Source organism: Myotis daubentonii, chromosome 4 (assembly GCF_963259705.1).
Source record: "Myotis daubentonii chromosome 4, mMyoDau2.1, whole genome shotgun sequence".
Classification (NCBI taxonomy): Eukaryota; Metazoa; Chordata; class Mammalia; order Chiroptera; family Vespertilionidae; genus Myotis; species Myotis daubentonii.
The window spans coordinates 41,546,825-41,618,913 of record NC_081843.1 but is presented as its reverse complement, the minus strand read 5'-3'; the positions used below and the strand labels follow the sequence as shown (position 1 = coordinate 41,618,913).

The window sequence follows — 72,089 nt, the reverse complement described above, 5'->3', positions numbered from 1 at the left end:
TTATAGGGAAAATCAATGAAAGAAAGTTTTACTTGAAATACTTTTAACTAGGGAGTGGCTCCAAAGTCTAATGATTTTAGGGGGTGAGTAAAAAGTGAGACTACAAAATTCTTTATCTGCTGGGAAAATTATCATATATGTATGTCATTTATATCTATATCTCAATGGTAAAAATGTATATATTTACCATCCTCCATCTCAACAACATTAAGAACTAAGGGATGGAGAAGGTATCTGTATGGCTGATGCAAAGTAAGTCTTGTAAGAAAATGATCCGATGAGAGTTGAGTGTGTCGATTTGCCACAAGAAGCCAGGAAAGAAGTCAAGCTGTGTGAGTTATGTTTTGGACAGAATTTTTTAACATGTGTTATGTGATCTCTGTCTTTCAGTGAAGTTTTACAGTGTACAAGCATAAATTTGTGTCCTAAAACCTATAGATGACTGTATACACACATTATGCACACGCATGACACTGTTTACAGTGGAATGGTGGTTTAAGTTGGGATCAAGTTCTAAAGTAAACAAGTCGAAGCAGAAATCATGAATTTTAAACTTACCCCTGGAAAGTGTTGAACTCACTCATACAAGCAGCATGTACAGTTTTGTTTTTATAGTGACCCGTGTGCATGCGGAAGTTTCATGTGCGTAGAAGGAAGAACGGAGAAATATAAAACCTTCATGCTGATGTTTGGGTGTTCAAGCCATTCCACTTATCAGAGACAGAAGGCATAGAAACAGCTTCCAAGTCCATTGTGGGGCGATGGTGGATGATTCGAAGAGACGTATGCTTTCTGGCAGAGTTTACTTCATTTTGTTTCAATAGTAGGCTTCTGTAATCCTAACAATTTTTCCTTCCTTCCTTCCTTCCTTCCTTCCTTCCTTCCTTCCTTCCTTCCTTCCTTCCTTCCTTCCTTCCTTCCTTCCTTCCTTCCTTCCTTCCTTCCTCTCTCTCTCTCTCTCTCTCTCTCTCTCTCTTTCTCTCTTTCTTTCTTTCTTTCTGTAATGATGGGGATAGAAAGAGATAATGGTATCTCAACTCATGGGGGTTGGGCTCTAAAACCTGAAAACATAAATGAATATATCATGCAATTCCACTTTATTTTGAGAATGGAAAATTCCAGTTGAGTTGGTTTCACTTCAGAAGTCATTGTCTTTACATTGTGTCTAGCTGCACAAACTCTTCTTTCCTTTGGTAAGCGGAAAGAAGATGGGTTTCATCTCCTTAAGTCAATGACAATTAATTGGTTGTTTTACCATATTGACCATAAAACAGATTTTTATAGATAACGAGAGCCATTTCAGTCTCTCTTCTTACACCTCATTTTGCATCTATGAATGTGTCATGTGTGCATGTGGTGAGTGAGTGTGTCACGACATCTTGTACAAACCTCTCTGAAAGCGTGAGTGTGAGGGAGATGTGGACATGTCTGGAATTTCCTGCACACTGTGGGAGCGGGCCCAGCGGAAGCCCCTGATAGGGAGAGGAGAGAGCTATGTGTGAGCAGTCAGCCTGAGAGAGAAGGAGCCTGCCCAGGGAACTTGGAAGTAAGAAGGCCTCGCGTGGTGGCAGTGCAGACGCCTCAGAGGACAGCATGGATTCTTCTCCCAGGCCTGCCTCTTCGCCCAGCCCAGTCCTGCGTGGGTTCTGTGCCCATTCCTCTAGAGCAGGCTGCGCTGTTTTTCTAGAAACTGCGAGGGACTGTGGCCCAAATGGCACTGTCTTGACAACCCTCCAATAGGGGACAACTGTGGCCATTTGGTGCCATGATGCCTGACATGACAGCTCAGGTATCAGCAGGATCGGAATTATTCATGGGCACACAGGCCCTGTTTGGGGACACCCAGAATCCATAAGTACAAAGCAGAGAAATTTGAATTATTACTGTTAATGTGCCCACATCTGTACCCACAGGCTGGTGAGGCTGAAAGAAATTGTTTTCACCTCTGTTATTACACATCACACGAGTGGTAATTATTTATTTACACATCTGCTTCCCTACTAGGCTCTAAGGCAGTGATGGCGAACCTTTTGAGCTCAGCGTGTCAGCATTTTGAAAAACCCTAACTTAGTTCTGGTGCCGTGTCACATATAGAAATTTTTTGATATTTGCAACCATAGTAAAACGAAGACTTATATTTTTGATATTTATTTTATATATTTAAATGCCATTTAACAAAGAAAAATCAACCAAAAAAATGAGTTGGCATGTCACCTCTGACACGCGTGTCATAGGTTCGCCATCACTGCTCTAAGGCCTTTTAAGCCAGGGGCTATATTTTGTTCATTTTTGTGTTTCCAGAATCCAGCCTTTTCCCCTAGTACAGCGGTTCTCAACCTGTGGGTCGCGACCCCTTTGGTGGTTGAACGACCCTTTCACAGGGGTCTCCTAAGACCATCCTGCATATCAGATATTTACATTACGATTCATAACAGTAGCAACATGACAGTTATGAAGTAGCAACGAAAATAATTTTATGGTCGGGTCACAACATGAGGAACTGTATTTAAAGGACCAGAAGGTTGAGAACCACTGCCCTAGTACATAGTAGGTGCTCAGTAAATATTGTGTCTTTTTAAGATGAAAGAGTAATTTCTGTGCTTGCATTTGTTCACTGATGATGATAGAAATAACCACCTGAATTACAAAACGATTGAGTGGGGCTGAGGAGAACCTGGGACTTGACTTTCTTTCCACATTTGTAGCATCTTCCATCACAGGCTATTGCCATGAACAGGAATAAAATCACGAACAGAGTGTCCTGCCTGAGAGGAGGAGGCCAAATTAGAATTTGGGGAGGAAACCTCAAAAAATCCCATTAGAGGAGAGCAGCCATGTTTTCGTATGGAGGTTGGAGACGGGAGAAAAGGGTGTTTCAGCGAGAGGCTTTGAAAGGCTGACAATGAGTGTAGCACAATGCAAGCCTCAGTTGATTGTGTCTGAATGAATGCATTGGCATTTCTCCGCTGTAACCTATACATCTGCCTTTCGGGGGGTGGGTGGGTGGGGGACGTCCAGGGAGCCAGAGAGGAGGGCTTAGGGTTGTAAAAATAGAACCCGTGTGAGCGACTGAAGAAAGGGATGTTAGCAGTGACCCGGCTCAGCCACTTATGCCGCTCTGCCACATTCCTCAGAACAAACAGCTATTAAAATCTGAGCACACAAAGCCGTAGCAGGCCTCGCAATGACAAGCACTGTCAGCACACTGTAATTAACACGGGGTGGTATAATTTATAAGGAATGCACTATACAGTTTAACGCCAACACAGAGGGGGGAATATCTGTTGTGAGTCCGCAGAATCAAAAGTAGCCTTATCCCTTGATGCCAGCATCTTTCTTTCCAAATGCGCTTTAATTTATTTTTTAGCTCACAAAGGCCTTTGTCACGCCGAGTTAGCTCTGTGCAAGGCACGAGGGAGCCTCCTAGGTGACCCTTCACCTCCCCTCCCCCTCCCATATTAATCAAGCGGGAAGTCGCCGCAGACCGTCCTTACTGTACATAATTAAGCAGTTCTGAACGCTCAGCGAGACTCCAATGGGATGGCACGGAGCCTGGGAATGTGACAGTTAATGGGATGAGACTAGCACTTATTCTGCCTCCATAATAAGCCAAGGCTTTTTGCTTTCCGACTGAGGACAGGAAGGGAAGGAAGCAGTCACAAAAGATAACAACAATGACAACACCTTTCTCTACCTTTTATGATTGTCTCCGAAGAGGAAAGTGCCCCCTAACTGGAAGAGATTGCCTCTTAATTATCCTGGCTCTGTCTGTAATCAGCAAAGGCTTTTACTTCTGCATAGCCGGGACTGGGGTGAGACGCGTTCCCAGAAAAATAGCTCTAATGGGGAGGTTCGTACCTCTTTACTCTTCTTTCCGCCTCCTGCAAGCCTTCAAGCGAGCTGCAATATGGCCCGAGCCCTGCTTCCTGGGCGCTGAGGATGTTTAAGAGAATGACGGGTTATTTTGCTTTCAGGGGAAGGTCAACATAAGTATGTGTCAGAAAGGACCATTTGCCAGGTCTGCGGCTTTCCTTTGCTGACCGGCACACACAGAAATAGCATTTCTTTCCTCCCCTTAAAGAAAGAAACCGGGTAAAATTACCTTTGAAGCAAGGGAAATCTGGTGACAGAAATCCAGGGTTATTTTTAGCCACATCATCTTGGCATCGCAAATTAAAAATGCTTGTTGGCTTTGTCCCTTGAACAACTTGGTTAAAAGACAATGTCTGTGCTGTGTGAGCTGTGGGAATAGCTGGCATAATGCATGCAGTCATTACATGATCCTGCCAAAGAGAAAACACATCAGACATTCATCTGAGCGGGGGCAGCGCAGCACCAGGCGCCTGTGCTCATGTGTTGGGAGACATCCCTGGGATGCAGGAATCCAAAGGAACAGAAACCAGCACTGTAATTCGGAACAAGTCCGAGTGACGGGTCTGAATCACTTAGACTGTAACTGTCTGTAGAGAGAGACTAAAACGGTATCTCTTACTATGATGGTTTCCAGGGAGGAAGGCGGGGGGTGGGAAGGGGCTGGCCTGATGCGCTAGGATTTGCAGAAAGCTGACACTTGGCCTTTGGGTTTGTATTTTGGGCTCTGCGGTCGACTCTGTGCTTCCTTTAGAAAGTGCCTTGATTTCCTGAAGAATAAAGGAGAGAAACCTCAGTCAGTGATTTGAGGCTTTCAAATGCAAGGGAGTCAGCAGCAGCTGGCCGGATCAGCATCCAGATTCGCTTTCTTTGGGGACTGTGTCCTGAGATTAGAGGCAGCACTTGGCTTCTCAGAAGGTTCAGTGACGGTTGCAGGTGTTTAGCTTGAGACACTGGGGCGGGAAACAGGGAGCAGCACTGTGTTTGAAAGGTAGCCATTCGGAGGACTGAGAACCTTCACTTCCCTGCCATAAGGATGAACAGAAGTCCTTTCATCCCCATCCTTCATGTTTTCCTCCAGACTCAGAAACCTTTTAATTTCAGCAGAAATCTCAGCATATGTTATCTGGCTTCAAAACAGCAAACGGTGGCTCCAAATATATGCATGCATTTCAAACGCTTGCTCTCAAAACAGTGTATATATTTCTATTCACAGGGCACGCATTTTAGCAAGCGTGTGGGGCTTTTTTTCTTCTTCTCCCCGTTGCTCTAAATCGTGCAAGCACGAAGCAAATGTAAAGAGAATTCAAGAGCATTTTGTAATTCTTGAAAGGTTAATTGCACTATTTATAGACCAAACTGTAAAGCAAAAACCCTCGGCGTGACCCTGCAGGGTCACCGCGGTAATAGCAACCTCCACGGAGCCCTGACCAGCCATGAATTACTGTCTGTGATACGGGGAATGCTGACAGTTCAATCACAGCACTGTTTCAATAGAGAACTCCATATATTTAAAGCGCTGATACTGTTTTCCCTCTAAATGACAGCCTTGACAGATGGGCCAAAAGCACCGCAGACGTTTGAACAAGGAAATGGAGAGGGAGCCTGCTGGAAGCTGGGCTTCATGCAGCCAGCCGAGAATGATGAATAGAGTGTGATTGTGTCTGACAGGTAGTAATATAACTATTCATTCACCACAGAACACCTGGAGCACACTATATTAAATGGTACAAGATGGAGAGATTCTGTGACAAGAATAGGAAGCGTGACTCCCAGGCTGAGCGGGGGCGCAGCCATCGGAAAGGTCAGGGGTCAAGCAATAGCAGCGGCCTCGGAGAAGGCTGTAATTAAATTATTTGCTTACTAAAGTGTTTCTAATGTTTTGCTAACATGTTGCCAGGATCATTACTTCAGCATGTCTGAGCACTTCAAATAAAAGCAGCTTCCCCCTGCTCTGCCTCTGACTCTCTCTCCTTCCCTGACAACTCCCCTATTTCTCTTCTCAGCTGAACTCTCCTCTCTCTGCCAGTGTTGCTACTGCTCCAGATAATAGGCAGAGAAAAGTCGACCCAAAGGTTGGCGGGCCAGACTTTGGGTCAACCTCTTGGTAGAAGTGCCCCTCCCACCCCAGCGGTCTGCGTGGGTCCGGGCATGGGGGCAAGTCACTGTCAGGCCACCCCTGGAGGCCATTCCCCAGGTGTGAAGCCGGAGCTGCGGGCTGACAGGGGAAAAGGCCGTGTCTGTGATGTTTGGCTTTTGCCTCGAAGGTCAGCAAAACCCCTGACACGCTGCTGACCAGAACTGTTTTCAAAGCAAAGAGTGAGGGTGGGGCAGAGGGTTTCAAGAGAGTGGGACTGTTTTCAGCGCCTGTGACCTCTTCTACCTTCCACATGGCCCAACATTTCCACCCCCGCTTTAGAGTAGGATTTCTGATCACCACGTCTGACCATCGCATTGGAAAGCTTTGTTCCCAGGAAGTATGGTCTTGCAAAGCAAGACTGAGTGGACTCTCAGACTTGGCATTTCAACTTGTGAGTGTATTACACAGCCCTACATCCAGAAGGAATACGACATGTCAGAGTGCAGACAGTGCTCGAATTTATAATGGTGCGCACACCTGTGTGTGTGTGTGTGTGAGTGAGAGAGAGCATATACCCATCTATTCTGTGCCAGAGTCCCCCTAAGGAACAGGGAGCCTGTGTTGGACCCGAGCTTATTTCTAAGGTCCTTGGGAAAGGAAACACTTGCTGGTGGCTTTTACAAGAGCAAATGTTCGTCAGCTGCTGCCTCAGATTCGTTTTGCTTGTCACTTTCTTTATTCCCAGGAGCCTGTGATGGCCGGGAAGGTTCGTGTGGCCATCGCTGTGCTATTGGGAGGGTCCCTGTGGGAGCCCGGGCACTTTTGTCTCTTCACATTCTTGTCTTTCCTTTTTGTCTTTGTGGCTGGCTTGGCTGGTGTGAAGAGGACTCCCTGAGAGCAGGGTCACCATCTCTGTAGGGTGTTCTGTGTACCCGACTACACCATTTCACATTCTCCTTTCTTGTGAAAAACACATTTTAATAGGTGCAATCCTCTTTCCCAGCCCACGGCCACGTGAAACTAGGGGTTTAATGCTTAGAGAAGGATTTTGCATGTGACCTCTCTGATTAGCTATGGAAAACAAAATCCAGTTAAAAATCACCCCTGTACCCTCAACTCTACTAAGCCCTTCTCCTTCCCCCTTCACACCCTCCTTTTTCGACAATGATTGCTCAGCTATTCGAAGTAGTGTGGGTTATTGATTTATAGGCATCTATTTCTACAGCTTCAACTGTATCTAAAAATCTCTACATGGTATCTGACTCATCTCATGAAAGTGTATTTAACAGTTGTTAGCTCTCTTCTAGCCTCAAGAGAATGGGTTTTTGAGAATTAGGCAAACGTACAAGATCCTATTTGGCAAATCTCTTAAGAGATCCCAAATGAAACCTTATTCCAAACCCTCTCTCGCTCTCATTTTTTACCTCTCAATAAGATTCCCCCTCCCCCCATTAGACTTCATGGTGGGCATCTAGTGGATATAGGTTTTATAATCATAAAACCAAATGTTCCTTCAAATGCTGTTGCCTCCCCACCTTCTATTTAAGTGAGCTCTGCTTTATTGACTGAATTGAGCTCATTGTGTGGCCTTGTAGCTAACGTATTTCCTTTTTCACTCTAGTGGAGATCCACACAATGCTTACTACTGCCAATAAGGGGAAAGGGACTGTTTTGCAAAATAAGCAAATTGGATTATCCAGTGTGTAAATAGGCACTCAGTCTTTTCCCCCATGTAAATCAGGAAAAGCAATTTGCTTGTGCAGGAAAAAACGCAGCACCACTGCTCACACCTCCCCGTCATGGCTGGCATTGGGAGTTCATTACAGGCGAGGAAAGGATGTGTTAACACCCATAGGGCTGGAGACCGTAATTAACTAATTTGCTTCCACTTTGCTGCAGTTGGAACATAGGTACCACGAAAAGATGTTATTTTAAACAATCCCAAATCTTGTGTTGTATGCATATCAGGACAACAAAATGAATTGGGTTTCTAGATTCTTCAAGGTCCATTAAAAAAAATACCAACTTGTATTTTGGCCAATAATTTATAATTTGTGGTGAGTGAGAGTCAGACTGGTGCATCACAAAGATGAACAAAAGCTGTTTCTTTGAAGAAACAGTGGGTCAAGGTTGCCATGGTGCAAACTAGGCACTATTCAAAATGAGAAGCCACGTCATTTCATTTATGTGTTGAAGGAAATTGCTAATTTTTAAGAACTGTTTTCATCTTATTACAATAAACCAGGAATGTAGTCAAAATTGATATTAACAATTTAATCATAGACACCATGCTGATTCGGGCTCCTTTAATCATTGCTAAAGTTGGAATTACAGCATAGTAGCCCTAAAAGAAACTTCACAGTCATTTTGTCCTGTTTTTATTCTAAACATGAAGTGGCAGAGTCTGGAGGGTATGAAGTGGCACCAGGCTGCCCCAGGCGAGCACCCAGGTGGCTACCTCTCCATTGAGGGCCACTCCCTGCAGCAAAAAGACAGGAGGCAAACATCCCCACTGGTTCAGAGAAATGGTATGCAGAACTGGCATAGATTAGTTTGGGTTAAAGGTTTGTCATGTGTAGTTAGGAGTTTGTTTAAAACATATAATGAGCACACATAGATTATGATTCACCCTTACTCTCACCATTTTCTCTTTTAACCATATCACAGGTAGCAATTAATTCCTTTATTCTCTCTGTCCTTCTGTTCCATAAATTTAATAGTCAGTCCCAGTAGCTAAGCACAGAAAAAGAAAAACGTGAAAAATTATTCTAGGAGGAAAGCTGGAGTCTCTAAATAGGTGGTCTTCAAAAAAAAAAAAAGAAGAAGAAGAAAAGAAAGTGAGTCTGGGGAACAGATGAATAAAACAATCATCTTGTAATCATGTTGGATTCTCGTTTGCGGTACTTGGCTAACTTAGTGAGGTTTTCTAATCCTCTTTGCAGAAATTAACATAGGTTCTGCCCATGGCGGTGATATCTAGCTTTCCAACATGCGAATTCAATTATGAACACTTTTTGGCCACCTCTGTCATTGTGGTGATCCTCACATTTGATGTCTCAGGCAGTATTTGTAACCAAAGGGCACGAATGGTGCACACATTCCTGAGGAAGTGATGTTGGTAACTCTCCCTGTGTCCGGGCAGCAGACTGAAGCAAACCACAGTGTCCCCAGGCAGAATGAAGTCAGGACTCCAAACACGGAGCACAGTCACACCTTCCCATAGTTTGAATTTATAGGGGCAAATTAGAGCGATAAACTTACACACACACACACACACACACACACACACACACACACATACACACGCGCGCGCGCGCGCGCGCGCGCGCGCCAAAAAACAACAGATTTAATGAGGCACTTTGCTTGATATTATGTTTTAAAGTGCAAATGGCAGGCTTGTAATGGGGGAGAGAAGGGGTGGGGGAAACTAGTAAAAGAACAGTGTGCGTAAAGCCTGCCGGTAAATATAAGGCTTGAGGATGAAAAGTGGCATTTGGGGAAAGTGTTATTGATTGGAATTTTCTCTGCCAGTACCATTCTAGGACACATCTATAGGATTTATTCCATACAATGGAGGCTTGCAGTCACCGTGTCAGGATGTGCCTTGCTTGGGCATCAGACTTCAATTAGGTAATGACCATGGCAAGGAGTGAATAGCCAGAGAGCCATTCATCTTCCTCCGTACATGACACAGCGTAACGGGTGTTTTTGGCGATTGGTGAACATTGAATTAGGTCATTGCTGAGTTTGTCGGCCTTTGAGGGAGTCTGCATTTACATGTGATGATTTCACCACCCTCTTTCCTTCTCCATCCCCGCCGCCTAAACAGCATCTATTGTTCCAGAGCCCACAGTGTAGTGGGATCAGAATTTATGTCCACGGATTATAAGCAAGGGACACCACCATAGTCCATAATCAGCTCATTAGCATTCTGCTCATGGGAGCCAGTGCGAGTACAATTTTCAATGGCCTAATGTGACAGGTAATCATAAATTAGTATTTGCTTTAAAACAACGGCAGAGTACACAGCCTGCATGCTTAAGGAGAAGGACTCAGTAAGTAGTACAGCCCCGTAATGAAGTGGGAGCTCATTAAACAGATGCTATCTACTTCACCGAGCTGCACGAGCAGCAAACAAACCAAATGGAAATGTTTTCACAGAACACTGCAGTCAACCAGGACAAGTTCAGGTTCATTAGCTGGGGCACCGTCTACAGGAATTAGTCTCAGTAATAATTAAATAGTTGTTTGCTAATTTATCATTTTACGTTTGTTACTACATTTGCATAATGTGTTGTACCCCCCAAACCCCCCACATCTCTGGTTATATTAAAATGCCCTCATCAGTGTGTAAAAACTGAAAACTGCATCATTTAAAAAAAAAGATATCAGAAGTGGCCTCTATTGGGCAGTTGGTTGGTAATAACCTTGCTGTTCACTTCAAAAATTGAAGCAGTGTCTCTCTTAGCATATTGGCATGGTGTCATTTTAATAGGCCTCCCCCGCATGTGGGAGGCCGTTCTGGGGGTGCACACCCAGACTTGTCTGTAAGCAACTGGTGAGTTGGGTGAAATAGGGACTTGTTAGGTTGGAGAGAGCCCAGGATCGGACACATGCAGATGTGTGATGAGATAATGGACTCTCCCTGGCATTTCTAACAGATCAGCGTGCCAGACACAGATACTGGCTTCTTCTCCCTGAATCAACACGAACCCCCTGGGAACAGGCTGTGCGACCTGCTCCCTCCCTCCCCTGCCTTTTCTCCAGTCTCATATCCAGGTCCCTGGCTTCCACTGCTCCATCCCTTCCTCTTTTCCCTTGGATAACAGCGTATTCTAACATCCCTCCTACTTTCACTGCAATACCTACCTCTCTCAGGCTCACCAGATGCCTCCCACAATCCCCGAAGAAGATTCGGCGACACCATCCAGGACCAGATGACCCATCATTCCTCACAGGCTCTTACCTGGCAAGGGACCTTCCAATTTTGCTCAGGTTTTTAATATTTTCAGGTGAAACGGACGTGGAATGATGAGAAAGTCATCAATTCTACTGTCTGGGATGGGAAATCCTCTAGTGTCACTCTCTATTTACGAACCCTGGATCTACTCCTATGCCCACACTCATCAACATGACTTTCCATCTACTCTCTAACATCAATCCCTCCTCTACATCCTGCTGGATTTGCCTGTCACTGGCTCAAACCCTCATCATAGCCACTCAAGCCCAACCTATTGGATCATCTAACTAAACTCTCTCTCTAGAAATTCGCAGCTCCTGGCTGAACCTCCTGCTCATGGCCCTGACCAGAAATCCAGGCTACACCAAGGAGCCCCACCTTCTTGAGCCCTTTTGACTCTTCTTGCTCAACCACCATCTCCTTACTGATCTTCCTCCCCTGGGTACTTATCTTCCATATCTTACCCAGGCAATTGCTCTGAGAACAGGTTTCTGCCCAAGCCAGAGCCAACCAACCAGGACTCCCGAGGACCAGCCCTTCACCCTGGTGACTCGGTCCTCCTTAAAAACCTACATCCACAAGCCTTAGAGCCTAGGTGGACGGGACCTCACACTGTAATCCTCACAGCCTCCACTGCGGCCAAGCTGCTTGGCGATCCCAACTTGATGACCTGTCCTGGCACCACTTCTCCAGACTCAAGAGGACCCCGGAGCAGCATGACTTCTATAAATGTGAGGTGTTGGGCCCCACTAAGGTCTGCCTTAACCGCCCTCCCCTCCTCCTTCTCCTCCCAGCTCTGAGCAACCTACACCCACCCCCACCCGCTTATGTGTGGAGGTTCAAGGTCCGTGAAACCTACTACCAGAACGGCAAACAAGTCGCCCGGCAGGTAGGATCTCAGGACTGCCCTATGTTCGGATGCCAGACAAAGATCCAGATGGCTGTCGACATCCAGTCAGTGTCCAATACTGGCTGACCCTATGTCTGTTTTGCTTACGACCAGCGGAACCCAGACAGGTGTAATCAAGATGTCAACACCTATGGGGGTTGCCACTGGAGAGACTGTGTCATACCACACCGCAGCCAGCCTCACCAAGGCCAGCCCGGGTACCTTCTTTTGGTGCAACGGCACCTTAAGCAACTGCATGAACTCCTCTGACCCCGGGCCTTGCTTCGTGGTCACAGTTGTTCCCCGACTAACTTTGTATGGAGAGTCGGAGCTTGCCTGGCTGCTCCCTCCATCCCACCTCTGTACCCGCAGGGCCGCCTTCCTCCCTATCATGTTAGGGGTGAGCATCGATGCCTCAGTAGACCTCACCGGGGGGCCCTCGGAAACAGCCTGGTCACTGCTCAGTATTTTAATGACAAGCTCCAGTTAGCCCTGGAGTCTTCTACCGCCTCTTTTTAGCCTCCCTACAGTGGCAAGTGACATCAATAGCCCAGGTAGCCCTACAGAACCAGTGTACCTCAGACCTTCTGACTGCAGAAAAAGGAGGAACCTGCATATTCCTTCAGGAAGAATGCTGCTACTACATCAATGATTCTGGAGTAGTGGAGCAAAACATAAACATACAGACCCTGACTAAGCTGAGTGAAGAACTACGTGCAAGACACTCCTGGGAAAACTCTCCTTTCGGCTGGTTCCAAAGCCCCTTAGCTACCTGGGTCCTACCCATGATAGGGCCCCTGATTCTCATCTGTGTCTTTTTCTCCTAGCCCCCTGTCTCTTCAAGTTCATCCGCTCCCAGATCATGGAGATGTCACAGGTGACTGTGAATCAGCTCCTACTCCATCCCTGCACTCAGCTGGCCCTCCGATCTGCCTCTGCCTAACCCTGGCCTTTAAAACACCCCCTCGACGTCCCTGGCCAGCTGGAAGTAGTCAGAATGAGTCGGCGTCCTCTATCACCAAAAGGCCAGGATATTAAGTTGGAGAGAGCCCAGGATCAGACACATGCAGACGTGTGATGAGATAATGGACTCTCCCTGGCATTTCTAACAGATCAGCATGCCAGACACAGATACTGGCTTCTTCTCCCTGAATCAACATGACCCCCACACAGATACTGACTCCTTCCTGAATACCTTGCTGACCCCCTGCAGCTGAAGCTTCCTCAACTGAATACCTCAGCTCATGTCCCCGCCCCTCACCCAACCGCAGTATTAAAAAAGCGCCCCCCCCCCACCCCGTTGGCATGAATCCAAGTGCCCTGTCTTTGGGGTACTGGTCTCCCAGGGACGGGACGCAATAAACCTTTTCCTTTTCTTTCTTTTTCTGATTCACTGGACTCACTTTATTTCCTACGCTGCTTCCTGAGCCACCTAACCTAACAGGACTCAGCCGCCAAGATTGCTAAATTAACTTGCCATTAGAAAGGGGTTGGCGTGCAACTCCTGTAACTTTAGTGTCCAAAAATGACAGCCCCACCAGAGTGAGTCTTATGCCATCCAGAGGTAAGGAAGGGCTTCTAGGTGGATCCCTGTGGTTGTGTTGGGACAACCTATCCTTCTTTTTAATATATATTTTTTATTTATTTCAGAGAGGAAGGGAGAGGGAGAGAGAGAGAAACAGTAACGATGAAAGAGAATCATTCATTGATCGGCTGCCTCCTGCATGCCCCCTACTGGGGATCAAGCCTGCAACCAGGGATCAAACCGTGACCTCCTGGTTCATAAGTCCATGCTTAACCACTGAGCCATGTGGGCTAGGCAAGACCTGTCCTTAAGAAACAAAGTCATATGGTCACTTAAAGACCATGGAAAGTGCTAAGTTTTGCTTGTTAGGGAAGGATTTAGATTTTTTTTAGAGAGAAATACTAAAAATCATGGTGATTAGCACTAAAATGCCCATTCAGGGCAGGAAGTGGGGAGATGGTTGGGGGGTGGGATGGGGCAGGCAGAGCAGAATTACCACAGGAGGGAGAGACTGTTCCTTAGGAAGCCTGGCCAGGTTTGGGTGGGTGGATGATGTGGCGATACATTATTCAGTGGAACAACAGGGAACCTGGACAATTTTTCAAGGTTTTTACTAATTATCCTTTATTGTTAGTGCTATGAGGTCCCTTTATAATGTAAAATAAATGACAGAATGCTATCTTTATCTTCTTATTCTCTTCTTTCTCAAGAAACTTTGGTTTCAGTAGCAACCTAGAAAATGTGTTTTGGGAAGCAAGGGTGAGCTTGAAAAGCTAGTGCTCCCCGGGCTCCGAATGATAGAAACCAAGAGTCAGGCAAACAGCAAAGGCAAGTTGTACTTACTGGCTTATGTGTGGTCACAGTGGGAGGGCAGGCAGTGGATATATTTATTTCTCCCCTCTTCATCTTTGTTGTAACCAGTTGGCAACCTAAGGTTTTTAGTAGTGAAAACCAATTAGGTATTCTGGGATTTAAAAATCTCTCCGTGAGAGTATGTGGGTGAAAACGACTTCCTGGTGTGCTGCGAGAGAAGGTGAAGACATTTGGAAAACATTAGTGGCCGATTACAAATGAAGATGTGGAAACTGGGGAGAGATGAGAAGCACATTATGTTTACGACAGAATCAACAGGCAAAGCAAACTGCCATTCAGTGTGTTGGCAAGAGCTTTCTGAGGAAATCAAAACATACGCCTCCTCGTAGAGTCTCAGAATATGCACACTGCCTCTGTTCTGTCCGTAGTGTAGAGTAGTAGAACATTTATTTTAAAGAATGCTTAACAATTCACTAAAGTGGTCATTCAAATATTTTATCTGTTCAGTCGCACCTTTTATTTTCAGGAATTGTTGCTCCTTTGTCCAGGGAGGCTAACAAGCAACGACCCCTGTATCAATCCCCGGGAGTTGGCCTGCTACTGGGGTCAGGTGCCAGGGTACTCCAATCTCCTGGTCACAGTGATTGGCATAGGTCTGGCCATATGAACCAACAGGCCAATTATAACCTTCCCTGGGATTTTTGCTGGACTTTTAGAAAATACACTCCATTTCTTTGGAGAGTGCTAGCTGTAAAGTTTTAAGCTGCCCTGGGCTATCCTTGACCCCATGTAGAAAGAGCTTGTCTAAGAATAAAACCAAATGTGGAGAAAAACCAAAAAGAGACACACAGAAATAAGAGTGAGCCAATGTTTTCCCTTCTTTCTTAAGCCATTTTGTGACTATTTCCTAGGACCTGTAACTGGAAGAGTCCTAATAACACACTTATTCACACTTTCATTTTATGATGGAAACTGAGGCACAGTCGGTAGAAATGCTAGTCTATTAATGTGTAGTCCAGTCCCTTATCCTCTTGTACCCAAACTAACATACCATTTTAGATCAGTTATGTGATTTGAATGAGTCCTTGTAAGCAATTAGTAATTACCTATAATAGTAAATAATATTAGTATATGGTAATCAGTAAAATATCTATAATATTACTTAATAAACAAGACATAGTATTTGAAGAATTGCATTCTTAGATTAATTTTCAGAAAACCATGTCTTTCTAGTTCTTAGCTCAAACTCATCTTCAGTGCCTCCAAACTGGCTTCTGCCACCGTCGTGCTGTATTTGTTTCTTTAATCTCAGTCTGATGAGCTGAGCTCAAAGTGGTCTTCCTCTGGAAGACTTCCTAAGTCCACAGCCTCGGAGGAGCTCACCCACCTACTGTCTGGTTCCTCACTTCCTTCCGACCTCTTATCCCACATGTTGCTTTCCATTCCTCACCCTGTGCTTATGTGACTGAGGCTAGTGTCCTCTAAGGTTAAACTCTTTGAGGGCAGTAATTGTATTTGCTTTTCCCTACCACTGTTCTCTACAATGGTACCTAAAAGCTCAGGAGATACAGAAAGTGAAATTATTAAGTGATTAACTGTGGCATAATAAGAACTATATTTGGTCTTTATCCCTGGTTCCTGGTATATAAATCCTAAACACATAGAATCTTCTGAGTTATGGAAGTGTCTTTTGTTATTTATAAGGCGCCTCTTTTGATCATACCCGAGCTGATGTTAATAAGGTGATTTAGGGTAGGGTCCCTAAATAGTTTCAGGATTGAACTGGTTACCAGAATGTCCAAGTGAATGGAGGGTTGGCATTTTCTGTTCCATCCACCCACCCCCAGAAGGAAAGGGGGCACCTGGAGATTAAAGTCTATACAAATTCTTGAACAATAAGGTCGTAAGAGGTTCTGAAGTGACAAACGTATCCGTGTGCTGAGGGATGGTACACATCAACTTCACAGCGACAGAAGCTGTTGTGCTTGGGCCCTTGCCCGGCCTCACTCTATGCACCTCTTCATCTGGCTGTTCATGTGTATCCTTTATAGTAAACCAGTAAACATCACTAAAATGTCTTCTTCAGTTCTCAGAGTTGTTTGGGTAAATTATTGAACCTGAGGAGGAGGTGCTGGGAACTCCCAATTTATGGCCAGTTAGTCAGAAGGTGGCCTGAGACTTATGATGGCATCTGAAATGGGAGCAGACTTGGGGGTGGGGGTTGTGGGGAGCTGAGTTCCTAAACTGTGGGGTCTACCTAATTACCAGGTGGTGTCAGAAATGAATTGAATTGTTGGGTACCCCGTTGGTGTCAGAGAATTTGAGAATTGGCTGGTATCAAAGAATACAACCCCAATAGCCTGGTCACATAAATTTTTTCTAGATAAAATTCAAGAAGCTGCAATTGATGGTTATTATTATTATTTTTTTTTTAAAAAAACAAGTTTCACATTTCTCAACGTATTCAGATTTGGTAAATAACTGCATTGCGATAATGGTTTTATGAATGCCAAAGTTTGACTACTGTGCAACTAAAGAGATACTAATGGGTAATGTCAGTGGTAGTTCAGCAATAATAGCTGTGGTGAGATGATCAAGCATCAGCTCAGAAGCAATGCATCTTGTAGAAGGCTACTAACTCGCCCTGGGGCTGGGTGAATATTCGAGGACGTAGAATTGGCATTAATCTGAGTGTTATAACTGTGAATTCTTTAAAAAGCCTGTTCAAATAACTCATCTCTCTTCTCTAAGGAAATATATTAAAAAAAGTTACTTGAATTAGAGCTAAAGAATAAGTTACTTTGAAAGTTCAGTGGAAAGAACGGGTAATGAGTTTGGAAGGTCTGACATGTTTTCTGCTTCTGCTTAATTCGAGCAATGCTCTCATTTTCAGTTTCCCATTTATATCGTTTGGATCAATATTTGCCTTCCTACAACGTCATGGATATTAGGAAAATAAATAAGTTGGCCTTTAGCAAAAGTTTTAACTTCAAACTAAAGATAATCAGTGACTGCACAGTGTTTTATTTTTGTGTCTCTGTCTCTACCCTGAAAGGAGAACTGTGCCCTAGAGAACAGAAGTAATAGTTCTTTCTAGATTCTAAAACTAACTGGGGACTTAAAATTCCCCCTCTACCTTACTCGGAAATGTTGCTTCTGAGGACACTCCAGTGAGTGTCATTCCGAATCAAGATCTTGGTTGGGTCCCATATCTTTCCCTAGGGAGCTCGGGACTCCTTCATCATATGATGGAATAGGACCACATCAAGGGTCCTTTCAATGCTCTTGTGTCTTGATGGGAGAAGTGAGCTGGCATTTGAAAAATAAAGAATTAAATTTAATAATTGACTCTGAAGCACCGTGGCAGTGGTACTGAATGGAATCAAGTACTATTTTATCTTAAAGGCCAGGGTCTCCCTGTCCCTGCCAAGTTCCCTTAGTACTAATTTAGGGCCCACTCGAAAGCCTAAGAGAGAGCTCAAGAGTGATGGTCACGATGAATATCTTGAACAGTTGTATATGACTGTAAGGATGGCAATGCCTTCATTATTCTTGGTCTGGTTGTATGTTTTCATTTTTAATCATCTCCAAATGCTTTCTTTTTCATTGAAACTGCATTTATTGGTCTTATAAAAAGTATATGATATAGTGATAGCCACTACTTTTGAAAAATCTAAACTTCCTAAATGGCTGTCATTTAATCTATAGCTGTGAACTCAGTCATCATTGCCAAATATATCAGCGAACTGAAGGTAGGCAGAGCATCTTTAACTAGTCAGTTAGTAGCACTGAACCAGGGCCACCATTTAATCTTCATGCTGGGAAATAATATTCTCATGGAAGAATTTGTATGAGTACTTTACAAACTTTTCTAGACCAGGAATTCTGAAAGAAGACAGATCCGACATCATTAAATACTAGTATATTCAGTAACTAGTCAAGTATTTTACAGGTCTGAAGCTACTTCCTGCTTTTGGAAACGTGGGTCTACTTTGAGGAAAGAAATACATGAAAGAAAGAGTTTGCACATGCAGTATGATGGTTCATGTCCAGCAATGCATTTCAAAACATGAACAAACACATGTACAAGATAAGACATTATTGACTACAATTTCTTGCCTGCAATCTATAATTTTCCTGATGCTCAAACACAGCAATCACCTTTACCTACAACTTCCCTAATACCTACTATACTTTTTGTAAGTACAAAATGTGCTTAGCAATCCTGTTATATACTTCTCTACTTTTCCATGTATTGAACTTGCTTAACATTTTGAAAACTTTGCAGCAATGACTAGCTGGATGTGATCAATTTTATTTTACTCAGATGTGATGCCTATGCAAGCAGTTTGAGTTTTAGAATCTCTTATGTGCATTCATTAGAGATTACAGATTTTCCATATTTGATCATTTTCCTCTGAGACTATGTTGAAAAATAACTAGGACAACCAGTTCTCTTTGACATTTGCCCAACAATGAATTATTAGAATAGAATGACAACCAATAACACCTGAAAGTCTCTAAGATGGCTTTGTTTATTGAAGTCATGTGTTTGTCCTTAACCATAAAAAAACAACAACCCACCATTTCATTTGTTCAGGGTTGACATTTCACTCCAGTTGAAATATACACATATATGCATGTTACTCATACTGGTAAGGAAATTTTTGAGCTAGCCAACAATACAGAACTTGTTTGCTGTTTTACCATATTGCTGCTCTCTCTGTTTACTTTTGGAGAGTGACTTATATATGAATATTTTCCAGGAGAAAATCAGTGTCTCCATTCCATTGGCCATGTTTTGTAATGTCAATTCTTGTTCCTAAAAAAAGCCTCGAATTACCTGATGTCCTAAGAAAGCAGATGGAGCTTTGGTCTTAAGATGTCATCTAAAAGACCCTAACCAATCAATTTTGTGTTACCCAATTTATCTGCCTTCAAAGGGTGAAGGACTGAGTTGAAGCTTTTGAGATTGGAATCTCTGGTTGCAGGGAAACTTGAGTATTTTGACCCTGAGGTCTCTACTACTAAGCCAATCCTCTAGCATCTGACAGTTCATATTTGTTGAATTCATAACCTTGATCCTGGTCCTGTTCCCCTGTGAAATGTGTCATCATTTTTGTTTGCTCCTGAAATGCACAGCACATGAGGCAAAATATATCTGCTTCTCAGAAGCAGTCAAGCTCCAGGAAGTCTGAAAACTGTGGGACTGAAATGGCATCTTTCAGAAGCGGAATGTGTCTGCACTAATAGCTTTCACACAGGCAAGTCTGGCTAACCTAACGGTGTCAGCCACTAGAGCAGCAGCAGCGCTTGGAGATTTCTATGAGCACAGGCCTGCAGATGGCCTTTCCAAATAGCCTGGTCTCTCAGTTCCTTAACCTCCTTTATTCCAATTATCCTGACCACTACCCTAATTCACTCCACTGGGGATCCCTAAGAACTTGGCATTACCAGTATCTACTACTTTTCCATATTAACGATTTGAAGACTCTTATTCACCAAATACAACCTACTGTCTTTCAACTTCACTCCTAGAATCTTGAACCATAATATTTCCACATCTATTACCCACTGTTCCTGCCATCTTTTCATTCTCCCTCACTTCTTGCTTTATGTTCCAATTTGCATCTTTATTCAGCTTAGGTTCTATGGTCCACCCTTATAATAATCACTCTTTTGCATATATGCTCAACAAACTTCCCCTTCTCACTTTGCATAATCACCTAACAAAGTCACAGTGCTGTTAAATCCAGTTCTGACTAATCTAAGCCTGCACCTGTTCAGCTAAACACAGCTAGAAAAATATATATAACTGTGTCTCCTCTTGCCTCTTGTAAATTCATGCCATCTACTCAAGTTGGCTCTCAGTGCTACTTGGCAATCCTACTACATTTCACTCTCCCACTTCCTGGATAGCTGTTTTATACCTTCTCTCCCCTTCCTCAAAATTCTAGCACCCTTTTCCCATTATCACTTGCAGCTGTCACCTATGATTTCAACTTAACTAAGAAAATAGGAGCAGAAAATTCTCTGAGTCCCCACTACTACATCATCCCACCAACCAGAATCTATGCCTATATACTCTTCCTTACCTGATGTTGTTATGGATGGATTAATTATTCATACTCCCATAGTCCTTCCATTTGTGGATTAGATTCCATTCCTTGTCATTCATCATTTCAGGATTCTCCTACTCTTTCTCTTGCATTATTACTATTATTTCCCCTTTCTAGTGGATCATTTACATCATCACATACTATTTTGTATAATTTCCCATTTTAAAAAATTCAACCCTATATCCTCTTGAGGTTTTGTCCATTAAGCTCCCTTTTGCTATAAAGCTGTCTGTACTCATGTTCAGTCCCCTTCCTCCCATTCATCTCAGAAGCACTGGATCCAGGCTTCGCTCCCTAACACTCCCCAAAACTCCACTGATCAAGGTCACTGATGACCTCCACCTGCTAAATGCACTAGAAAGTTGCAATCTCTGTATTTGGCTGATCTGACATGGCTGATCACTCCCTCCTCCCTGAAACAGTTTCTTTACTTGGCTTCCAGGACACCACATTACCATTCCTTTTTAATTCACAGCCTGGCCTGCAGTCTCTTTTGGTAAATTGCGTCTCATCTCTCTAAATGTCAGTGTTGTATCCTAGGAAATCATTTAAACCTCTTTTCTGCTTTTTTCTTATTTTTTTTTATAATAGCTAGACCTAATTTTTCAGTACAATTCTAGATTTACAAAGTAATTGAGTAAATACTACATAACATTTCATACACTCAACCCTCCCCTTTCATCTGCTCACAAAGTTTTTCCCATTATTAATATCTTGCATTAGTGTGGTATATTTGTTACAATTAATAACAACATTTTGTAGTTAACAATGGTCCATAGGTTACATTAGGTTTGCTCTTTGCGTTGTATAGTTCTGTGTTCTGACAAGTATATAATGACCATTATAATTTTGTACAGGATAGTTTCACCACGTTAAAAAAAACCCTGTTCATCCCTCTCTTCCCACAAACCTCTGAATTGTAACTGATGTTTTTATGGCCTTCATAGTTGTGCCTTTTCCAGAATACCACATAATTGGATCGCAAAGTTTTTTCAGATTGGCTCCTTTCATTTCATAATATGCATTTAAGCCAGGTCTTTTCAGTGCTTGATAGTTCATTTCCTTTTAATACTGAATTATAATTCCTGTGTGTAGATATACCACAGTTCATTTATCCATTTACTTATTGAAAGACATCATATTGCTTCTGGGTTTTGGTGGTTAGGAGTAAAGCTTCTATACATATTTTTGTGCTGGTTTTTGTGTCGACATTAGTTTACAACTCAGGCTGAAGAGTTTGATTGCTGGATCATGCTGTAAGACAATATTTAGATTTGTAATATACTGCCAAACTGTTTTCCACAGTGTACCATTTTCCATTCCCACCAGCAGTAAGGGACTATTTCTGTTGCTTCTCAATCTTGCCAGCAATTTGTATTATTCGTTTTATGAATTACAGCCATTCTAATAAGTGTGTAATGGTATTTCCTGTTTAAATTTTCAATTATCTAATGACATACAATGTTGTGCATCTTTTTATATGCTTACTTGCCATCTGTATGTCTTCTTTGGTGAGGTGTCTGTTCAGATCTTTTACCCATTTTATAATTGGGTGGCTTGTTTTCTTTTCATTGAGTGTTAAGGGCTCTTTGTATATTATAGACCATTCCTTTATCAGATTAGTGATTTACATATATTTTATCCTAGTCTGCACCTTGCTTCTTCATTCTCTTTACAGTTGTCTTACATAGAGCAAAAATTTTTAATGGTTGTTCCGCTGTTCGGCTGTCCAGTCTAATTAGCATATTACACTTTTATTATTATAGATCAGCCGTGGGCAAACTACGGCCCGCGGGCTGGATCCGGCCCATTTGAAATGAATAAAACCATTGAAAAAAAAGACCGTACCCTTTTATGTAATGATGTTTACCTTGAATTTATATTAGTTCACACAAACACTCCATCCATGCTTTTGTTCCGGCCCTCCGGTCCAGTTTAAGAACCCATTGTGGCCCTCGAGTCAAAAAGTTTGCCCACCCCTGTTATAGATGATTTTCTTCATTAGCCCATTGATATGATGAGTTACATTAATTGATTTTGGAATATTGAACCAGCCTTGTATATTGTCCAATGTTTTTAAAAGCCTTCTATGTGTTGGTGACTCCCAATATCTCTAGCCTAGTCTTGTCCCCTCTATGTCAGTCATCTAACATTTCCTAAATTAACTCTAGATCTTTGTTAATAAAAATGTTTCCTGTACTCTTTCTTATCTCAATAACTATAAACCCTATTCTTCTATTGCCTCTTCTACTGTAGAAATAACTACAGTTCTTGGCTCTTCCACAGTGGCACCCAGGACTGTAGTTACCAATATATCTGTGCTTTTGCAACATAGTTCCAGGATGGAATCGAGAGATCAGAGGCATAGAAAAAAAGGGGGCAGATGTCATGCCTGGACTCCAAACATATTCTGCCATTGCAGGAACAATCAACGAAAGGAAAACTGTGTGGAGGCAGAAGGATGATGGTATTAGAGTCCCTGAGGTAGCAGAAAGGTCAAAAATAGACGTCCTAACCAGAGAATTCAGTTTTACCATGTGAATTCATTAAGCAAATTGCAACCGGAATTTTCTGGATGAGATCACAACTGAAGGTAGCCCTTGGCAAGGAAATTATAATTAAGAAGACCATATGTCTTTTAGGACAGTTTCAATTTATACCTGTTGTAGGTCAGTTATTTATTTTCAGTGCCTTATTTTAACAGTGCTCCAATGTGGGTAATGTATTAGTTGGTTACTTGTTTATAACCTAGGGGGCGTTAGAAAGTTGGATAGCTCTTACAGATAGAAACTCCATATGGAAGATTTGTAGGGAGGATCTAAACCATCTTTCTGCTCATATCAGATCCTTGGTTGATAGCTTCAAGAAATCAATGGGATCAGGTTGTATTGTAAACTTCCAGGCACTGGAAAGTCCGGGGTATTTTAGGGAATATAGAGATGCTGGCAGGGAAAGAAAACAATGAGCTGTAGAGTCAATTAGGGACATGTACTTAATGGGAATGTTTCTGAATTTGTGAAATTCAACCATATTATGGAGAACCCTAAGCACTAGAAGATTTGATCTTCAGGCCAAGAATTGGTTTGATGAGAAATGAAAGGGAAGGACAATGAACAAGAATGCTGATGTTGGTGGATCAACCAGTCAATGCATTTCTACTGGGTTTTGGGGCCTCTGGCAAGCCCCTCAAACCACACATACAAAATTAAGCTTAGAAGGCAAGAGAATTCCAGGAATTTGCAAGAATCCTGTGGCCTTTGTTAAGTCAAATTCTGAGACAGGTCCTGATTCAACCAAACCATCAATTAAAAGACTTATTTTTTCCCTCACACACACAAAAAAATTCTGAGAGTGGGATCTATAACCCATTTTTCAAACTTGAGTTTTTAGTGCTGGTGTGGTTTCAGGGGGGTGTATATATAACATATACACAATACATATACATGCATATCATATACAAAGAATGCATACAATACAAAATTTGCATATACAGTATGTGCAAATACAATACAGAATACAAATACAGTATACATACAACATACATCCTTACAAATGTATTTATATTGTATGTATATTTATATATTGTCCTCTTAAATGTGTTTGATAAAACTTCCTGTAAAATTCTTTACACATTAATAGAAGCCACATAACACAGAACCAATGAGTGGCTATTAGGAAAACAAAATATTAGAAGTAATTGATTGAGGTAAAAAAAAAAATGAACTATAGTAAAAAGAACTTGTAGAATAAAAAAATGGTGGTGGCTCAGGGAAGACAGGACCCTTGCCCCTCCCCCAACTACCACCCATGAAGGAAGGCACAGGGCGGGTGATAATAATTGAGAGAAGGAAGGGTTGATAACACCTGGGGAATGGGACTCAATAGTTTCCCAACTTCTTTCTTTCTTTCTTTCTTTCTTTTTTTTTAATAACTTCCCTTTTATTCCCTCCCCTTTATGTTTCTTTTTTTATTTGGAAATACAGACGTTTTTAATGTAAGCAAAATGGGGCAACGGAGTCACAGCCAACAGGGATTGAGATCAGGCGAGGCAGGGCGGGTGCTGTACCCGGGTCATGGAAGCCACAGCAGCCTGGCGGCAGGGGGGTCGGGGTGGCCTGGCCTTGGGGGCCTGCGAGGAGCCCAGGCTGCCAGCTTCATCCCTGGGGAGGAGCAGAGGCTCTGGCCCACTGGTTCTGCGAAAACCTCAAGTGTGGGCACCTGGCGGCTCCCAGAGACTCCTCAGCTTAATTACTGAATCACACCCCGAGAGTAGTCAATCAACCCACAAGTATTTAATTGATACCACACTAGTGAGCCTGCGAGCTGAGTGAGAGCCCGCGAGCTGAGTGAGCCTGTGAGCGAGGACTTTGGTCTTCGCACGACACTTCTGGACTAAGCACAAACATCCAGTAGGCCTCTCAGAACCTCTCCACAGGGCTACTCGCACGTGGCAGCTATTGGTTCCCCCGGCTGAGATGTCCCCATGACAAGGCGGGGGACTGACTGGGCACCCCCGATAGAAGCCACCAGTTTTGGTAACCCAACCTCTCAAGGCACAGGTCACCTCACACTTGGAGAAGGGACTGAACAGGGGCGAGGGATCCTTGGGGGCCACCTGGAAGGCTGCCTCAGTTTTCTCATCTATTAAATGGAGGTAATAACAGCTTCTGCCTTACGGGGTCGCTGAGAGGGTGCAGAGATGATGTGCTAAAGCGCTAAGGGCTATCCTGCTTGTTGTCCTGGACTACAGAGGGCAAAATAGGCTCAGGGAGATGGTGCACTTGGCTGCCTGAGTCCCAGAGCTGAGGCTCTGGCCAGAGCTCCTCCACCGAATGCCGTGTTGTTGGCGTTGAAAGACTCACATGCCTGGATGGAGGCTCCTGGGGTGTGAGCTCCAGGCCTGACCCCTCTGTCTGCAGAGATCGTTGACACAGGAAGAACCAGCAGAAAGAGGAAGGAAGGGATCGGGCCATCAGGACTTCCCTGACCTGTTCCAAGTAGCGTGAGCCTGAACGGCTCAGCTCTGGTTGTACGGGGGCTGCGAGGCCCGAGCAAGATGCTGAGCCCCTTGGAGCCTCGCCTGCTCACAGTGGGGGAGTAGGGAGTCCTCCCTCCAGGGCTCATGGGGCAAGACCTGAGGAGAGAGCGACCAGGAGTTCATCAGGCAACATGGGAGAGAAGATGCTGCAGGATAACAGCTCCTGCAAAGGCCCAGTTTATTCGAAGCACTGCCCTTGATGGCTAGTTGACCCAGGCCAGTGGCCCTTTGCTGGGACGCACAGTCAGGGCGGGACCCCCGCCTGCCATTCTGATGGCACCTCCCTCCGGGGACACCGGACTGTGGCCGCTGGGGTCCGTGTGAGGGCTGGCAGTGGCAGAGGCCTCTCCAGAGCTGTTGTCACCGGGACCCGCCTGGTGGCCGTGACCACGCCTGCTGTGCGCTCCCTGAGCCCCGCCCGGGCAATGCCCTTTCTTGCCCACGGACACGGACCAGGGACGGCAAACTGCCCTGATTCACTAAAGCACCTGGAGCCACGTGACCTGCCCTGGTAGTGCCAGGTTCCTAGCGCTGCCTGGGCTGCTGGGACGCTGCCAGAGAGCAGACAGTTCAGGCCCGGGTCTGTCCCAGCTGATCCCCAGCCTCGGTGGCCTGAATGCAGCCACAGCAACAGTGGAGAAATGGGCGTGGCTGTGAGCCAGTAACACTGTATTTGCGGTCACTGAAATTTGAATTTCATGAAATTTTCACTTGTCATGAAATGCCATCCTTTTGGGTTTCCCCCCAAACACTCTTTCCACCATTTCAAAACATGAAGACCCTCCTGGGTCTCTGAGCTGCGCAAACACGGCGGCCCCAGGCTGCAGTGCAGCCCCTGATGCCAAGGAAAGTGTCAGATGGACCCGGTGAGCTGCTGCACTGCTCGGAGCCTCGGTTTCCCCAGTGCGAGTCCCACCTCTGTGCCCGCAGCACAGCCAGGCAGCCCTGCGTCCCGGGCCGGGCGCCAGGTCTCAGAGGACCTCATGGGGCTGTGCTGAGCCTCCCAGGCCCTGGGCCCCAGAGCACGTTGTTGGGAAACAGAACCCAAGCTCGGACGGCCATGGAGGGCAAAGAACCTGCGCAAGGGGCCCAGCGGCCTGGCCGACGAGGTCAACTTGGAGGACTTCCTAACCATCATGGCCTACGGCCAGCCCATCGACGTCACCATGGACGAGGAGCAGGTGCAGCTGTGCCGGAAAGAGAAGCTGCGATTTCTGTCCACATGGATGACTCGGACAGCGACGGCAGCATCACCCTGGAGGAATATCGAAATGTGGTGGCGGAGCTGCTCTCGGGGAACCCGCACATCGAGGACTCGGCCCGCTCCATCGCCGACGGGGCCATGATGGAGGCGGCCAGCGTCTGCATGGGGCAGACGGAGCCTGACCAGGTGTACCAGGGCATCACCTTCCACGGCTTCCTGAAGATCTGGCAGGGGATGGACATCGAGACCAAGATGTACGTCCGCTTCCTTAACCTGGAGACCATGGCCCTCTGCCACTGAGCGCTCCCCGCGGAGACCGCATTTTGCACTGCGCAGCCCCCCCCCCCCCAGGCCCAGCAGCCCCCCCCACTCCCCAGGCCTGAGCAGCCGGGCCGGGGCCTGCGGCCACAGCTCACCCCGCCCCCCCCCCCCCCCCAGGACAGGGCATGGTGTGTGGGACTTTACTGTTTTTATCTCTAATAAAAAAGGAACAGGGTTTGTTAATGAAAAAAAAAAAAAATCCACTGGGCCCTCCCTGCATAATTTTTAAAAAATCTATTTTTTTTAAAGTAGAAATTTTTTATTTTGATTGATTTCTCAATGAATGGTTCAATATAATGCCAGTTTTTAATGGCAAAAATTTGGTTCCAAGCTTCATGATGCTATAGAGAGCTATTACTTTTCCCAGGAAGTAGGTAAACAGCTGGAAACAGAAAGCACGACTTCCTAGCAGCATGGCAACTTCTTACCTGCAGACCCAATAGCCTGCACCTTCTACACTCTAAACGGCACAAAGATGAGCTGGTGACAAAAGTGAGAAGTGGGGAACAAGATATGAACACAGAAAGGAGCAATACATGTACATAAAGGCAACAAAAATGCAAATACTCTAAGGATTTTAAAGGATAATTATAGAAAAGAGAACCAAATATTTTACTCAAATGTTTTTTAGATACTTTCTGGAGAGATACAAATATATATCTTTTTTTAAATCCAAAAATATGTTTTCTACAGATAAATGCTTCTCAATTAAAGATGGGACCAAAGCTATAGTTGTAACATAAAACACTATTTCCTTTTAAGACTATCCACCTGAATTTTCATTTTTTTAAAAAATATATTTTTTATTGATTAAGATATTACATATGTGTCCTTATCCCCACGTTGCCCCCTACCCCACCCCAGCTCATGCCCTCACCCCCCCCCGTTGTCCATGTCCATTGGTTAGGCCTATATGCTTGCATATAAGTCCTTTGGTTGATCTTTCCCCCTTACCCCCACCTTCCCCTACCTTCCCTCCAAGGCCGGACAGTCCAATCAATGCCTCTCCGTCTCTGGATCAGTCCTTGCTCATCAGTTTATGTTGTTCATTATATTCCACAAATGAGTGAGATCATGTGGTATTTATCCTTCTCTGACTGGCTTATTTCACTTAGCATAATGCTCTCCAGTTCCATCCATGCTGTGGCAAATGGTAAGAGTTCCTTTTTCTTCTTCCTCTTCTTAAAGAATACCTTTCAGCATTTCATATAATGCTGGTTTGGTGGTGATGAACTCCTTTAGCTTTTTCTTATCTGTGAAGCTCTTTATCTGACCTTCTATTCTGAATGATAGCTTTGCTGGATAAAGTAATCTTGGTTTTAGGTTCTTGCTGTTCATCACTTTGAATATTTCTTGCCACTCTCTTCTGGCCTGCATGGTTTCTGTTGAGAAATCAACTGACAGTTGTATGGGTACTCCCTTGCAGGTAACTGACTGTCTTTCTCTTTCTGCTTTTAAGATTCTCTCTTTGTCTTTTGCTCTTGGCATTTTAATGATGATGTATCTTGGTGTGGTCCTCTTTGGATTCCTTTAGTTTGGGGTTCTCTGCACTTCCTGGACTTGTAAGTCTATTTCTTTCACCAGGTAGGGGAAGTTTTCTGTCATTATTTCTTCAAATAGTTTTTCAATATCTTGCCCTCTCTCTTCTTCTGGTACCCCTATAATTCTGATGTTGGTATGCTTGAAGTTGTCCCAGAGGCTCCTTATACTATCTTCATATTTTTGGATTCTTTTTTCTTTTTCGGTTGGGTATTTTTTGTTTCTTCGTATTTCAAATCTTTGACTTGATTCTTGGGATCCTCTTGTCTGCTGTTGGATCTCTGTATATTATTCTTTATTTCAGTCAGTGTATGCTTAATTTCTAGTTGGTCTTTTTTCATATCCTCCAGGGTCTCACTAAATTTATCGGCGGTTTCCATAAAATTCTTGAAAAACCTTATAAACGTGGTCTTGAACTCTATATCCAGTTGTTTGCTTTCCTCCATTTCTGTCATTTGTGACCTGTTTCTTTGTCTCCACATTTTTTTATGCTTCCCTGTGTTGGTAGAGTGGTTTTGTGTGCTAGGTGTCCTATAGGGCCCAGTGGCTCAGCCTCCCCAGTTACCTGAGGTGGACACTCTTGGTGCACCCCTTTGTGGGCTTTGTGCACAGTCTTGTTGTAGTTATGTCTTGATTGTTGTAGGATCACTGGGAGGAATTGACCTCCAGGCCAATTGGCAGTGAGAATCGGCTGTGTCTGCAGTGGGAGAACTTCTGTGCTGAAGACACCCTTCTGGGGCAAGACTTGCTTCAGTGGGGCTTTGGTGCTCACTGAGTCTGCCCCCCTGAGTGTGTCCCTTAGGGATCTGAGGAGTTGTAATCTGGATGGTCCCACTCTGACCACTGGGTACACTGGCTCTTGTATCTAAGGAGGTGCTAATTTAGCCTCTGCCTGAGGTTACCCAGCAGGAGATATGAAGAGAACTGCAGATTCCCCTTCCTTTTTTGGAGCTTGGAGGTGCCCAGATGAGGTCCAGCTGTGAAGCAATGCAAGCTGCTGTGGGGCCTTGGGCCTTCTCTTGGAAGTTCTGGGTCTGTCTGGCCCAGCTGCAATTTGTTAGGTAATTTTCAGGTTGCAAAGGGCCAGGACATTCATATGCAAAAGCCTCTGCCACAGCCTGGGTGGGGCAAGGTCTCAGGGAATCAAAAGGCGGAGCAAGCAGCTATGGCAGCCCTGCCTTAAGGTGCCACGCATCTCAGTGTCCTGGTAATTGCTGCAAGCCCCTCTGAGGGAAAGCCGCCCTCAAGTTCCGAGTTCTGCCTGCTGCCAGACAGTCCAGTTTCTCCCCGTATGAGCCCTGGGTCCCCAGAGACTTCCCGGAACCGGAGTTCAGAGCAGTCGGGAACTTGTGACTCCTTCCCAATTCAAAAAGACAGCCACGTCCTCAGGTGCCAGCCCCTTTCCGCGTGCGCTCGAGCCTCCGTACCTCTGCACTTTACTTCCACACCTCCTCTGGGTCTCAGTGTGCGTTTCTCTTTCCTTCTAGTTGTAGAATTTCCACTCAGCCAGCCTTCCTGTAGTTCTGGATGATGTCCGTTTTGTCTTTTCGTTGTATTTTTGAAGTTGCTGTGGGAGGCAACAATTTCCGATGTTTACCTATGCTGCCATCTTGGTTTCAATTTTCAATTTTTTTAAGGTTAGTGTATTAAATGTTTTCCAAATAAAATTACCTGACATTCTTTTTATAGATATAAATCAAATAGGCATTATTTTTAGAAAGGGTCTGCAGGTTAAACCTGTTGTTTTAAGATGCTGTGCATATTGAACTTATGACAAGCCCCATTAAGAATCATTATTAATAAACATATCAAAAAGGGCTACGTCAGATTTTCTTCTTTGTAGTACATATTTAATTTTCTGATTTCCCATTTATAAGTGTTGAAAATGCACAAGAAAGATTTTACTTCACAAGTACTTTTATGTTAATAGAAGATATTTTGATTCAACAAATATGGCAAAAATCCCCACACTGTAACCAATAGTATGTTTTTTCCTTAAAAAAAGAGAAAGGGATGTAACACTAACAACCACTACCTAAAAAATAAAGCACACTATTATTTTGGTGAATTTACAAATCTTTTTTTCCCTGGTGTAAAGGCTACAAAAATTCCTAAAAATTAGAGAACACTGAAAACACATTAAAGTTTGACATCCAACTTTATATTATTTCCATTTTACTCTGAAAGATAACTTAAAAAATATGACCTGGCTGGAAGAGGCCATCTTGCTAATATAAAAAATCAATGAGACCAAGAAACTGTGTCATTGATATGTAGAATTTTTGCAAATAGTTATCTCTCCAAATCATTAGAAAATGTTCAAAGATAAAAAATAAAGTAAAATATGGTGGTGGTCCCTAAACTATTTTAAAGGCAAGCAGCTTAGTCTAAGCTAAGATATTTTTCTCACTCATAGTAATTATCCTCCCCTCAATTGCCCTTTAAAAATACATGAAACAGTACAATAGCGAGAATCAAAGAGCACAAACTGCATTTTTAAGAATAGGAAAAAAAAATCTCTAATGCTGAAAGATATAGTACAAAGGAGATTTCTTTGGGGACATTAATCAATTGGATTATAATTCATTATGAAGATTTCTCTTTTCTATTATGAGGAGAGTCTGCTCCATTTGAAGTTCCTGTTCCTTTTCTAGATCTGCCCTTTGTCACTGTTGGCTTCTTCTTCACAGTTTTTTATTTATTTTTTTAAATTTTTTTTCCTGATGTGTTTTTATTAGAATTGTGTACAGTTGTAATCATTCCTTCCATCATACATATTATATACAGTAACATTCAGGTATCTGAAACTAAAATAACTTACTGACAAATTCTAATATTACTCAGAATAATTCTATCTCTATTAACAAGAAAAGCAAAACCTCTGAGTTTTTCTTGGAAAATTTGAATTCAGGGCATTATTTTACAATTTGGAAATCTGAGTAATCCAACTTTAAGATGACTTTCTCATTGTTGAAGTTTGCTCTGTCGATGTGTGATTTGGGACTTCCTTTTGTCTCAAGCCATTCCTGCATATGACGCACTTTGGAGATGGGACCTTGCAATTGTCCTTGCACTGTGCCCTGGTCTGTGTTCTGGACCCAGCCTTTTACTCAGCCTGCGTGTACTTGCGGAAAAACACCCCTTGCACCTTCCCAAACACCTCATAATCCACCGATATCAGGGTGTCTCCTTCTGCCATGTTCATGCTCGAACCTCGCTTCCACACGCCCCGGATTCCTCGCCCACGAACATCTACGGCCAATGGAACTGAGGGCCCCCCCGGGCCGGGCTCACCCTCCCGGCCTTCCCGACCGCCAATGCCAATGGAACTGAGGGCCCCCCCGGGCCGGGCTCACCCTCCCGGCCTTCCCGACCGCCGACCGCCACGCCAATGGCTCCTCCGTCACAGGCTCCCTTCTGATGGGATTCTGTGCCTCGACCCACCTCTCAGAGTGAAAAGAAAGAACCATCCTCCCCAAAACCCTTTCTCAAGGGGCCTCAGAATTAGTTTCTATGGAATCCAGAAAATGTGTCCAGAATAAAGAAGTGTGTATCACAAAGGTAGGGGAGAGCCTCCCCAGGCAAGAGATGATATCAAAATTACATGGGACCAGCAGAAGCACCTTGGTAGAGGGTAAGAATGAGATTGATTAACGGAGGCAAGAAGAAGCATGTGGAGATAGCACATACTCTGGATGTGACGAAAGCTAAAAAGAGGGGTTCTTCTAAGTAGAATGGGTGAGCAAAAGTTTTCTCTTCTCCTATGAATAACCCTGCCAGCTGAGTGGGGGATTCCAGCAGTGGTGATGAGCTGGCTCGGTGAGAGCTGGTTGTGTACCTCTCTTCCCAACTCCACATTCTGTGATACCTGACAGGTGGCCTGAGATGAGCCTTGGTAGAATTATGTAGTGTTTATATCATAGAAATATGCAAATGATGCAAATCAGAGCCTGCTTTTTAAAAAATACTTCCAGAGAACTGGATTTTAAGTATTTGTGAACATGCCATTGGCTCCTAGACTCTTTGGTAATAGAAACCAGAAATTCACATGTTGAACTGCATTTTGTTTTCTTTTGAGCTCTTGCACATCTGTCAGTGTGCTTTCTGACAGCGAGACTGGCATAACCTCCCCCAGAGTGATGGAAGGCGTCTGTCTCATTAGACTACCAGGGCCCAGTATTTGATTGAGTCTGAATCAGGCATTTCTGCCGTGGGGACGTGCTCCAATTCCAGAATAACCCTGGCATGAACTTAGGGCCCTGGGCATTTTGTTGCTTCTAAACTGCCAGATTATTTATCTGGGGGTGAGGAGGTTATAGAAAAACAACAGTGTTGCCCTTCCTGAATTTTACTACAAGTTGAGAAAGTCTGTGGCTGCTAATCAGCCTTACACTGGTCTCTCGGGATTATTTCTGAATTTCAGCAGTATTTAAAGAAACTCAAAGCCCTAAAATTTTTGTATGAGTTTGATGAAATGTAATGTGACACTAATCAGATTTTTCCAGGACCACAAACCCAAGTATGTACTGGCTCAGCACACAGCTATTAAGCATGTTATCATAATGTCATTTAAATATTGAAAAAAAAATCACTGCTACTTGTAAATGAAAGACTCACATGGACAAAAAAAATAAATGTTTGTCTTTCTTAGAGAAAGTCTGCAGGACCCAAAATAACTCTAGTATTTTCATACAGCGAGAAACCACATGTATTTGATGTAAAGAAGAAAATCGCACCCTTTGTTGATAGAGGGGAAATCGCTGCTGAACAATATGTGTATCTGCACTGGAGGCAAGTAGCCTGTGGTGTGTGACAGCCTCTAGCTGACCAGAGGCTTATGAAGTGGATGTCATATTTTGGAAGAAGGAACAAGAGAGTCGCTGGTTTACTTATGGACCCCAAATGCTTTAATAGATAGAGGATTGCTAAGGAGTAATGTAATGTAACTAAAACACACAATGATTGTTACTAGAGGTTCCTGGAGCATTGGCAATGGGAGTACTCACATTTGTATTTCATTTCACCGTCATATGTGTCTTTGAGTGGCCTGTGAGTAATCAAGGTTCCCTGAGATTTCGTACTCTAGGAAGTCTCCAGTGCTGGAGAGGGGGTGGTGTCAAAATGGGCACTTGTTGGTTATCCCTGCCTGCCATTGAGCCACATACAATTCTCCCAAACTCAGAAGGTGATGGGGCAGCATGTGATGGAAGCAGATGGAAACCAAGCATCCGAATATATTTATATACCCAGTTATTTACCTTCACTGGCTTACTTAAAAAAGTTGTAAGGAAGTTAAAAAATACAAGATGCAATACATTGAAGGTAGTAAAAATTAATTGAGGCAATGAGAACAGTCAGGGTGAGGAATATTAGCGAGACACAGTTCATGTCCATGTTCACCGGAAATGGAGCACACACGAAACTCTAAGCTCTCGAGTAACCATCACTGAAGGCAAAGCATGACTGGCTCCATGTCTTAGAATGGCCATAACAGCAAACAGAGCAATTGCTCAGCAAAAGCGGAGCTCTTCCTGCCACTAAGTAAGATTTCTCCTCTGGGCCCCCTTACCGAGGACCCTTATAGAATACCAAGTAGAATTTTCAAAAGCATCCTTAGAGCAAAGTTGCTGGGAGGTCTTTGCAGGGCCCTCTCTCGGAGTGGTTCTTGGTGTGAGCTGATGCCATTGCGCCAAATGTAATTCAGGAAGCAAACATCCCTGGGCGAGGCCACTGTGATGAATGCAGGCACAGAACTTTCTGATAACCTAGCTTAAGGCAGGAGCACATTTCAGAGTTTTTAGCAGAATGGACAGACAAAACAGGTAGACTGAATATCCTTTACAAACATAAAAAACATTTCTCAGGTGAAATTTTGATAAATATAAGGGGATAATAAATTAACCTTCCTGACAGTCACCTGGATTATAGAGATTTTAAATGCAGTACTGTATGTAATTTTATCATAAGAATAATCCTTGAAGTTATATTTTATTATTCCCATTTTATCGAAGAATAAACTGAGATGAAAATAAGTTTGATAATTTGCTAAAGGTCACTCACCTAATAAGAGTAGCTGATATTGACTTTAGGGTTTTTTAGTCTAATGTCCATTTCTTCACTTTATGAACTTTCTGCTCCTGCTTCCCAAGCGTTTGGTGATTGAGGGAAATGACCCCAAAAGCAGCATGTTTGGGGGCCATGAGAGCCTACTCTTGTCCTTTTCATTCCCAATACTGGACTCAGTATATCTCTACAAAGGCTCATCTGTGCTTTATGACTCCTTCAGAGATTCAGCATGTCTTATACATTTCTGTTAGATAACTACGTTATAAGACCACACACCCAGGTATATGAAAGTTCTATTTCTTGAAAATTGCTCAGGATGACCTTCGAGGAAGGTGGATGGTAGGGGGAAGTAGAAAGTGAAAGGTAACAGTTGGAAAACCTTGACTCAGGGAAGCTTTTTTCAAAGTGATGTTACTAGGTATGGTCATCACAGACCAACATAGGAAAGGTGATTTCTCTTCATCAGGACTTCTCAGAGCGTTTTGAAGGCTAATGTGCTTTGTGAGACACCATGAGCACGTATACCAGGAGGGGCTCCATAAATGTATTAGACACAGGACTTTTCTTCTCAGAGGATTCACAGGACCAGGAGTGTGCATAGTTTATTTGGGAAATGTTACCCTACAAGATTCTCATTTGGATCTACCTGGGGAGTTTTAAACCAACTGGTTCCTGAGCCTGAAGCCAGCTCAATTAAATTGTACACTTGGTGGTGGGAAGAACACTGGTGTTTTTTAGAAACTTTCCAAGCAACTCTAATGTACAACCAGGATTGAGTACAGTCTAGAAGGGACTAGGTCTTCCATAACTTGAAGACCTATTGAACACTGGTTCTTAAAAAAAAAATGTTGCCTCTCTAATAGGAGTAACCATGTAGAAAGCTGAGGTCAGTGTCTTTATCAACATGATTATCTCAAATCCTACTTAACTTTCTTTCTTTTTAGCTTCTACTGCCTCTTGTTTTCCCACCCAGCCCAAGTCTCCAAAGCTTAGTCTATGCAACCTGTCTCATGCAGCTCCCAGTCACTCCTAGATCAAGAGAACTCCGGCTTTTGTCCATGTCTTTCCCCAACCTTACTATTGATTAGATTAGCAAGTAATAACCATCTTGTCTGGGGCAAGACCAAATAGTTATAATTCTGGGATGTTATATGTCTGAAATTTATATTGCCACATTATAACTTTCATTGGTACTGTATATATCATGTCCTTTCTGTATATGTTCCTTTGTTGCTAATTTGGACCCTAATGTAATACAATTTTATGAAGTTTTTTTTAGGTATTTGTAGATGCACATCATATATATCTATCATCAATTTAGATTCTATTATTTTACTTCTGATCAAATACGTTTGACGGCTCCTTTTTACTACATTCTGGTTATCTTCCTCTGAGCCATTGATTTTCCCCAAGACCCCTAGCAAGTTGATATATTTAAAAAATATTTTTAGGGAAATTTTTGTTTCCCTAATGTATAAATAATATGATGCTCATGGTTATCTTTAATCAAAGTCTGGAGCATAAAGGCAGGACATAGTGAAAAACATGAATTTTTAATACACAAAAAGGATCTGGAAGAATAATTTCAACACAGAACCTAATTTGAACCTGAACATTATGGAAGAAAAGAAAGAGGTTATGAAGACATCTGTGAATCCCTTTTTCACATGTTTCAAAGTGCAATCTGAATTTCAGGCTCTGAAACATTCACTATAAAAACAGCTTATGAAACCAGCACCAGGCCAAGATAACATCTTTAAAAAAAAAAAACCCAGAAAGGCATGTGAAGTGCATTTGGGGAGTATTTTGGGACAAATTATCAAGCATACCACCTGCGATCTTTGACTTCACACATGAATCCAAAAATACAGGAAGATGAAAGTGGAGCGTTTCCTAAATGTACGACTGAAGACAGGGAGAATCCAGTGAATCATTGTATTTGTTAGATTTAGTTTGTTACAGGAGCCTTGGAAGAAATAAATTGAGTTCTTGGGGTATGTAATCATGTCAACCATAGGGACTGGACTGATTTCAGCTTATAATGTCTCAAATAACCTAGAGTCAGAACAATGGAGAGAATAAGAAAGCAGGACTGTGACAGGAAAAAGGCAATGAGTAAACCATGCTGAGAATAGAAACCCGTTTGAGGGAGCTGCAAAGGGTCATGGGGACCATGATCTGGCTGAGAAACATCTTTCCATCACAGGCTTTGAAAAGGGACTTATACTGGAAAGGCCAATTAAGAGACAGCCAGTGTCAAATAGTCAGTTGGAAGCAAACTGGACTTAACGGAAATAAGCCCAAATTGCCCAATGTTATTCTTAAAGAGAATCAGTAAAAAAGCTGACTTTTTTTTGAGAAACAAACTCCATAAAATGACACAATAAGGCTAAGTTAAAGTGATACCAAATGTTTTCTGCTGTCCCCTTCAGTTGGCTGGTAAGTAGGGAGATGAGTAGGAAGTGGTATGGGGGGCAGACAGTGTAGGAATCAGGCCAGAGGACTGAGGGGGAGGCGTTTCTGGAATGTTACGTGTGAAAGTGGAGGTATGAACTTTTCCATCTATATCAAATGAGCTCAATAGCATTGAGAGTTTTCTGTTCCTTGGTTCTTCTCTTGGGTGAATTGTGTCCTCCAAAATGCATAGGTTGAAGTCCTAATCTCCAGTGCCTCAGAATTGTACCTGAATTGAAACAGGGCTGTGGAAGGTATAATTAGTTAAGTGTCGCTATAAATTGAATAGAGAGGGAAGAAGATTCAAATGCTGCCCTCCCCACACTCTGCAAATTGGGTGTTCTTTGGAGTGTGACTCCAGACTTACCTTTAGACCCATTTCTTCCCTTCAGATGGTTTTCTTCCCTTCAGATGGTTTTCTTCCCTCATCTTCTCTACTTCCCACCTCTGATAAAACTGAGTCATGGGGTTTGCTTATGGTCAGGGCAGCCCCGTTCCCTTTTGCTAGAGAACCTGGTTAATTTCTAGGATTTCATACTTCTTGCTATTCTGAAGAGAATATTGAGATTTCCTTGAGGAATTAAATCTTTGCATATAAACATGCTCTTTTATTATTATTTCATGGATACCTTAGTGGCACGTGTGCTCTGATGCCAGAGAAATGATGTAAAAAAGAAGTAATAAATTCTCATAAAATAAAGTCAGATTATGTTATATCTTAGGGTAAATAACAAAATGCCACATTTCAGCATGGCTGAAAAAATTTAACTGCAAAAGATAAGAAAAAAAAGAAATGGGTGGTTGGATGATTAACTCTAGTTTGAAATACACAAGTCTAGTTTAGGGGTCTTGATAGATTGGAACGTTACATATATTGAAGTTCAGGATAAAAGCAAAAGAAAAAAAGTTTAAATGGAATTCTTTCCCCAGAGATGAAAACATCAGTCAATAGGTTGAAGATTAGTCAATAAGTTGAAGATTAAAGAAGAATAAAAACCCCTTAAAACAAAACAAGAACAAAAAAGACTACATAGCAACAAACAAACTCAATATTAAACTTTAACACAGTTGTCTTATTATACCTGTCACATGTATTTTGCCTAAATTTGAAGAGATTATCTAGGAAATATGCATTTCCAACATATACCTCAATAGCAGTTTTTTAATACCCACATGATAATCTATGTGACTTTGTTTCTGCTCGGTTAGGTTAAAGATTTCCTGAGTGCTCCTGACTCATTGGGAGACCCTGTGGTAGGAGAGACACAATTTTTCTCTTCCCACCACCTAATTTCTGTTCCACTTCCCATTTAATAGCCACACAGTGTGCCAAATTTTCTTGTGTTGAGGAAATAAGACTATTACACCCTACAACCCACACAAAGGTAAAAAGAGTGGTTTCACTTTATTATAACGCTTCAGACCAAGGTCAGTATGAGGCCCAGCTTTTCCACTTACTAGCAGTGTGATCTTGAGAAGTGAATTAGCCTATATTACTCCCAGCTAAAAACTGGGGGTGATAATATGTATTTCACAAGATTTTTGTAAGGATTAAATGAGATCATGTATACAAATCACTTGGTACATAGATCCACACCTGGCTTTAACCTCCCTCCCTAGTCTTATCTGTGATGCCCTGTTACTCATACACTACTACAACCAACTTGAGCAATTGTTCCTTATCCTTCTCTTGATATGAAGCACAGTAATGTTGGTTTGTTCCATCTATGCTCATTGAAATCCTGTCAATTCCTTAAGGTCCATAATTTAGTTCATGCAATATACATCTGTGGTCTTGTTTTTGCCATATCCAAGACTACTGATGTAGTGGCAGCAGCCTAATTTTCCTTTGGGGGAAACCATTTCTTCTGAACATCCATCCTCCAGGTAGAGTGGATTTTAGTTTCCCGTCTAAGGAGTGCAAAGGGGCCATACTTAGCCAGTTAGCAAATTTTATCTTTCTCAGTAGTGTGATTAGCTCAAGAGTGAGCACATGCCCTGAGTTGGTCCAATGAGATGAATCTTGGACTTTCCCCAGAACAATCTTTCAATAGTGCCTGATGAACCATGAGGCTTTCAGTGGCCAACACAGAGTGAAAGTCTATCTAAGAGTGATGCCAACCTAGAAGAAACCAGAGCCAAGTGTCAGATTTCTCAAAGCATCATTGGAGCATCTGGATCTAGCCATGCCTAAAGATTCATCCTCCCTCCACCCATGGCTTCTTAGTTTTGTGAGCCAAGTAATTCCCTTTGGGCTAAAAGCCAGATTGAGTTAGATCTCCATCACTTGGTAACTATGGAGCTCTGGATAGTACAGACCACATCTTCCTAACCAATATGGCAATTCCTGAGTGTCTATCGCAAATGTGATTCTGTATTTGGAATTGAGGCATGAAAGACAGGGTCCCTGAGGCTTAACTTTATCTACTACCCCTTCCATCCCTTCAGTGGAGTGCCACTTAATCACAGCACTTCCCACATTCTGCAGTGTAATTAGCTGTATGCATGTCATTATAAGCTTGTGAAGACAGGAAACATTCACTCAATCATATTACATAAGAATGCATATATGAAAGGGCAGACTTATAATATGCACTCAGTAGATATGATTTCTTCTCTCTTTCACATTATACCTAGCATGAGTCTTGTTCATATTTGTTGAATGACATGTATATTAATCAGTATCTCTATATAATACTAGATAACATTTATGGAATAATTATTAGATACCAGGCATAAGTATGATCTCAGTTCCACAATAACATGAGGAGATGGTAATATTCTTCTTCCTTTTGTACAGGTGGGATAAAACCCAGCAAATTACAGATTGTAGAGTTAAAATCTTGCCCATAGTCTCATATCTAGTAAGTGGCAGTGTGAGGACTCCAACTCATGTTTCTCTCACTCCAAACACTTAACTTATAGCCAATAAACTGAATAAAATGCGTGGGATTTCCTGCTTGCAAAACATTCGAAGTAGCTGTTCTAAATGAAGGTAAAGTGGTTGGGTTAAAAAGCCTTGACAGCATGGGAAATCAGCCCTCCAATATGTTCAGTGGTGCTGCCCAGGTTCGCCAGCAACTTAGCATCATTTTAGGAGGTGGATAGGATCAGCAGAAATTTAGATGGCATTGCCATAAGCCAGATAGCAGGGGCAAATTGCCTCAGCTTTGTTCTTTCCACATCAGCCACAGATATGAAGAAAATGACAAGAGTACAAATTGCAAGAACCTTTTCCAAAAAGTGTTGCAGATTTGATGGCTGCCAGCCAGGAAATTGTAGCATCCCTGGCTGTCACAAGTGCATCACAGAACAAAGAATCTCAGGCTGCAGGGAAGACGATAGGGTTGGAAATGAAGAGCTTATGAGGAAGCAACATATAAAAATCTAACCAAGGGTAAATGGGATAAAAGGTCCTTGAAAATTTCAGGAAGACCCATATAGAGTTTGAATGAGTACAGGGGGGAAATATGCTATTTCGAGAGCTGCGAGGTACTTTCCCACCCCCACTCAAGGAATAGAACAGGCTCACTATTAAAATTCTGGGGATTCTTTGGGAGAAGAAAATGCATTCGTAGGCAAATTGAAAAGGATGCCCATATAATGTTTTTTTAATAGTGCAATGAAAAATTAAATATTTATTATAGATTAAAAGTACGCATGAAAAAGGCAGATTTTTTTCCCCACCTTAAAATCCTGGTAGGTGCTGAGTCCCTTAGGAGAATTGCTCCCTGAAGTCATTGTCCCTTCCCCTAGTCAGTCCTGTGGTCAAAGTGGGAGTTGGAGAGATAAGGGAGGACTGGAGGCACATCCCTGCACCTTGACCTGGGGGGCCGGGAATAGGGGGTAGAAGTGGGAACAAAGAACATGAACTGTTACATTTGCCTTCTGGATTCTCAGTTTTGACATCTGAAAAATAGGCCATGGAGACGCCTTTGTCACTTGATCATTTGCAAGATTAAATGGATAATGCATATAAAGTCTCTGAAATTCCATATCATTCACTCATGTACTTTACCAGTAGTCTGAGAGCCCCATGAGGGCAGAGACCAGGTCTTTATTATGTTAAAACTAGAGGCCTGGTGCACGAAATTCGTGCATGGGTACGGTCCCTAGGCCTGGTTTGTGATCAGGGCCATTTTCCCTGACCACCCACAGCTGGCCCTACCCCCCGCTGCCACCCACCCCTGGTTCCCTGTTTGCCATTGGGTGATCAGTGCCTGACAGCCGTGGAAAGGGACCAAGAGATCAGCTGTTCCCGCCTGCTCGCTGGCCCCACCCCTGTCACAGGTCACCCTCTGTGTGTGGGGTGACCGGTGGATGGAGGCCTTGGCCTGGCGCCGCCCACGTCCCCCACCGCCCACCCCCTGTTCCCCACTTGCCATCAGGTGATCGGAGCCTGCCGGCCATGGAAAGGGACCGAGAGGTGGTCAGTGCCCCTCATAGTGACTGGTCCAGCCGTCATTCTGGTTGTTCTTCCATTAGGGTCAATTTGCATATTACCATTTTATTATATAGGACATATTCCTTCTGTGCCTAATTTAAGTGTTTTTATCAAATCTTGAATTTTGTCAAATGATGTGGGTTTATTTTTGTTTGTTTTGCTTCTATTGAGATGGTCATGTGAATCTTTTATTCTATTAATGTCATGTATTACATTGATTGATTTGCAAATGGAAACCATCCTTGCATCCCAGGGATCAATCCCACTTGATCATGGTGAATGATCATTTTAATGAACTGCCTTTTTTTTTTTCAGTGCTTTGTTGAGAATTTTTGTATATCTATTCCTCAGGGACATTGGTCTGTATTTCTCTAGTGGTGTATTATCTGATTTTGGTGTCAGGATAAAGTTGACCTTGTAAAATGAGTTTAGGAATCTTCTCTCCTCTTCAATTATTTGGAAGAGCTTGGTAATTCACCAGATGCATTCTGGTCCCTGGCTTTTCTCATTGTGAGATTTTTGATTAATTATTCAATCTCCTTACTAGTAATTGGTCTATTCAGATTTTCTATTTCTTCCTGATTCATTCTTGGCACATTGTGTGTTTCTGGTTATGTGTTCATAGTAGTCTCTTATAATCTTTTGTATTTCTGTGGTATCAGTTGTAATATCTCATTTTTCATCTATAGTTTTGTTGATTTGGGCCCTCTCTCATTTTCCTTTGGTTAGTCTAGCTAAGGTTTTGTCAGTTTTGTTTATATTTTCAAAGAACTAACTCTTAGTTTGGTTAATACTTTCTATTGTTTTCCTATTCTCTATTTCATTTATTTCTGCTCTAATCTGTATTTTTCCTTCCTTCTGCTAACTTTGGGCTCAGTTTGTTTTTTCCTATTTTTTTTAAGGCATAGAGTTAGGTTGTTTATTTGGGATCTTCCTTGTTTCTTATTGTAGGCATTTATTGCTAAGAACTTCCCCTCTTAGAACTGCTTTTGTTGCGTTTCATAAATTCTGGGATGTTATATTTCTATTTTTGTTTGTTTGTGTAGTACTTCCCTGGCCAGTGTTGCTCAGTGGTTGAGCATTGACCCATGAACCAGGAGGTCACGGTTCAATTACCAGTCAGGGCACTTGCCTAGGTTGTGGCTCGATCTCCAGTGTGGGGCATGCAGGAGGCAGCTGATCAATGATTCTCTCTCATCATTGATGTTTCTATCCCTCTCTCCTCCGCAATCAATAAAAATATATTTAAAAAAATAAAAATAATTTGGCAATCTTATAAAATAGGAAATGTTAGTGGTGGCGGCCTGTGTGTTTAATTTACAAAAAGGAAACTGACCTTCAAATATTCTGTTTATTATTGTTCTTATTCCTTTATTCTTCTCTTTCTTCCCTTCTCTCCTCCTTTTCCTCACCCTCCTTCTCTTCTTCCCATTCTTTTTGTTTTACTTAACCATCTTTATTTAAAAAATACATGTTAACATGTGTACACATTACACCGAATTAATTTTTCAAATTTGAGTTTTTAAGCATTCGTTGAGCTTTGCCAATGGAAGATTCTGCAGCTTAATTCCTTAGGGGAAAAGCAGATGTATTGAACAAAAGGAAGCATGTGAAAATTAATGGTGAAACAATCCTGGAACAACTGTCTTTAAAGAGAAAATATTTGTATGGTCCTAGTAGGAGAAATGGGTCTGCAACCTGGTCAGTCACTTCTTACAGATAGGTAATCTCTCGGCTACAAAAGCAAGATCAGTGTGACAGCTCCTGCAGGAGCTTCCAGGCTGCATTAGCATCTCTACCTCATTTCAAATGACAATGCCCTCGCATGTTCCCAGGAAGGAGATTTGATGTTGAGTCAGAGAACTTGATGATGCAGTCAAATTGCACATCTGTGTTCATTTATGGTCAACTCTGGTTTTTCTTTTTTTAGGTCCATGTCATGAGCCTTTAATTTGGGTAATAAATATGCATGGCTTTTTCTGTGCTGTCTGCCTTTTAAACTACTGCTTAGCCAGGTGACTTTTAAGCTGTATTTTCCCCTAATCGTCAAGAAGAGTTCTGAGAGTGGGTAGAGAAAGGGGATTTCAAAATCCTGCTAAGTATTAGTATTTATCAATTTGTGGGTGGGTATGATTTTGAAACCTATGAATAGTCTTCAAAGTAAGATCCCATCTGGGGATAATCATAAGTTTGTGGAGAAATATTTTTTCAAATTTGAAATTGTACTGCTGGAATAAAATTTGTTTTCTGGGTGTTTATAGAGCTACTCAGTCTTAAGTACAAGGTTGATTAACTTGGAAGTATTGTCTCCATTTCTTACTACTAAAAACTCTATCTTCTTGCAAATGATGCAAAAGATCTATTTCACTTGTGGCCTCTCTTTTGTGCATTCCAGGGGCTCCGGCAAGTAGAGCTTCACTTTATAGCACGGATGGGATGGTGGTCCCCACAGAGCTGCACTGACTGGCTAAAGCAATTCATGGACCAGACCATGGCTTGGAACCTTGTCTGTGCTGGGTAAGTCTGACTCCTATGATAAGTAACTGCTAATTTCTTATTGCTCAATGATAGTGCTCCGCTGAGAAACAGATTTTTCCTTTGCCCAGTGTGACAGACCCCAAAGGGCCAGCACAATCTACAAATGGAAGAGTAGTTCTTTCAGGCAGATAAGAGCCTTAGTTACAGATGCCATTGGATTTAGCATATTGTTTTGATAGTCTTGGGATAAAATCATTTGGATAAATATTTCTATATTTATAACTAGTTTAAAGAACTTAGCATTTCAATGAAAATCTGTACGGCCTGCTAAATTTCTATAGTAACACCCCCTTGTTTCTGCTGCCTCCCAGTTGTCCTCACTTATAATTGGCCATCTCACCTATCATGAGCTGGGTGAAAATAGGCATCAATGTTGCTTCAGCAAGTCCTTGTTTTCTCAAAGCTCCGGTCATTAATCAACACTTTTAGAAAACAAATAGAAAACGGCCAAAAGAAGCAAAAAGGATAGTCAGTGTAGGCTCATCTCAAATCCATTTATTTATTAATTTTAAATGAACATTTTTTTAACACTATGTCTGGGCACTGTGCTGGAAACTTTACACATATCGTTTCATGTTTCTCCTCTCCGCCCCCCCCCACCCCCGCCCCTGACAGGATCATAACATTTTATTTTAAAGATAAGGTACTTGACTGTGGTCCAGCTTTATTAAGTTAATTAAGCCAAATTCTTTTTGTGAATAACAGATTTCTGTGATTAAGGTTGTGGGAAGATTTAAACCCAGCTCTGTTGGGGTCTATAATTCACACACTTCCAGCAATGAGAGTATGGGGGGTGGTGGCGGTCAGTAGACAGGCCCTGCTGCCAGCGTGCCTGGGTTCATATCCCAATTCCCTAAGCATTCTGGGTCTCATTTTCCTTTGTTTTTTTTAATTGGGTTGACACTGGTTAATAAGATTATATAGGTTTCAAGGGAAACAATTCTATAATCCACCACCTGTGTATTATATTGTGTGTTCATCACCCCAAGTCAAGTTTTCCATCACCACTATCCCCCTTTCACCCTCCTCTCCCCTCCCCCCACCCTTCTTTCCCTCTGGTAATCAGCATGCTCTTGTTTAGGAGGTTTTTTGTTTTTGTTTATTTTCTATTTAATCCCTTCACCTTTTCACCTAGTCCCCCAACCTCCTCTCCTCTAAGAGATATCAGTCTGTTCTCTGTATCTATGCGTCTGTCTCTATTTTGTTCATTAGATTCCACATATGAGTGAGATCAAGTGATACTTGTCTTTCTCTGACTGGCCTATTTCGCTTAGCATATTACTCTCCATGTCCATCCCTGTTATCACAAATGGTAAGATTTCCTTCCTTTTTTATGGTTAAGTAGAATTGCATTGTGTAAATGTACTGTACCCTTTTAAATCCACTCATCTACCTATGGGCTATTGTAAACAATGCTGCAATGAACATAGGGGTGCATATATTCTGAATTAGTGTTGTTGTATTCTTCAGATAAATTTCTAGAAGAAATCACTGGGCAATAAGTAGTTCTATTTTTAATTTTTTGAGGTCCATCCATCATCTGTGTGTGAGTTTATTTTCATGACTACTATAAATAAATGATTTATCTTTCTGTTGGTAAATCATGGTAGACTCTCTCGGGTGTCTGAATGAATTACATTACATTGTCTACAGCAAGCATGTCAAACTTTCAGCATGAGAGTTTGACATGGTTAGTCTGTGGAGATATGACTTCAGGGTGAGGGTCAGGCTTCCTGCCCCTGTTAGCTGCTACCTGAGATTTAGCAATTACAAGGTATTGGGTATATGCTAGGACAAGTGAGGGTGCCAGGCAGATTTCTACCTGCAGCTGGCACTACATACATGGCCTCACACTCCAGCTTGCTTTATTTCTTACCAAAGGTTTATGTGGTGGTTGGAAATGAAAGGGGATTTAGAGTTTTCAAGTCTGGGACCCCATCTAACCTGATGTTTCCTCTTCTACAAAATGAGAAGAATAATCTTTACCTCACAGCGTGATAAAAGGTAATACTAATATTACTGCACAACACTATCAACAATTCCTTGTTACTCAGGGTATATCAAAAGCTCCCCCCACACCTGATGTCAGTGTTTTACCGCTCCAGCTGTGATTGATGCTTGTCATGTCTTACAATATAGTCCCTGGCCCACATTAACTTGTGTTATTATTCAGTATTAAGTGAGATTCTCATTGAAAAACCATATTGATACAGAAATATTGAGATGGAATTCTATGCATGAGGAGCATACTCTGCCTTTCAATGCAGCTATAATTTTTAGGTACATCCAGAATTCTGAGGTCCAGCTGACTTCCTATAATGTCCCCTGAGGCACAACTGGGATTGTTAAAATACTGTTTGTGTTTATAGACAAGCACCAGCATCATTCTGTTTCTTCCATTATCTTAATAGGTTTGTTTACATTTGTTAGCCGTTTATTAATAGTGTGGTAACTCACATTGTTGGTTTGGGGAACTCATATTCTTATGACTATCTGATATACTCAGAAGTGGTTACCAGTAATTAGACTTCCTAAAATGCTGACTTTCCTTAGGTTAATGAAATATTTATATGCCAACACCTGCATCAAATTACAGCCTGGCATACCTTAGTCCCTCTCTGTTCACAGTGTGGCCAGCAACACTGAGTGGTTGGTTGAAATGCAGAGTCACAGGCCCACCCAAGACCTACTGATCTGAATCCCCATTTTAACAAGATGTTTGCTGGCAGTTCATGAAAGTTCAAAAACACTGCCCCAGTAGGCCCTACACTTAACTCTTGCCTTTTTCATTTCTTTTTAAAACTATTCACTGCTCTTGTCATAGAAAGATTAGAATCAACAAAGCAGCTTAATTAGTTTCTGCATTGATCAGAACTAACCTAAAGAAATATGTGAGCTAAATGTATAGTTTTATATTCAGAGTTGCCACATTAAATGAGAAACAATTAATTTTAATGCATTTTATTTAAACCAATACATCCAAAATATCATATAAGTAGGTAATAATATGACATACGCAACTTCTTTTAATGATAGAATTTCATAATCAATTCTTGCGTGTGTATTATACTTTCAGCACTTCTCACTTTGGACTAGCAACATGGGTGAGTGGCTCTCTAACCAACAGAGCAATTTTGGTGGATGTTGTTTCTATCAGCCAACTCCAGGGTTCCTTGAATTGCCGTTCCTGTGGTCACCAGGTTGAGGAAACGATGTAGACACTTCCTGCTTGTTTGCTTGTTTTGGTTCGTATTAGATGTTGACTGTGTATCAGACTTTGTACTAGGTTGGAGGGAAGAAAAAGTGAGGAAGATACAGTTTTAAATATAATTACATTGTCGCATGACAAATGCAATAGAAGAAGTCCATGTAAATGCTTTGGAAACATGGTGGAGAGAGCAGCAAATGCTGCCCAGGGCAGGAAGCACTGGGCTTAAAACTTCATGCTGGAGACACAGTGCCCCATGCTCCAGGACTCACCTCAGCAACTCTGGCCTCTCATAGAGCTGTTATTAGGGTAAGATGGTAATTGTATGTAAAGTATCTAAAACACCTTGATTAATAGCTATTAAAAGGAAGTTAATAGTAAATCTGAGCGTTTATTGATGAGTGGAGTTTCATAGGTGCATCAGTCAGGGTTCACCAGTTATGAACATTTGCCTTCTTTCTCTCTAGATGATAGATTTGTATATATGTTTATACACAGTGTATATATGTTTATACATAGTGGTTAGCAAAAGTAGGCTTACAGTTCATATGGAAAAAGACATGCAGGTTATGATTATTACAATAACTTTATTAACAGTTTTGTGTACACACAACTCTAAGCCTACTTTTGTTCACCCCTGTATATACAAAACCATATATATGTTCTATACAAATATATATCATTTTTTGTCATTTATATCTAAACTAGAGGCCCGATGCACAAAGTTCGTGCCAGAGTAGGCCTTTGCAGCCCTGGCTACATCCAGAAGGTCATTCCACCATTTGGCTGTTTGGTAGATTTGCATATTATACTTTTATTATTAAAGATATGTCAGTACATATATCCCGAGAACGAAAACACTTTGTTATATACTTAAAATAGGATATAATTATCAAATTAGGACCTTTAAAACACATTTCTTATTCTAAAACACATTTCTTGTTCTAATCCAAGTCCATATTAAAATTTGCCCCCTTTCAGTTCAGGTTTCAATAAGGATCATGTATCACATTCAATTGTCCTATCTCTATGGTCTTCTGGAACAGTTCCTCAGACTTTCTGTGGAGGGGAAGGGGCAGATATGTAAAAAACCTTGACATTTTTATAAACAACAGGCTATTGATTTTGTAGAATATCCCTCAACTTGGATTGATCTGGTGTTTTCTCATGATTAGATGCAGGTTATGTATTTTGGCAGGTCAGCTAGGACTTTTAGAGATACTTTTTAATGAAGGAACCAGTGATAGCAGGAGGGCAACACTACTCCAAGGCCTGGAGAGGAGATATCTGAGAGAAGCTGCCATACCCAGAGCCATGGCAAAGAGGGAGGGAGGGAGAGAAGGGAGAAGGAAATACCCTGGCCTCTTTTTGCTGTTGGATTTTTACAGTTGCTCTGAGTGGCTGAACTCAACAAGAAGCGGACAAGTAAGGCAATCCAGGTAATTTAGTCTTTAGCAGTCACGTCCTAGAACAGGGAGAATGGTACAGTAGCACAGAGAATAGATCTCAGGATTAGGAAAAACAAATACTACCACCATACCAAGTAAATGAATTGTTGAGCACACTCCAAACAGAGGGAGCAGTATGTGGGAAAGGAATGCAAAGTGCTGAGGAACATCCTGGAATGTACTCTGTGAGGTTAAGAGGCTGACCCATTTTGTAAAATTATTACTTATTAATCTAAGGGCTTTTGAGTTGTTCCTGCTGACAAAGATTTTTAAGTGAGGGAGTCACATAAACATTAGTGTTTCAGAAAAAAATACCTACGGTAGCAATGGAGTAGAATTAGAAAATAAATGGGAGTCAGGTAGTTGTTGCAACAGTTCATAGCAGAGAAAAAAGACAAGAGTCATTTGGGACATTTATTGATAATGGCAACTAACAGATAGTGGGTACCTATAATTTCACCCTAGATGAAAGATCTCAATATTCAGAGAAACTCTGAGACAGGTGTTATAATCAGTTTTAATGACAACCCTGTTGCATGACAACTTTTTGGCACTGTAACATATGCGGTCCATAACAATGATGGAGCACATATATTGACAGTGGTCCCATAAGATTATGATGAAGCTGAAAAATGACTATTGTGTAGGAATTCTGTTGCAGCACATTGCATTACTCACATGTTTGTGCTAATGCTGGACTATAGTGTTTATAAAGTCTAGAGTAGTGTCCTAGGTCTTCCCATTCATTCATTAACTCACCCAGAGCAGCTTCCAATCCTGCAAGCTCCATTCATACTGGTGTACCATTTTTAAAATTTTGTATACTCTATTTTTCCTACACCTTTTCTAGATTTAGATATACAAATACTTAACATGGTGATACAGTTGCCTGCAGTACTTCGTACAGTCACAGGCTTGTGGCCTACGTGTGTAGTAGGTTATGCTATCTAGGTTTGTGTATGAGCTCTCTCAATGTTCACACCATGACAAAATCACCTTCACCTGACAAAGCATTTCTCAGAACATATTCCTGTCATTAATGTACACATCTATAATAATAAAAGCGTAATATGCTAATTAGACTGGACATCCTTCCGGACGAAGCCGGGGCTGCGAGGGAAGCCCAGGTCCCGGGTGCCTGCCAGCGGCTGGAGGGAAGTCAGTGCCAGCAGCCGGGGGAAGGAAGGCCTACTCTTGCACAAATTCCGTGCATCGGGCCTCTAGTGATTGTATAAGAAATAAAAATGTTCGGTGGGTGATAATACCATGAATCAAGGTAGAATGTTTAAAGTTGCCAGTGGGACATATGGTGAGTCCTAACCAGTAAGTTATTGGAAAGTGGGATAGGAACCTATGAAGACAGATATGGACTGGGGCTGGGAAATGGGAGACATAATATTGTTACGAACTATAGAAATGATCCCTGAAAGTATAGTCTTAGAGACATCATATTGTTGATGTGAGAGCTGCAATCATTGAATGTATGAGACTGACCATGAAACAATAAGGAGTATTCAAAAAAGAAAACGTCAGATGTTTGGAGGGGAAAAAGAATACCACGTGTAGTGAATTTTACTATTGATATAATTGGCCTATCTAACTTTGGTCTCATTATCATTCCAGTGGACCTGGACTTCTAAAGGCCAGTTACTAGTTTGAAAATAGAAGTTCTGGTTGAACATAGCAGCATAAGATCCTGAACTTATCTTCCTATGAACACACGGAATCTACAGTCACATATAGACCAATTTCATTAAAACAAACAAACAAACAAAAAAACAAAAAAACAAAAACACCTAAAAACTAGCTTAGCAACTCCTACACATTGGGGGAAAAGAGGAAAAAAACACACCCTTTGAGGCAGGTAGGAGAGGCTGAGACACAATCTTGTCATAGACTCACAATCAAGAGGGAACTCAAAACCTGCAGCTTCTTCCAGAGGAGCAAAGAGTTTGAACCCCACATCAGGCACCTGCACCTGAGAAACAAGCCCCCAAAACTTCTAGCTTTGAAAACAATGGGGCTGGCTTCCATGAGACACATAAGGCTATAACGAACTGAGAACCAGCTCTTAAAGGGCTCCATGCTCAGACTCCGCTGCCCGAATGCCTAGTGCAGCCTATTGAGACGTGCCCACGCTTTATGTGTAAGAGGCTCACTTATCTTAAAGCACCGGCCTGCAGGGCAGGCATCTGATTTAACATACATCTAGGGACCTTGCTGAGGTGCTCTTGGGGGAGGGAGGCTATCGGGCACCATCCTCATGCTCTCCGTCTGCCACTCTCCAGAGCATGTGAATCTGGTGCCCTGGTTTTTGTGGCTGTTGCCCGGCTCCGCTGGCCATTGGGTCTCGTATTCTGAGTCCCACAGGACTGGAACAACCAGAGAGACCATTTTTGCCTGGCTCTCACCCCCAGGATCCCTCACAGACAGGCTGGAACACACTCCTAGCCTTCCTGTGAAAGAGGTCCAATTTCCTTGTCCAAAAGCTTGGGCCTGAGGGGACACAGTCTTTGTGCTCTCCATCTGCTGTGCTCCAGCTCACTGGTATCTCTAGGAAGGAACTTAAACACTTGTCTGGAGCCCTGACTGTTGCAGTGGCTGCCAAGGGACAACTGTACATTGCAGGGCTCTGGGGAACATCAGAGCTAGCTTTCCCAGGTCTCACGGGGCACAGAAAGAGGCAGCAGATCAAGGAAAGAGGCCTACGATTGGCTTATGTTTGCACTCTCCCTGTGCTACACTCCCGGAGGGCGGCTTGTGTTTCTGGGTCCCCCGGGAGTGAACTAATCAGAGGGGTTTTGGTAAACAACCACCCCCCAAGTCACTGCAATGACAGCAGACGGAAGCACACGCTCATTCTTTCTGTGGAAGAGGTCTATTTGTCCTGCAGCTTTGGTCTGAGGGGCAGGATCTAGGTTTGGCATAAATCTAGAGGTGTTCTCATGGAACATAAGCTGGTGGGCACTCCCTCTACCCCGTTCCATCTCACCAGTATCTCCCAGGAAGGAGATGCACACCTGCCTGCACCCTGATTTTTGCAACTGCCACACAAGGGACACCTCCAGATAGCTTGGGTGTGATACCCAGTGGGGCTCATGCCTGTGGGCACACAGGACTGTATATATTTGCATATAATACTCACCCCTTTTCTGCAGGACATTCGTTCCAAGGCCCCAAGTGGTTGCCTGAAACCGTGGATAGTACTGAACCCTATCTATACTCTGTTTTTAAGCTATGATAAAGTTTAATTTGTAAATTAGGGATAGTAATAGAAATATGGGTTACTTAAACATTACTGTGATACTAGGATGGTCAGTCTGATAACTGAGATGGCTACTAACTGACAAATAGGCTGATGTCATATGCAGTGTGGATATGCTGGACAAAGTGATGGTCCATATCTCAACATGATATAGGCCGTATGTAATAAGATCGCAGCTAAAATCATACATAATGGTAAAAGCTTTGCCTCCAAGATCAGGAAAAAGACAAGGGTGCTCATGTTCACACTCCTACTCAAAATAGTACTGGAAGTCCTAGCCAGGCCAATCAGGCAAGAATAAGAAACAAAAAAGGCATTCAAATAAGAATGGAAGAAATGAAATTTTCTGTTTGCAGATGGCATGATTTTTCATATAAAAATCCCCTAAGGACCACCAAAAAATTGTTTGAACTAATAACTGAATTCAGTTAAATTGGGGGATACAAAATCAACATGCCAAAATGTGTTGTGTTTCTATATACTTATAACAAATATCAGAAAGAGAAATTAAGAAAAAAATCCCACTTATGATTGCATCAGAAACAATAACAAACATAGGAATAAATTTAACCCAGAAGGTGAAAAACCTGTACATTGAAAACTATAAGACAATATGAAGTGAATTGAAGACACAAATAAATGGGAAGATATTGTGTGTTCATAAATTGGAAGAATTAATATTGTTAAAATGTTAATACTACCCAAAGCAATGTACAGATTCATTGAAATTCTTATCAAAATTCCCAAAGCATTTTTTTCCCACAAAAATAGAACAAACAATCCTAAAATTTGTATGGAACCACAGAAGACTCCAAACAGGTAAAGAATCTTGAGAAAGAAAAAACTGAAGGCATCATGCTCCCTGATTTTAAACTACATTATAAAGTGATAGCAATTAAAAGAGTATGTTATTGGCTTAAAACAGATACATAGATTAATGGAGAATAGAGAGACCAAAAATAAGGTAAATTAATTTACGACAAAGAAGCCAAGATGTACAATGGGTAAAATACAGCCTCTTCAGTACATGGTGTGGGGGGAAAACTGTCACTCTTGTACACCATACACAAAAATTAACTCAGAATGGATAAAAGACCTGAATGTTAGACCTAAATCCATAGAACTCCTAGGAGAAAGCACAGGGTAAGCTATTTGACAGTGGTCTTGGCAACGATTTGCTGGATTTGACACACGGGCAAAGGCAACACAAGGACTCCATAAAACTAAAACACTTCTGCAGAGTAAAGAAAACAATAAAAAACAATGCAAAGACAATCTACTGAAGTAGACAAAATATCTGCAAATCAAATATCTGATAAGGGGTCAATTTTCAAAATATCAACACTAATAAAAGAGAAAAATGGTAATTGGCGTACGAGCTACCCTTTTCATTGGCTAATCAGGGCTATATGCAAATTAACTGCCAACTAAGATTGGCAGTTAACTGCCAACAAGATGGCGGTTAATTTGCATATGTAGGCACAATGCAGGGAGGCGAAAGGGAAAGCAGGAAGAAGCCCCCTGCCACTGACAGTGATCGGAAACCCAGGGGGGAGCTAAGAGCCATGATCGGAGAATCAGGTGCCTTTTCCGCCCTGGCCAGTGATAGCAGGAAGTAGGGGTGGAGCCAGCGATGGGAGCTGGGCACGGTCGAAGCTGGCAGTCCCAGGAGCTAGGGGTCCCTTGCCTGGGCCTAAAGCGAAGCCCACAATCGCGGGGCCGCTGCAGCTGTGGGTCCCCGCTGCCTGGGCCGGACGCCTAGGCCAGAGGCGTCAGGCCTGGGCAAGGGGCCGATCCTGTGATTGGAGGGTGATGGGGGTCAATGCCTGAGGGCTCCCAGTATGTGAGAGGGGGCAGGCTGGGCTGAGGGACACTCCCCCCCACACACACCCAGTGCACGAATTTCATGCACCGGGCCCCTAGTATAATATAAAGATTTAAAAAGAGCAGAGGATCTGAGAAGACATAGCAAGAGCAGCCAACAGGTGATGAGAAGATGCTTAACATCACTAAACATCAGGAAAATGCAAATCAAAACCACAATGAGATATCACTTCACACCTGTTAGAATGGCTACTATAAAAAATATAAGAAATAACAAGTGTTGGTGAGGATGTGGAGAAAATGGAACCCTTGTATACTGTAAATGAGAATGCATAAGGGCTCCCCCCAAAATTAAAGATAAAACATGATCCAGCAATTCCATTTCTGAGTACTTATCTAATGAAATTTTTTGAATCATTGTTTTCATTGGATAAGTACTCAGAAATGGAATTGCTGGATCATATGTTCTATAATTTTGGGGGGAGCCCTTATGCATTCTCATAAGGGCTCTATTCTCTTAAGGGAGCCTCTATGCTGTTTGCCATAGTGGCTGCACTGATTTACATTCTCATTTACACTGTACAAGGGTTCCACAATGATTCAAAAACTATCTTTGCAGCATTTACAATAGCCAAGATATGAAAATATCCTAAGTGTCCATTGATGAATGGATAAAGAAGATGTGAGATATATATGTGTATGTATATATACTTTCTGCGGGTATATATTATATACTAGAGGCCTGGTGCACAAATTTGTGCATGGGTGGGGTCCCTCGGCCTGGCTGCGATTGGGGCTGATCAGGGCTGGCTGGCCAGCTGGGGGAAGGGACTGCGGGAGGTTGGCTGTGGGAGCACACTGACCACCAAGGGGCAGTTCCTGCATTGAGTGTCTGACCCCTGGTGGTCAGTGCATGTCATAGCTACTGGCCGGTTGTTATGGTCACTTAAGCTTTTATATATACTAGAGGCCTGACGCATGAAGATTCGTGCAAGAATTGGCCTTCCTTCCCCTGGCTGCCAGCACCACCTTCGCTCCTGCTGGAGCCGCCTTTCTGCCTTTGTTCCAGCCCAGAGCCGCCTTTCCACCTTCCCACACTGCCCAGAGGCCCGGAGTGGCTGGGGCAGTGCAGAATGCCTGCATATGCAAATTAACCTGCCATCTTTGTTGGGTTAATTTGCATACCCCCTGATTGGCTGGTGGGCATCATGAAGGTACAGTCAATTTGCATCTTTCTCTTTTATTAGTGTAGATAGAAGATACACACACATAATGGAATGTTATTTGGCCATAAAAAAGGAAATTTTGTCATATATGACAACATGGATGAATCTTGAGGGCATTATACTAAGTGAAATAAGTCAGACAAAATACTGTATGATCTCACTAATATCTGGAATCTAAATAAGAACAACAGAAACTGAGATCATAGATATAGAGAACAGACTCGTAGTTGTCAGAGACAGAGTGAGCAAAATGGGTGAAGGAGTCAAAAGTTTCAAACTTCCAGTTATGAAATAAGACATGGAAATATGCTCAACATGGTGACTATAGTTAATAATACTGTATGACATGTTTGAAAGGTGTTAACAGATTAGATCTCAAAAGTTGTCATCACAGGAAAGAAATTTTGGAACTAGATATGGTAACAGATGTCAACTAGACTTATTGTGGATATTATTTCTCAATATGTACAAATATGAATAATTATAATGTACACCTGAAACTAATGTCATGTTATATATGTCAATTATACCCCAATTTCAAAAAAGGAAAATAGCTACTGTGACAAGATATATTCTCTAGGACATGACAATAACTCTATCTCATTACCAAAGGTTTAGCTTGCTTGAAGTATCCTTGATTGTTCTAGACTCCACCACTATTTTGTTATGTGACCTTTCCTATGCCATTTAGTGTCTACCAGGCAAATAGTGCTTTTTGAGTTCCTAAATAGAGAATGATACTTTATATTGAAAATTATTTTAGTAAAATATTTCAAAGTCCTTGAAATATAATGCATAAATTTTTTAAATGTTAGTTGCATACAGGATTATGGCTAGATCTTAGTCAAAATGCAAAGTCCCTTACATTAACTAGATCCTAAATTAGTGTTTCTTAGTAGTCTGAAGTAGATGTTTTATGTATTTTTCATGTGGAATAAGAATCATTTAAGGAGCGATGGAAACCACTAATGTAGCTTAATGCTTTCTATTACTTTGGAATCATTTATTTCATCCCTTGGTTACTGGCATTTCTATTATAGAGACAACATGAAGAAATTTTATGTTTTATGCTTCATTGGGAAAAAATTCTGATATTTAACCTCAGATAATTGGGAATCCCATTGAGGATGCATTGTGTATTTTCGGAGACTGTGTTTTTAAACCACAGAAAGTATAGAACACAATTTATCCTGGGAGATTTCCTTTAGGATATATAATGTCCTTTTTGTGGATTGTTAATATATACTATATATGGTTGTATTGTATATTATATCTCTTATTAACTCTAATGCCATCACTAATGTTTTAATATATAACTGGATGTGCCTCAAGGGAGCTATTTTTGTATTTTACTGGCAAGGAGCACACAAAAAATTTCTCTCTGCTGTTCCCCTCTATTATGAATTAATATCCATTACCAGGGGACCTCTTATGATATAAACTTGTCATCCTGTGAGTGGTATGGATGAAATTACCATGGAGGGAAACTCAGCAGTAACCAGAGGATGAATAAGGCAGCACCTATTCTGCTATACATGGGACCCCTGGTGTCTTACATTAATTTATGATAAATAATTTGCATTGCTAATTTTGAAGTTTAATAATCCGAATTATCTTTTTAGTCACAATCTTTTCTTAATGTGTCTTTTCTATACTGGAATAAAATATTCTAATAAAACGGAATCATTTTTGCTAACTCCAGAGTATTCTACAATTTCTATAAGAGAAGATTGTAGCCAATAAGAGTACCGGAGGGAGGGATCCTTTCAAATGACATTGCTGCCTGCACTGCTTTTCATTTTGGCAGCAAAGGAGTTTCAGGAGAAGGCGACTGATCCATAATGACAGTCCTGTGTGTTGTAATATGATGGTTGCCTGGCAACTCTACCTGAAGAAACTGAGTATTAGACTTATATCTGTAGAATCCCCTGTTGTTGTCAAGGTGTATAGGTATTTAATATATTAAGTTCAGAAAGTACTTAAAAGCAAAAAGATTTGTTCATTTGATGATCCGTAAGAAGTGTGTAAGATTGTTGGATGTCTACAAGTAAGGTCTGGGGAGTAAGTGGTAACAATGCTGGAAATAGGTCTTGAATGTATTCGAATCTCTTTTAAATGAGTCTGAGCCCAACCTTGGTGTCTCACATCCCCTACTTTTGTCTCTTCCAAAGACATCTCTCTACACTTAAAGGACTTTTATTGACTATCATGAATGTGTTAGGTTCTCTACTAGATATGGGCTCTGGTGTAATTGTGAGCAAGACAGAGCCTGTGCTCTTTCCATTTGGGGTGGACACTTGGTCATCTAGTAGAGGGTACACCTGGAAAGAAATGTTCTCACTGTCACACTCAGGGCACACGCCCATCAGTATCGGCTATTCTTTTTACACACTTGCAGAGATCAAAGTAAGCTGTGGAATGTGCTCAATGCCCAGCCCACTACTTATAGCTCCAATCCAAGCTCCCCTCCTCCACCCATGCTCAGAGTATGCTATAACTCCAGTCATTAGCCTAGTCTTGTGGTCCTCAAACCTCCATTTCTCTTTTCCATACCTCAGATTTCACTTTCTGAGTCTATTCTGCTTTTTGACTTCCATGTAACTTACCTTAATGCCCTCATTGATCTCCCCTCTATGTGTTTATTTTTTATCCTCACCCAAGGATATGTCTACTGATTTTAGAGACAGAGAAAGAAACATTGATGTGAGAGAAACATTTATTGGCTGCCTCTCACATGGGCCCCAACTGGGGACCAAACCCACAACCCAGGTAAGTGTCTTGAGTGGGAATCATACCTGTGACCCTTTGGTGTACAGGATGACACTCCAACCAAGTTAGCCACACTGGTCAGGGCTCCCTTCTATTTAAATCAGTCTTACAGAAAATCTGTGAGGGAAAATTGGCTAAAAGATGGCATATTTTACTAATGAGGAAACTCTCCTTAGGAATGGTGGAGTACCTTAAATTCTAGAAATGGACAAGGTATCAAAATAAAATAGATTGTTTTCAATGCATAGGCTAAAGAACTTATATTGTTGATGATGTAAAGGATCACCTTGTATCATTCCAAAGTTACAAATGGGATCATTTGGTCATTCATTTTTCATAGAGCCATCATCTCAATTGGTTGAGGTAGTTGTAAACTAGTTACTGCTTTGATTTGTGTTATAATCACTTGACTGGTGAGCTGCCTTTTTTTTTTTTAAACACTGGCCACCAAAATACCCATGACTTCTATTAGTTCATTTTATCCCAAATCAGTACATATCATCATAAGGAACAGAGATAAATAAAAATGATCTATCTCCACTACCTCTGTCACTCGCTAAGACAGCACAATATTCTCTGCCACAGCTCATCAAGAAAGGGCACCTTCATTAAGAGAGTTACTGAATCCATCAGCAGTCAGTGGGGGAAGCTGAAGCAGTGTGTGATGGAACAAAGATTCATTACAGCAATGAGAACCTATGCAATTGTCAGAGAAGCTAGGGAAGCACCAGAAGGGAGAAATGAAGGATCAGAGAAAAGTCACCAACCAGAATTCCTAAAGCACGGGGGCAGGTGGGTAAGTAAGAACTTGCAGGAGACTCTGGGAAGCAGCGTGTTCAGTTTCCAGAGTAGGGCTGTGAAGGGAGCTGGGAAAGACGCTATGGAAAGCTGTTAGCTGTGATGGCAACTGTTTGTGTAGGTGTTCAGCCAAATGTCTGTTAGGGAGGAGGCTGCTGCTGGTCAGCAGCACTGCCAGTCACAAGGAAGAGTGGACACAAAGCTGGGGAGAGTAAGGACAAGCCAGTGTCCACTGACCCCTTGGAGTTGCTCTGCATATTTAACTACAACCACCTGCAGAAAAGAATGGCTGCTGCTTCACTTCTGTCTCCCCAGACTCATGCCAATTCTTAGTCTGGGACCCTCCATGGAAGACGATTCCAGGCAATGTTCCCTATTAACTGGGTTGGCACAGTTTAACCCACCATAGACTTTATGTAGATGTGGCTGTGGGGAATGCTCTCATCACGCCCTCCATGGCAGACCCTTCTGGTAGATGTTAGTGAGCTCCCTGAGGACAGGGACTCTGTGTCACATTCATCTTTTTTATCCCTGCATTCAGTTCAGAGGAAGAGAAAGTAGGAAGGGTTGGGTATAGCTGCAACTTCATAATATCTGCTTTGGTCATGCTATAAGATGACTGGTTGGTGATCAGCCTTGAACATGGGTCCTCCAGCTCACACTTATCTGCTTCTGCTCTTCCCTCAACAGTAGCACAGCTCCCTTCAGATGGGTGACCAGTTGGCTTTCTCATGGCCACTCGAAAGTAACTTATGCTCACAGGTTCCACTGTGCTAGTCATAAGGAATGCAGAGATAGATATAAGTTGCTCACTTTTAAGGCGTGTAAGGGAGCAGCAATCCAGTGGGAGAAGGGTGACATAAAATCATGGAAAGTTAAATATTAATAGTCATAGAAAATAAAAATTAGATGTTTACAAATGGCAGATTCACAGGGGGAAATCACTATGGGTTAACACTGTGGGTGGAAGGTTTTGAGAGGAGGTGGAAAATGAGAAAGACTTGGGAGGGACACAATTAGCTCAGCACCTGCAATTGTTGTCAATCAACCTTGGGAACCAGAGAAGCATATGTGAGCTCAGATGTTAGGACTGGCAGAGGTTAATCTAGTGCCATTATTTAATTCTACAATACAAGGAGAAAAGATAAGAATAATTCAGGGAGGAAAAATAGGACAAAGGTTATACAACGAGAAAATGGAGAGGGAAAAATATCAGTTTTGAATCTATTTAAAAATTCAATTAAAATAATATATATGCCTGACAATAGCTTTACGATGGCAGAAACAGTTTTTCCTGTGTTTGAGACTTTTTGTCTTCAAGTGATTAATATGTCAAGTTGTGGGCTCACTCTCATAATAAAATTATAATATTGGGTTAGCAATACCATTGCTTGGTTCAGAATATAATTTGCATCAGAATGACATTAAAAACTCTGTAGCTTAGTTGCCATTTCAAAGCTCCAGAAATGACCCAGCAGAGGGAAGTAGGCCAAGGGTTATAATGAGGTCAAAATCCATGAAGTAGATCATCCTTTGAGAATAACAGTTCCTTTCCTTCAATACCATTTCCATAAGAATCATCCTAACTCTTAAGTTGTCTTTAATTTCTTCCCAATTTTACTTTTCTTTTCTTTGGAATAAGGTCTGGATAATTTCCACAATAAATCAGCGTGTTGACTACTATTATTTCTCTATCAAAGCAGATATGACAAATGCTCTACTTTTCTCTGGCATAATTCAATTTGGACTATACTTTAAATCTACATAAGAGATTACTGTTATGAGCTGAATTGTGTCCCCCTCTCCCCCCCACTACCAAATTCGCATGTCGCAACCTAACCCCCAGTATCTCAGAAAATGACTGATAATACCTGGAGATAGGGTCTTTAAAGCAACAAATAAGAATGAGGTCTTAACAGTGGCTCTAATCCAATATGTCTGGTGTCCTTCTAAGATATTTGCACACATAGCAGGAAGACCATATGAAGACACAAGGAGATGACAACCATCTGTAAGTTAAGGAGAGAAGGCTCAGAAAAAAAACAACACACAACCTTTCTGACACCTTGATCTTAGACTTATAGACTTCAGGAATGTGAGAAAATAAATTTCCATATTTTAAGCTATCTGTTATGGCAGCCCTAGCAAATGAATACAACTACTATTTTCAAACTGAAAGCAATGAATATACTAAAATTACTTACAAGTACTGTCATTCTATCCTCTGAGATAAGCCAAATGGATGCAAGCCTGCAAGTTCTATCATATTTGGCCACAAAATACGAAGCCCACAGAGAAGATATCCCCATTTAAGGGCTGAGATCAATATTAGACTTAGGGTGGTTTAATGAAACATTCAGGGAATTCAGAGCCAAATTTATGTTTGAAACTCTTCCCTCTGCAACTTAATTTTACTTGTGTGATATAACTATTAAGATCAGTATCTTTACTTGTCAAATATGGATAAGAATCATTTGATGAGGTTTCTGTTCAAGATGGTGAGATAGGAAGATATGAACTCACCTCCTCACAGGAATCTATAGCTACATATGGAACAATTTAAAAAAAAACCACCACCACCACCAACTAGCTGAGTGACTCCTCCACAACGAGCTAGCAAGAGAACTCATATCAAAGCAGGCGGGAGAGGCTGAGGCACAATCTTGTGATACACCCCACCCACAGCATCACCACCCACAATCGAGAGGGAGCTCACAATTCCAAGCTTCTCCCTAAGGCGTGCAGGGTTTGCACCCCACTAACTTTTAAGACCTGCATCTGAGAGGTGAGCCCCTAAAACATCTAGCTTTTAAAACCAATGGGGCTTGCATACATGAGACCAACAAGGCTACAGTGAACTGAGAAATGGTTCTTAAAAGGACTGGCACATGTTCATCAGGGATATTGGCCTGCAATTCTTTCTTTGTAGTGTCTTTATCTGGTTTTGGAATTTGGATTATGCTGGCCTCATAAAAAGAGGTTGGAAGTGTTCCTTCCTCTTGTATTTTTTGGAATAGTTTAGGAGAACAGGTGTTAGTTCTTCTTTGAATGTTTGGTAAAACTCCCCTTTGAAGCTGTCCAGACCAAGGCTTTTGTTTGCTGGGAGTTGTTTTTTTTGTTTGTTTGTTTGTTTTGTTGTTGTTGTTGTTTTTATTACTGTTCCTATTTCATCAATTGTTATTGACCTATTCAGGTTTTCTGATTCTTACTGATTCATTTTTGGAAGATTGTGTGAACAGAATGGAATAGGACATACACAGATTGAAAGTGAAAGGATAAAAAAATGTTCTATGTAAATAAAGACCAAAAAATAAAAGCTGGAATAGCTATACTTTTATCAGATAAAATAGACTTAGAGACAAATACCGACATCACATAATGATAATGGGACTAATCAAGGAAGAGAATATAACATTTGTTAATATTTATGCCTTCGACATAGGAGCACCTAAATGTATGAAGCAAATATTAACAAACCTAAAGGGAGAAATAAACAGCAATACAATAATGGTAGGGAGCTTTAATACTCCACCTTCACCAATGGATAGATCATCCAGACAGAAAATCAATAAAGAAATATTGGCTTTAAATGACACAGACGACAGGAAAATCTTAGACACATACAGAACATTCCATCCAAAAACAGAATACACATTCTTTTCAAGAACATATGACACATTCTTTAATCTGGATCAGATGTAGGCCACAAAATAAGTCTTAATAAACTGAATAACAAGAATTAAATTCTATCAAATTTCTTTTCCAACCACTAAGGTATTGAACTAGAAATCAATGACAAGAGGAAAACTTAAAAAGTCACAAGAACTTGGAGAAAAACAACATGCAACTGAACAACCAATGGGTCAAAAAGAATTCAAAAGAAATAAAAATACCTTGACACAAATAAAAATAAACATACCAAAACTTATGGAATGCAGAAAAAGCAGACCTATGAAAGAAGTTCACAGCATTAAATGTCTACATCAAGAAACAAGATAAATCTTAAATAAACAACCTAACTTTATACTTCAAAGAACTAGAAAAAAAAATGAAGCAAAGATAGAAGAAAGGAAATAAAGATCAGAGTGGAAATAAATGAAATTGAAACTAAAAAGACAATTCAAAAGATCAATGAAACTTAGAACTGGTTTTTGAAAAGAGAAACAAAATTGACAAACCTTTAGCTAGACACACCAAGAGGAAAAAAGGAAGAAATCTCAATAAAAAAAATGAAAGAGGAAATGTTACAACTGATACCACAGAAATACAAAGATTCGTAAGAGACTACTATGAGCAATTAGATGCCAATAAATTTGACACCCCAGATAAAATGGATAAATTCCTAGAAACATACACCCTACCAAGACCGAATCATGAAGAAACAGAAAACCTGAACAGACCAATACTAGTAAGTGGATTAATCAGTAATAAAAAACCTCCCAATGTACAAAAGTCCATGACTTGATGTCCTCATCCATATTCTACCAAACATTCAGAGAACTAATACCATTCCTCAAACTCTTCCAAAAAGCAGAAGAGGTGAAACAACTCCCAAACTAATTTTATGAGGCCAGCATTACCCTGACTCAACCCTCACAGAATGCCACAAGAAAAGAAAATTACAAGCCAATATCCTTAATTAAATATGGATGTAAAACTTCTCAAGAAAACCTCGGCAAACCAAATTCATCAATAGAGTAAAAGGATCATACACCATGATCAAGTGGGATTTATTCCAGAGATGGTTCAAAATAAATCCTAATATATAAAGAGCCAGGGGCCATCACGACTGAAACGACTGAACAGTAGGCTGCGTGGGGCAACCAGGACAGCAGTGGGGGGTTAGTGAGGAACGACCAAACGACTGAACAGCAGGCTGCATTGGGCAACCAGGCCGGCAGGGGTGTTAGTGAGGGACGACCAAATGACTGAACAGCAGGCTGTGTGGGGCGACCAGGCTGGCAGGGGGGGCAGTTGGGGGTGACCAGGCTGGCAGGGGGGCAGTTGGGGGTGACCAGGCTGACAGGGGGGGAAGTAAGGGGTAACCAGGCCAGTGGGGGGTGGCAGTTAGTGGCAACCAGGCCAGCGGGGGGGGGGGGGAGGTTGGGGAGCAGTTGGGAGCAACCAGGCTGGCAGGGGGGGGAGTAAGGGGCAACCAGGCCAGCGGGAGTGGGGCAGTTGGGAGCAACCAGGCCGGCTGGGGGGGGGCAGTTAGGGGCAACCAGGTCAGCAGAGGGGGGCAGTTAGGGGAGACCAGGCTGGCAGAAGGGGGCAACCAGGCCAGCAGGGGAGGCAGTAAGTGGCAACCAGGCTGTTGTGGGGGGCAGCTGGGGGTGACCAAGCTTGTAGAAGGGAGCAGTTGTGGGCAACCAGGCCAGCAGGGGGGCAGTTGGGGGTGACCAGGCTGGCAGGTGTGGGCAATTAGGGGCGACCAGGTGGGCAGTTGGGGGCAACCAGGTCGGTAGGGGGGCAGTAAGGGGCGAACAGGCCGGTGGGGGTGGCAGTTGAGGACAATCAGGCAGCAGGCAGGTGAGCAGTTAAAAGCCAGCAGTCCCGGATTGGATTGGAGAGGGTTCAGGCTGGGCTGAGGGTAGCCCCTCCCACCCCCCGCACGAATTTCATGCACTGAGCCTCTAGTCCAGTGATGGCGAACCTATGACACGCATGTCAGAGGTGACACGCAAACTCATTTTTTTTGGTTGATTTTTCTTTGTTAAATGGCATTTAAATATATAAAATAAATATCAAAAATATAAGTCTTTGTTTTACTATGGTTGCAAATATCAAAAAATTTCTATATGTGACATGGCACCAGAATTAAGTTAGGGTTTTTCAAAATGCTGACATGCCGAGCTCAAAAGGTTTGCCATCACTGCTCTAGTCAGTAAATGTGGGCACATCACATTAACAAAATAAAGAGTAAAAATCATATGATCATCTCAATAGATGCAGAAAAGTATTTAACAAAATGCAACAGCCATTCCTGATAAAAATTCTTAACAAATTTGGTATAAAAGGAATATACCTTAACATAATAATGGTATATATGACAAGCCCACAACTAACATCAGAATAATGGTAGAAGGTTGAAAGCTTTTCCTCAAAGATCAGGAATAAGGCAAGAATGCCCACTCTCATTACTTATACTCAAATAGAACCGGAAGTCCTAGCCAGAGCAGTGGGGCCAAAATAAGAAAAAAAAAAGTAATTCAAATCAGTAAGGAAGAAATAAAATGGTCTTCTGTTTCCAGATGGCATGACTTTATATACAGAAAACCTTAAACACTCCACCAAAACACCCTTAGAAATAATTTACAAATTCAGTAAAGTTGCAGGATACAAATCAGCATATAAAGATGAGTTGTATTTCTACACATTAACAATGAACTATCAGAAAAAGAAATAAAGAAAATTCCATTTACAGTAGCATTAAAAACAATAAAATACCTAATAATATATTTAACCAAGGAGTTTATAAAAGACCTATATACTAAAACTATAACACATTGATGAAAAAAACTGAAGAAGACACAAATGAAAATATAGCCCATGTTCATGAATTGGAAAAAAGTAATGTTGTTAATATGTTCATAGTACCCAAAGCCATTTATAGAGTCATTACATTGTTATAAAAATTCCATTGCATTTTTTACAGAACTAGATAAAAAAAATCCTAAAATTTGTATGACACCAATATACCACATAGCTAAAGCTATCTCGTGAAATGAAAGAAGAACAAATCTGGAGGCACCATACTTCCCATTTTAAACTATATTACAAACCTATAATAACCAAAATGGTATGGTACTGGCACAAAAACAGACACATAGACCAATGGAACATAATTGAGTGCCCCAAATAAACCCTCTCATACATGGTAAAAACTAATATTTTACAAAGGAGCCCAGTTACTTAATGGAGAGAAGATAGTCTCTTCAATTAATGGTGCCAGGAAAATTGGATTTCTATCTTATACCACTCACAGAAATTAATTTGAAATTCATTAAAGACCAAAATGTATGAAGTGAAATCATAATACTCCTAGAAGAAAATAGGGTAAAAGCTCCTTGACATCCGTCTTAGATATGATTTTTGGCTTTGACACACAAAAACAAGTGGGGCCACATCAAACTAAAAAGCTTCTGCACATCGCCAAACTGGTTTGGCTCAGTGGATAGAGCGTCGACCTGGGGACTCAAGGGTCCCAGGTTTGATTCTGGTCAAGGGCATGTACCTTGGTTGCGGGCACATCCCCAGTAGGAGGTGTGCAGAAGGCAGCTGGTTGATGTTTCTCTCTCGTCGATGTTTCTGACTCTCTATCCCTCTTCCTTCCTCTCTGTAAAAAAACCAATAAAATATATTTTAAAAAAATCTTCTGCACAGTAAAGCTAACACAACAAAGAGAAAAGAATCCTACTGAATGGGAGAAAATATTTGTAAATTATATATCTTATAAGGGGTTATTATCCTAAATACATTTAAAAACTCATACAAATCAACAGCAAAAACCCCCACAAAAAATGAATTAAAAAATGGATTGAGTATTTGATTAAGCATTTTTCCAAAGAAGACATATGGATGAGCAACAGATACATTAAAAGACAGTGAACATCACTTATCAGGAAATGCAAATCAAAACTACAATGAGCTATTGGTTAACATCTGTTAAAATGGCGATCATAAAAACGACAAAAAGTATTGGTGAGGATATGAAGGGAAAAGAACCCTTGTGCATTGTTGGTGGGAATTTACATCAGTGCAAGCACTATGGAAAAACAATATGCAGGTTCCTCAAAAAATTAAAACTAGAACTACCATATGATCTAAAAAGTCCACCTTTGTATAGCTGAAGAAAATTAAAATGCTAATTTGTAAAGGTCTATGCAACTCACATGTTTGTTACAGCATTATTTACAAGTTAAGATATAGAAGCAATCTAGGTGTCCATTGATGGATAAATAGATAAGGAAAATGACACACACACACTGGATATTACTCCGCCATAAAAAAGAAGAAAATCTTGCCCTCGCTGGATTGACTCAGTGGACAGAGTGTCGGCAGGTGGACCAAAGTGTCCCAGGTTTGATTCTAGTCAGGGGCAAATACCTTGGTTGCAGGCTTCTCTCCAGCTCGGGCCCTGATAAGGGCCCGTGCAAGAGGCAACCAATCGATGTGTTTCTCTCACATTGATGTTTTTCTCTGTCTTTCCCTCTCTCTTCCACCCTCCCTAAAAGTCAATGAGAAAATAACCTCGAGTGAAGAGTAACTAAAAATAAATAAATCTATATATATAAAAGGCTAAGTGACTGACCATCCATCTAACCATCCATCCAACCTAGAAACTGGTACATGTGACATGCTCTGGCAATTGTATCTAATAGTAGGCAAACATGGTAATTGACTATACATTCACTACACCTCCCATTGGCTAATCAGCACGATATACAAATTAGCCACCAACAAAGATGGCGGCTAATTTGCATACTGCAGGCAGGTGCGACAGCGCCATTCTGCCTGCCTCGCTGCCATCCAGGCCTGCTATTTGCCACCCGGGGTGGCGGGGTGGGACAGCGCCATCCTGCCTGCTCTGATGCCATCTGGGCCTGCTATCTGCGACCCAGGCAGCAGGTGTCTCGTGTGCGACCTGACCCGGGGCGGCCAGCTGGGGCAGCGAAGGCTTGAAGGCGGCTCCAGCCAGAGCGAAGGTCTGGGTCCCAGGTGCCAGAGGAAAACCGGTGCCAGCAGCCAGGGGAAGGGAAAGCCTATTGCATGAATCTTTTCGTGCAATAGGCCTGTAGTCTATATATATAAAAGCCTAGGCTACCATCTGATCATTTGGCCATTTGACCATCCAACTGGCAGCTATGACATGCAATGAGCACCAAGAGGCAGATGCTTTGACCAGAAGCTATGATGTGTAATGGCCACCAGGAGGAAGACACTCAATGCAGAAGCTGCCGAGCTGCGGCAACTTGGCAGCTGCAGTTCTCAGGTGATGCACCCGGAACCAGAGAGGAGGGAGCCTGATTCTGGGGTGTGTCACCAGAGAACCACCCTCTTGCAATCTGGGACCCCTTGGGGGGTGTCAGAGAGCCAGTTTCAGCTCAATCCCCATAGGCCAGGCCAAGGGACCGCACTGGTGCATGAATTCATGCACCAGGCCTCTAGTAAATACATAAAAGAAGAAAATCTTAACATTTGCAACAACATGAATGGACCTCAAGAGCATCCTGCTAAGTGAAATAAGTCAGACAGAGAAAGATAAATACTACATAATGTCACTTATATATGGAATCATAAAAAATAAAACAAAACTGAGCTCATAGATGCAGACACCAGATTGGTGGTTGCCAGACCCAGGGGTGTGGGAAGGTGTGTGGTGGGGTAGAGATTTGGGGAAATGAGTGAAAGGTACAAACTTCTAATTATAAATTAAAGAAGTTAAAGGGACATAATGTACAGCATGTTATCTATCCTATCTAATAAAAGAGAAAAATGGTAATTGGTGTACGACGATACCCTTTTCATTGGCTAATCAGGGCTATATGCAAATTAACTGCCAACTAAGATTGGCAGTTAACTGCCAACAAGATGGCGGTTAATTTGCATATGTAGGCACAATGCAGGGAAGCGAAAGGGAAAGCAGGAAGAAGCCCCCTGCCACTGACAGTGATCAGAAACCCAGGGGGGAGCTAAGAGGTGGGGGACAGGGCAAAGGCGGCCCTGGGGCCGCCTTTGCCCTGCCCCCCAGCCATGATCGGAGAATCAGGTGCCTTTTCCGCCCTGGCCAGTGATAGCAGGAAGTAGGGGTGGAGCCAGCGATGGGAGCTGGACACGGTCGAAGCTGGCAGTCCCGGGAGCTAGGGGTCCCTTGCCTGGGCCTAAAGCAGAGCCCACGATCGCGGGGCCGCTGCAGCTGCGGGTCCCCGCTGCCCGAGCCGGACGCCTAGGCCAGAGGCGTTAGGCCTGGGCAGGGGCGGAGCCTGCAACCGCGGGGAGCTGGGGGCCCCCTGCCCAGGCCTGACACCTCTGCCGGAGGCCTCAGGCATTGTCAAGGGGCCGATCCGGTGATTGGTGATCGGAGGGTGATGAGGGTCAACTCCTCTGGCCGAGGCATCAGGCCTGGGTGGGGGGCTGAGCCGGGGATTGGGGGGATATGATGGTCCCCTTGCCCAGGCCTGAAGCCTGGGTCAGAGGCGTCAGGCTTGGGTGGGGGGTGGAGCAAGCGATCAGAGGGAGATGGGGGTCCCCTGCCCAGGCATGATTCCTGGGCCAGAGGCCTCAGGCCAGGGCGGGGGCCAGAGCCAGTAATCGGGGGGAGATGGGGTTCCCTGTCCAAGCCTGACACCTCTGGCAGAGGCATCAGGCCTGGGCAAGGGGCCGATCAGGCGATCGGAGGGTGATGGGGGTCTACGCCTTTGGCCGAGGCATCAGGCCTGGGCAAGGGGCAGAGCCAGCAATCGGAGGGGTCTGGGGGTCCCCTGCCCAGGCATGATTCCTGGGCCAGAGGCATCAGGCCTGGGTTGGGGGCAGAACCAGTGATGGGGGGAAATGAGGGTCCCCTGCCCAGGCCTGACGCCTCTGTCTGAGGCGTCAGGCCTGGGCAAGGGGCCGATCCTGCGATTGGAGGGTGATGGGGGTCAACGCCTGAGGGCTCCCAGTATGTGAGAGGGGGCAGACTGGGCTGAGGGACACTCCCCCCCCCACACACACCCAGTGCACGAATTTCGTGCACCGGGCCCCTAGTAGTTAATAACACTGTGTTGCATATTTGAAAGTTGCTAAAAGAGTAAATCTTAAAAGCACTCTTCACAAAAATAATTGTAACTATGGCTGATTCTGGGTGTTAACTAGACATTGTGGTAATCATTTCACAATATATATAAATATTGAATCATTGTTGTACACCTGGAACTGATATAATGACATATCTCAATTTAAAACAATAATACAATTCATCTGACAGAATACAGCGAGGTAATATTATAAACTGTAAAACACCCAACAAGTATTAATTATTAATATGAGTACTAACCAAAAATACTGTATGGTAATACCAGAGATAAGGACTGCACTAACAATGGGATAAAATAATCCTCAATTATTTTTTAATAACTAGAAAAATGGTCACAATGGAATCATAATACAAAAATGTGACAACATTGTAGGATCTTGCAGCTTCAGAAACACAAAAATGTGTGTAACAAATGATGGTTTGAACTCCTACCAATTATCAGGACCTCCATGATAACTAGCCAATCAATTGTACGCTTTGATTTTCCTTTCTAGATGTGTCAGGGGTTTTTGCCTGAACTTCATTTCTTCAGCTCAAAAGCATGTCCTCTGACTTTTTGAGCAGCTGTGTATATATTTCTAAGATCAATAATGGGAAAACGTCACAAGTCATAGCAAGTGGATGGGACAGTTCTGCACAGTGTAAATGATGGCAAGTGACAAGACAGGGGTTGACAAAAATGCAGCCGCCAGTTCAGTTCACTGCTGGGTTACAAATGGCTCAGTTACTAAGAGAGCTAAGCTACTCCAGAGGGTATCCTGACAAAAATAACTCCTTTAAAAAAATGCATGATGGTGATATGAAAGGGGGTAGGCAAGGTGGAGACCCTAAATATTTGTTTCTATCTGTCAGGAATGGTCAGCTAAGACAATTGTATTATTAGAGTAAACCTCCAACCATTGCTTTGACCACAGAGGACAGAGGCTTTGGTGCTTGTTTCAAGACTCTGAGTCCAGGGTTGCAGTCTGGTGTGCTGCTGGTGACTGCTGAAGAGGAGGGATTTAGCTTCTGGCAGAACATAAAGCCACACTGACAACAAAGCTTTCCTTTCAAGCTATCCAAATGAACACATTTCTAATCTGAAATTCAAATACTTGACAACAGAGAGTCTGTGAGCTGGGCTTTGAACAGGAAATTGCTTCATGGTTTTAGCATAATGAATTAGGCAGTTAGACTAAATCCATTTAGTAGGCAAGGAATGCTTTCACATGCTTTCTGAAAGAAATGACGGGGGTGGTGGGGGGGAGCTTCTTAATTTCCCCAATTTTTCAGGACTTAGAGACACAAATGTTCCATGTAGATTTTGTCTCTTGTGTTCTGTGACTGGTATGTAAAAAGCCATCCTCACCCAGGACTCAGGAATCATCTTTGTTAGACAACGCTGTGCCTTTTAAAGTTGGGGAAACCAAAGGTGATGCGTAAGCGTTAGGGGAACTTCATCCTTCTCTGCGTCCTGTTCTTGCCCTGACAGTGGCGAATGCACTTGAATTCTGGAACCTGCCTTAGTCCCTGGCAGTGTGAGGTCCAACAGAACAGCGTTGCACTCTTTCAGGGAACAGGGGAGAGGTGTGAGGGAAGGAGCAAGCTTGGGAAGGAGGTAAAATACCCTGCAGTCCCGGGGGGGGGGGGGGAGCAGGCCCTCCTGCATTCCCAGTCACTGTGCTCAAAATCACTCCCCCAGCTCTCAAACCTGCATGCAGAAGCAGACCGTCCCATCAGCTAGTTCAGTGACAAAAGCAGCAGCAATGAGACCTTCGTGCAGGCAGGGGGAGGATGCTGTGAGGGGCAGAGGAGTGAAGTTCGCTGTGTCAGGGCCACAGAACAAGGCCGACCTTGAGAGCGCCTGACGATAGACATCCCACAGGAAGGAGAGAATGAGAGAAAAAAAATCATCAAAATGAAAAGCAAGAGTGATAACAGCATAAACAAGAAGACAAAAGCCCTGGGAGAAGAGCCTGTTAGATCCTGGCCTGGGTAGATTTGCCAGAGGACTGCCCTGTAACCAAGCCCAGCAACATTTCCTAGCCAAGCTGGATGTGGGCAGGGCTGTGTGGGGCACAGCCTCTGAGCTTGTGTGGAGACAGCCAAGGGGACAGCACGCTGTGTAATCACTCTTCCACCAGAGCAGACAAATACGTAACGAGGTCTGACATCTTTGCATTCACAACTTGCTAGGTAATATACTCAGAGCGTTTCCTGCTCCCCACCGCTATGGAAACAAGATGTAAATAAATATGGTTTCCTTTTAGTCGTTGTTTTCAACTTCCCTATCAGAGGGAACATAAAGTCCTTCCAGTTGGCATGGTGATGAAGACACTATGACAGATTACATTACGAAGACATGACTTAAAAACCATTAATGTGTGCCAAGCATCTAATTCATGTTTACAGTTAAAAATAAAAAGGACCGTATCCCAGTTTCCTCATTTCTAAGGAAGCAGCCTTCTTGGCGGGGGGTGGGAGCCCTTGGCACATACACAGTCTGGCTATGCGAACACCTACCTGAATGGACGCGTGATGAATTAAGCTGGAAAATATTGATGTTTAAATGCATCGGAACAGTTCTGATCTGGAATAGTAATGATCACCCCAGGAGCGGAATATGAATATTTAATGGCTCCTATGCCACAGGAGTTGTGCTGAGGCACCCACTAGAGCTAGTCAAATTTATTCAGGGTAGTACTTCAGCCCAAGGAGTGAGAGATGGGCAGAGAGAAGAGTTTAATAGTCAAGTAGCTTGATTTATCTGCATAAAGCAGTACAGAATTCTAAATTTAAACCTGCTGCCAGACAGCGAGCTTTCCTACAGAATAATGTTCTGGAGCTCAGGGGTGGGGAGGGAGAGGGGATGGGCGAGCAAAGGAGCTGTTTGGGAAGGGCGCCCACACTAAGCTGG

The 72,089-nt window shown here is 42.4% G+C and overlaps 2 pseudogenes; one reads left to right on the top strand and one right to left on the bottom strand.

The window, feature by feature from the left end:
• The first annotated feature begins 11,938 nt into the window (after window positions 1-11,938).
• LOC132232608 (calcineurin B homologous protein 3-like) lies at window positions 11,939-26,880 on the top strand (annotated as a pseudogene).
• Window positions 26,881-31,075: 4,195 nt separating this feature from the next.
• LOC132232386 (acylphosphatase-1-like) lies at window positions 31,076-31,666 on the bottom strand (annotated as a pseudogene).
• Window positions 31,667-72,089: the final 40,423 nt, after the last annotated feature.